Genomic DNA, 52,500 nt, shown 5'->3' with positions numbered 1-52,500 from the left:
AGGTTGTAGTATTTCTGCCGTCTGTCCTGTTTTAATATTCAGGTTATGATGTTCGGGGCTCGCTGCTGCTGTTCTCCGTGTGTCGGCGTGTTGGAGGAAAAGGTCACCTTCTCTGCAGACAGGTGTCTCCGCCTGCTGCTCCAGATGTTTGTTTGTCCTCTCCGGCTTCCCGTAGATGTAGTCTGGGTTGACACGCAGCGACCTCGGCAGGAGGCGGAGAGCGAAACGAACACACGGAAACTTCTCAGAGTTTCTGCACTTTTTAACCACGGGGGACCCAGACTTTGACGCCAGATCAGAATCAGAATCAGAACCAGAAAGGGCTTTATTGCCAAGTATGATTTTTATACATACAAGGAATTTGTCATGGTGTTGTTGGTGCATGTCACACATTCTCTAAATATAAGAAGTGATAAAAAGAATATAGACAATATAAGTATAAACTAGGACTGTCAGCGTTAACGCGTAAATAGTGATGCGATTAAGGGCTGACGTGATGCGATTCATTATTTTTTAATCGCCGGCATGTATTAATTTATTTATTTTTTACAATTTCTGTATTGACATTTTCATAAAAGAAGTGATAACACAAGGGTGTAACAAAAGACCATGTCATTTTAACATTTTTAACCCCCCAAAGCCAACCCTGCATGGCTCAGGAAAGGAAATAAAGAGAGAGTAGTAATGGCAATTTCAGTTATAACTCAACACCCAAACAAATAGTAATAATTATAATTAATGGAAGTAGTATTACTAGTAACAATGATAATGCTGATACAAGGTAAGAAAAAAAAAAAAAAAAAAAAAACGGCATTTATTACTTTCAAGTCCACACACACACACACACACACACACACACACACACACACACACACACACACATATATATTTTACACTTCACTCAGCTTTGCGTCGTGCCTAACAGGCTACTATTTTGACCCTTTGCAGCACCGTTACTTCTCATCAAGCTGCCACTTCCTCGTATCACATCAACAAATCTTAAAATCAAGTTCATAAAGTAACTTTCTTTGCATTTTATTGATCCCCAATCAAGATCCACTGGTAACGGCTTTCCATTGTTAATAAGTACTTAAAAACTGTTTGAAATGCAAAATAATAGAATTTTAATCATGTGATAAATTATGCGATTAATCATGATTAACTATAGAAATTCAGCGATTAATCGCGTTTGACAGCCCTAGTATAAACATATACAGACAGTATGTATTAATAAGGATAACAATAAAATGTAAAATAAAATGATGAAATAAGTTAAACAGTAATAAAAAGGAACACTACAGCAGAGTAGGTAGATCTGAACAGGATGTGGACTAAATAAAGTGACGGACCATATGAAGACATTACAGCAGCTATAGGAACTTTTCATCAAGACATCTGATAACAGAAAGTCTAAACTTTGTTATGGACCACGTCGAAAAACAAGATGCTCCATCTCAAGGGGTTATTCCTAATAAAGAATTTTGTTCATCATTTGAGATAAACATGATACTTGTGACTCCCTAGTTTTTTGAAGATTTTTCAATGTTTTTTTTCCCGCTGTTTGTCTCCTTTTTTAAATGTTTTTTTCAGTGTTTTTCCTTCATTTTTGTCACTTTTTTGACATTTTGTTGCGTTTATCGACATTCAACGTTTTTGACGCTTGAAGGTCTGTTTCTGTGTGTGTGTGTGTGTGTGTGTGTGTGTGTGTGTGTGTATGTGTGTGTGAGTGCATGCGGGTATGTGTGTGCTTGTATGTGTGTGTGTGCGTGTGCGTCTCTGTGTGTGTGTGTGTGTGTGTGTGTGTGTCTGTAAGTGTGTGTGTGTGTGTGAGTGCATGCGTGTTCATGTGTGTGCATGTCTCTGTGTGTGTGTGTCTCTGTGTGTGTGTGTCTCTGTGCGTGTGTGTGTGTGTGCGTGTGTGTGTCTGTGTGTGTGTGTGTTTGTGTGTCTGTGTGTGTGTATTTGTTTTTGTGTGTCTGTGTGTGTGTGTGTGTGTGTGTGTGTGTGTCTGTGTGTGTGAGTGCGTGCGTGTTCATGTGTGTGTGTGTGTGTGTGTGTGCGTATGTGTGTCTCTGTGTGTGTGGGTGTGTGTGTCTGTGTGTGTATGCGCACATGTGTGTGTGTGTGTGTCTGTGTGTGTGTATTTGTATTTGTATTTGTGTGTGTGTGTGTGTGTGTGTCTGTGTGTGTGTGTGTGTGTGTGTGTGTGTGTGTGTGTGTGTATTTGTGTGTGTGTGTGTGTTTATTTGTGTGTGAGTGTGTTTCATCAATAAAGGATCCGTGTGAAATAAATAAGTCATCTGACACGTATGACAGATAAATAATGGAAACACTGTTTTTCTTTACATTCCTTTGTCTCTGAACTGACCTGAAGGCTTTTCAAATTAAAACTACACATCACACACTCTGTCTTTCTGTTAACACATGAACTATGACACACACACACACACACACACACACACACACACACACACACACACTCTGTCTGTCTGTTAACACATGAAGTCTGCATTGCTTGCGCTTTTCGTTTGTCTGCGTACCTTCAGGGGGAATCAAAGTTTCACACAAATACAAACATATAAAATAAATAAATCTGTGAATCAGAGACTGGAAAATGACTCCAAACTCTTCAGACATTAGACTGAAATTAACTCAATTCCTATTTCATTTCACAGTCACAAATTATTATTGTTATTATGTACAAAACATAGATTCAGATGTGTTTTCTCAAAGAGACCGAACGCTTTAAGAAGCGAGGACATTTCTAGCGAATAAGGATATTCAAAGCGAGGGCATTTGTATAACGAGAGTATGTTGTAAAAATCGGTGAAGGACAGCCGGAGATGCGGAGTACATCTGGCCACCGACACACACACACACACACACACACACACACACACACACACACACACAAGGTTCAGAGAATTGCGGACCCAAATGCAGAGACAGACAGGCAGTGTTGAGCTTGAGGCAAAATTCGAAAAAACTACCTCAAATTTGCCAAAACGTTTTTAAGCTTTCTTGAGGTGGTTTTTGCCTATTTCGAAAAAGAGTTAATGCGCAAAATGGGAGATAAACAGCTTTGCCCAATAAGTTGTGACGTAGCGAACATGCAAGTCACGTGACTATAGTCCCGGTATGCATCGGATGGGGGAAGGATCGGGATACGGGTCCCATTCAGGGCGCCGTACGCTTGTTGCACAAGGTGCGTGGTGGAGTTGCGGTGCGATACTGTACAGCCTGTGCCACAGCCACGTTGGGTGAATTGACAAATTGGTTCAACAGCTTGAATCGTATGGCCCAGCACACCGCCTTTACACAGCGATGAACGGTTGTCTCACTGACACCAAATGTCTCTGCTACAACCCTGTATTCTGCACAGGTGGCCAACTGGTACAATGCTACCTCTCTCCATTAGCCAAAGAACTTACCTTCTAAACTCTTTGATTCAGCAAGACGGTTTGCAATCTACAACCATGTGTAACGTCAACTTGTGACCAAACTACGCTTTGTATGGTCTTGTTTATTCGCTCTAAACCAGTTGATGGAAACACTTCTAATTCACATTTTCTTTTTTGCAACATTTTAAAAGTTCACTCAAAATTGGCTTGACAATTAGATGGAAACCTGACTACTAGTATAGCTTATAATGCCTGACATTACATTGAAGTTGATATTTCTCACTAAACTCCTCGTGCTTCCATTACCGTCCATAAAGGGAGAAATTACCCAGATTCCCTTGGATTGCCATTACTCCATATAAAAAGATTTTCTGCTTACCAATATGTATCTATTATTCCAAACTGGAGTATATAAGGTGTAAAATGATGTTTGTAGATTAACTTCCAATAGAGAAGGACCTGCTGATGGAAAGCAGAAAGTTTGACGGGTAATGAATTGCATTTAAAATCACATCGCAGGAGAAAGTTTATTCCACCCATTTTTGACAATATTAAATTGGGGACAGTAAACCAAAAGGACTGCCTGTTATTAATAAAATATTTGAACCATTTCAATTTCAAGACACCATTCATTATATCAAAATCAATCCCATTCACACCTCCATCTTCATAGTTTTGAACCATGTCAAGTTTCCTTATGTGCTGACACTTGTTCCTCCATGTGAACTTTAAATCAACCTTGTTTATGGCTTTGATCATATTTGTAATATAATAAGACTCTCCCAAAGCTTGTGATATCTCTCTGCAACAACATATTTAAGATTAATTTACACTTCTCTAGATTGTTCCATATATTCATTTTGTCTGAAGCAATGCACCAAATCCAGATTTTTGGGGTTCGGCTGAATACTGATTCCACTGGTTGAGATTCTGCTGAATCCTCGTCCCATCCTCAGTCCATGAACACAGTAAACTCATTAATGAAGTAAACAGTGACTGTCCTTCCTTTGCCGTACCTGAAGTTGCTGCATTTTGGCTGCTGTCTGTAGATTCCTTCATCACAACTCGTATTCTTTCAGATGTTTCATACCAGATGTTGTAACAGCGGTGATGTTGTGTATAGTTTAGGGTCCTCGCCACCACCAGACTAATCAGCATTACAGATTGAACATGTAGCTGGACTTGAATGGTCTTCTTTTGACTGAAAGTTCTGCCAAACTACACTTTTTCTGCTCACCAGTTCCATTTTCACTTTCTCACAGCCTACTGCATTGAACGCTCCACCTACGTAAACACCTTCCCGTAATCAACGGTGTCGTCATTACATCGACCAGCGAAGCGCGCGGAGTGCAAGCGTAGAGTTCGGTTCGGTGGGAGAAAATTCTAAGGTTCGACAGAAACCAGAACCCCTTCAAAAAGCCCAATATTCAGCCAAATATTGGATTCGGTGCATCCCTGCTCTGAAGTTATCTTATCCCTGGAAATAAAAATCCCAAAATATTTGACTTGTGACTTGACCTTTATGTTATACCGAGGCTACAAGGGATAATCATGTAATGTTAATATTTAACTTTTATCTAAACTCAGTTGTAAGCCTGAATCTCTTGAAAACTGGTTGATAGTTTGTAAGAGAATTAGATTTTCATTCTTTAAAAATAAAGTTGTGTCGTCAGCCAATTCACTTTTGTTAATGTGTCTGTCACTCACAACTAACCCTTCAATGCAACTATTCTGGATCAAAATGGACATTTCTGCTACCATTATGAATAAAAGTGGAGAGCTGCTGCAACCCTGATGAATTCCTTCTTCTTCTCAAATCGGGGAGAGGTGCCCTAGAGCTACAGAACCATTGATTTCATTATATAGCATCCCAATTATATTCATTCATCATACACGCTCTGCCTTTTTATTACCACGAGTTTACAGACACGTCTCTGCTGATTGGCTATCAGCTGGAACACAGCCAATAACAGAGAGACACGCCCACCAAACCAGAGAAAACCGAACTCAGAGCTGTTTCACACCGTTCACAGGAAACATGTCATTCAAGATCAAACTTTATTATCCCCAAATGAGGCAATTCTTTCTACAGCCAGCAGAGAACAGAAGACAGCATCCCATACACAACATAACATACATTCAAATTCCATACTCCAACGGGACAAATTACATCAAGGTATTAAGGGGAGACACCCCAGGTGAATAAGAAAAAAAATACTAGTAGATATCAGCATGGAACTTCCCCAGTTGATTACTGACATTAAGACAATTATCTTTTGTATTACAAGTTTTTAGAATATGTATGTTTAAATATGCAAATAAGGTATTATCTCATTAAATATTTGCTAATTTGCATATATTTCCAGAAGAGAAATCTGAACAATGGATACAGCCAGATTCAAAATTCTTGTTTCATTTTGATATATACAAAAGTTTTTTTCTGAGATTTTTAATATCTCTTTTTATCACTCCATTAATCAGAAAATACTGTCAACAGCCATAAAAAAAATCATTTTTGCACCATTTTAGGTATAAATGTTGTATAAATCAGACTCTGAGTGATATACATACAAACCCCTCTGTACAAACCTTATGAATATACATAGGAATACAACTGGAAAGTTTGCTGTATGTAAGTGCTGCTGAAGTGGAGATTTCTCAGAGTCTGAGAAAAAAAAACATGTACAAATTACATCAAGGTATTAATGAGACCAATGCCAACAGGTACAGATGAGCTCTTCCATCTCTTGGTGTTACACCTGGGTAGCAGGTACCTGCGACCCGACGGCAGCAGCCTGGATTCACAGGACAAGGGGTGACTTGGGTCAGCGAGGATGGCTTTGGCCTTCTTTGTGATTCTAACCCTGTATAAAATGGAGGACTCTACAAAGTCAATTCCTGCAATTTTCCTGCACACCTCTTAATGATGCTGTTTAGTTGATGCTCATTTTTCAAATTAAGGGACCCAAACCAGCAGATAAAAGAGAACAAGTTAAAACAGTCTCAATAAAACAAGAATAAAAGATTGATCAACATCAAAACATTTCAACCCCTGAAAACAATACATTCGTTGGTGGGCCTCAACACAAACTGCATCTTTGTTGGCCCTTAAATGTCAAGTTATTAACACGCTTCCAGCATGTTCCAGCGGTGGAGGACTTGTTGGAGCGTGTGAACACAGCGTCTCTCTTTCATTCCTTCAACCAGCTTCTAGAAAAGCTAGGCTCATATCCAAACACCTGTAGATATTTGAGTCTTTGATAATGTTTAAAAATAGCTGTTTCTCCTTCTTATCAGATCTGCAGCCCTGCACAGAGCTGACCGTAAGCCGCAAACAGGCGAGAGGGTTAGGGTTAAACGTTGCCCGCCAATCAGAATCACTCAGGGGAGAAAACAATTCAATTCAAACAGGATCAACTCGTGGTCGTCGTTTGGAACTCGCCCAAAACGTCCAACAGGAAAGTCTTTTTTTCCGTTCAAACGTCGCCCGCCAATCAGAATCACTCAGGGGAGAAAACAAACGTGGAGATGAGCAGAACAGATCTGTACAGAGGTTTACTAACAACAAAAAGGTCTGACTCTTAGAATTATAATAACAAAATAACATTACATCATAATAAAAATTAAGAATATAAAATATACCACAAAGTACTCAAGTTAAAGTACTGATACTACAGTGTAGAAATAAGTAAAAGTACAAAAGTATCAGCATAAAAATACGTAAAATACCAAAAGTAAAAGTGTTGATTCTGTAGAATAATCAGTATGATATTACTGGTTTCTAATTACTGATGACTTTAATGTTGCAGCTAGTAATCTGTAATAATACATCATCATTTATTATCTGATTGTATTTAGTTTTAATAATCTGAATGTGTAAAGGAACTGAAGCTGTCAGATAAGCAGCGAGGTGGTTGCTGAATGCAGCTTTTGGAGACGATGATGAAGAGCATTACATGTCATTTAGCTGTTTGGAGCAGAATCTAATCCATTCAGGAAATTATTGGTGATCCCCACATTCTCCTCACTAACATCAGCTGATGATCCTGATTAGACTCAACTGTCTGGTTCTCTGACAGAAGGAGACTCTCTGTCTACACAGGACACAGAAACACTGAGGAACCATATGACACTCTGTGAATCCTAGGCACAAACTCTAACATGGGCCCACCCTGTAACCCAAACCCAAACCCAACCCCTAAACTGACACCAAACCCAGGATAGAGAGGCTGAGTGAATGTGGTGTTGAAGGTGTGGAGGTGGATCAGTGAGTCAGAGGAGACTGAGTAGAAGGACAGAGAGCCAGCAGGACAGTCCACATACACTGCTACTCTATCAGAGACAGAGGAGGAGGAGAGACGGAGGTCTGTTCTTCTCTTATTGTGACAGACAGAGTAACCATCATCAGAGCAGATCAGACTCCAGGACTGATCATTACATCCAAACTCACAGTCATCACTGTCTCCTCTCCTGCTGATTCCTCTGTAACTCACTGATATATCAACCTTTCCTCTCCTCTCAACCTCCCAGTAACAGCGACCAGTCAGACCATCTCTACACAGCAGCTGATGATAATAGTCAAACCTCTCTGGATGATCAGGATATCGCTGCTCCTCCCTCACATATGTCACCATCCTATTGTTGTAGGACAGTTTGAGGTATCTGTTCACTGTGTTTGTGTCGAAAATGAGTTCACAAGAATCTGACGGAGAGAAGGAGACACAACACAGCTGCAGTTATTAACCAATCAGCACTTCGATGATGACTTCAGAGGGTTGAATTAGTACTGAGCCCCGGAGGTGACATGGAGGAAAAAAAATAAAATACATGACTGGAGACAAACACTAATTTCGAGATCTCGAGTTTTTGACATGGAGAGAAAAAAGAAAAAAACAATCTTCCACGTAGTCCAGGACGACCTGTACGTCGCTTTCGTTGGAAAGTTCCATTGCCTTTACCGGTGGCCGGCAGACAGAGACGAGCTATTGCGGGGCAGCAGAGTCCATCTGCGGCTGCAGGAACTGGAGCTTATTGCCCGCTTCCTAGGAGCCAAAACTGACACCAAGCAGCTGGAGGCCCAGGCCGTACAGCTGGGCCCGCTGGAGGGAAGGGAAGCCCGGGAGAACCAGAACCAGGATTGAGCGGAGCGGACGGTCACAGCCTGCTGAAGTTTAAATCACAGGTTTCTTAAAGGGAGTCTGGTGGGACTCGGACTGTGGACGACGAAACATGACCGTGGGGCTGGCGCAGCAGCGAGGCGAAGCTGTGTTCCTCCCCGGGGGATGAGACGTTGTCGCCAGCCACGGAACTCTCCGCCTCCCGCTGCCACCGGAGCTCAGATTGCAGGTAGAAGGCGGCATATATACCATAAAACACATCCTCACCTGTGGCCGTAAAACGGGGCTGAAACTCGAGATCTCGACTTTTCTCGATAATTTTTTCCTCCATGTCACGTTATTTTTTTCTCTTTCGTTTTTTTTTTTTTCCTCTATGTCACCTCCGGGGCTCCGTAAATTACACACTTACACTTCCTCAGACCTGGTGTCAACCATCTGACTCCAGCAGGCTCCACCCTGAAAGGAGGAGAGGGGGGGTGGCATTACATCACTCTCACACATCATTATACACTGATGAAGGAACAGTCTGAAAGCTGGAGAAATACATCTCAAAGTCCTGTCCTGAGGTCAGGAGGTTCAAGGTTCAGTGTTAATGTGCATGGACCTTTCTCTGTAGAGATTAAAAAAGCCTGTAAAACATCAACCCTGCTGTCCACAGTCAATCTAGAAACATCATTTTTTTCAGGACAAACTGGGCTATTAGAATATTTGTGCTGCAGTGAGGTCACTTGAATGTAAAAAAAAGGTTGCAGGACCATAAAGACAAATAAATAAATAAAAGGGAATATGAATCTCACAGATATGTATTGATATGACAAACAGCAATAAAAGCTAAGCGAATCTGTCTAAAACACTTCTCATATGTATTGGTAGTCAAACTATGAAGAAATAAACATTATAACTTATACAGTTGACAAAATATCTAAATTGTTTCTAAAAAAAAAGTCCAGATGCTTTTGCCGTCATGACATTCTCAAAAACACCCCCGTGACGGCCTGAGTGTTAGCTTTTAGCTGGAAAAGACGGTAAGTCTCTAGCTCTTATGGCTGTAAAATTATTAAAATATGAAACGGAGATGCCATTTTTCGCTGTTTTTCGTCTTACGACAAGCTTGTGCGGATAGGGTTAAATACGCAAATTATGTATTATCTGGTTAAATATGCACTAATTTGCATACAGGAACAGAAATGTGAACATTAGATAAAGCCAGGTTCTAAATTGTATTAATTTTGTTGACATATTACAGTCAATTTTATTTATTGTATGCATCCAGTGGAGTAGCATTCCTAATTTCGCTGTATTGTAAAGTACAATGACAATAAAGGCTTTCAATTCAATTCAATTCAATTCAAAGGTTTTTATAGAGGGAAGTTTAGATACCTCCTTTTATCACTGCATGAATCAGAATATGGTGATTTTCGCCACACTGTTAGTTATAAAATGTAACAAATCAGGCTATGAATGACAAGTGAACAAACCCCTCAGTAAAACCCTTCAGAATATAGATAGGAGTGAAAGTGGAACGGTTGCTGTGTGAGTGCTGCTGAAGTGGAGATTTCTGACACAGAGTCTGAGAAATCTCATTTAGAGAAAACAGATATGGATCATAAAATATTAGACAACAACAAATATATTCATGTGTTTACAAGTTTTTTGAAATGTTACATTTAAATACGCAAATGAGGCATTATCAAATGCTAACTTTTGGTGAATTTAGGAGAAAGTGTAAACATAGTCTGAAAGAAGTCATGTATGGAAGCAAAATTGCCCAAAATCTCAAAATTGAAAAATGATGGTTTATCCTGGGGTGTCTTCCCCTAATGAAGAATGATCTGAGTTTGCATTAATAGGGTTGGGGGTAACCCTAAGGCCGGGTTCACACTGGCTGCATGGCGTGAGCTTGGCGTTTCTGTTGCGTGTCAGTTGTGTGGCGGCTGCGTGGCGTTTTCTATGTCTTTGCACACCAGAAACATGTTTGACGCAGCGCCGCTGCTGCTAGCCTTGTCTGTTTCACATAAACATAAACATAAATATATACTGATGAGATTACAGCAAAGACAACGTCAACAGTATTGACGGCAAAATACGCTACAGAATATTTCATTCTGTATTGGTAGGTGCAATATTTGAAAATTGATCATTATTTATTTTTTAAATTACATTTATATCTGCAAACATCAAAATGTCATTTATTAAAGGTATTTGTGTAAAAATGAAAAAAAAAAAATCTTATTCTATTTTGCCTGGAAACGCTTCCAACACGCTTATCACTCAAAATAATGCAAAAAATGCAAAAATAGGCATTGGTCCTATTTCTAGCATGCACGCATTTTCGGCGCGGCTCGAGCAGCACCTGAGACGTGCGTGTCACGCAGGCAGTGTTCAAGCTCTAACCTGTTAACATGGGAGCCGTAAAAAAAAGCAGATACGCCACGCTGCTGACACGCTCACGCCACGCACGCAATACTTGGCAATATGATAATGAATGAACTAAACATAGTTAATTAATTATCATATTGCCAACTTTCAGTGTGACGGCCACAGCAAATTGTATATCCGAATACAAAACAGATTTACTATGGTTTCTTAAGGCAAAATGTGGATGTTCATCATGGAGACATTAAAGGTATATTTCTGCATTAAAATGTCTAAAAACGTCTATACCTGTGTTATATAATTTGTTGAGTTGTGTACTTACCAAGGTTATTATAGTTTTGCATTTTTCATTCGTTTTTATTTTTATTTTGTTTTGACTTTTTGTTTTCAAATTCAGTTTAGTTTTAATTAGTTTTTAAAGCGGGTTTGCTAGTTTAGTTTATTTTTTATTTTTTGAAAATGCTTAGTTTTAGTTTAGTTTTTATTAGTTTTAGTCTTTTTTGTAATATGGGTTATTTGTCGGGGGATTCAAAAAGGTCAGAAAAAAGTATTGTGTAATAATAACTCAACAAAAACATCACACAATTTTAGAAATATGTATTCACAATGTATTCAACAATAACACCAGTACAGAATACGTAGCCTACATATGGTCAGAAATATGTAAACAGTCTACACAAGACGCCGCAGTATGTGCAAAATGTGTAAGTGACGTGTTCCAGGAAAACACCTAAATGGCCAACAGACTACAGAAGACATACATGAATGATGTGATAAATTGTCCACATATTTTACCACCTTCCACTGCAAGGCACTTGCTTTTATCTGACACAGACAGTCATAATCAAATAGGTGCCGGTTTCTTCCGACTTTCGGTACAGCTATGATGCCAGGCGAGGTGCATGGACTATGTTGTGTTCAATTTGACGTGGAATGTCAGGTTTTCTGGGTTCCCAGTCGGAAACTATACATGTCTACGGGAAATGTCATGGCCGGAAAGATATATAACGTTATTTGCTCTATGGAAGACATCAACGAAGACAAAAACTAAGGACATTTACTCGAAACAGACATTACAGTTTTAGTTTAGTTATCGTATTTTTGTAATGCCTTGTTTTTATTTTTATTTCAGTTAACGACAACGTTTTTTTCCCACCTAGTTTTCGTTATTTTGTTCGTTTTCGTTAACGATTATAACCTTGGTACTTACACTATCCCAAATGTTTCCGACAATGTTCAGACCCAAAGAAATCTGTTATTATATTTTAATGACACGGGACGTTTCATTTAGTCAGTGGCGTCAAAAAACCTTTGACCCCTCTAGTTACTGTAACTTCCGTCAAAACACGGGAGCCCAGACGATACGTTCGAGAGTAAATGTAAATCATACAATGTCACAGAGGAATGAGTATACATGTTTGATTTATTCATTTGTATTTTGTTTCTCTCTTTATAGAAACCACACTCACCATCACACTCACACTCACTCTCATAAGAAAGAGAAAGGAATAAACATAATAAGAACTATCGCTCAGCCCTTCATTTATCCTCTGGAATATTTGACCTTAAGTGGTGTTCTGGCCGACACACCTGAGTGAACCTGGTGATAAAACCAGAACTAGCACCTAGACTGAGCGTCTACCTATTACCTCCACAACAGCGATAGCAATGTGCTTTGTTTGGATGAAGCTTTAAGTTAATTTGACTCTTTAGCGGCTGGCTCTCTGCCTCGTAGTGTTACTACTCCACTGCTTGTTTGTCCGTCAGTTATTGTTGTAATTTTACCTGATGAATCATTTGTATTATTAATCTGAAACTGCAAAGTAACTAAAGCCATAACATAAATAGTGAAGTAAGACGTACAATAGGCTTGGTTGACATTCAATTGTGGTGGAGTAGAAATATAAAGAAGGAGAAAATGAAAAAGTACATTAAAAGTGTAATGAAGTACGTTATAGTTACTTTACACCACTGATAACAACGAATGCTAATATAACGTGTAGCAAGCCTAAACATTACAGACATGTTTTTATCTGTCAGATTCTGGCTCTGACCATGGCAACAGTGACTCACTTCAACGCAGCGTAAAAAACTCCTGAAAATAATGTCCATCTGGCAAACGTATCCGTCTCTGCAGTCATCTCAACCATCGAGTCCAGCAACAGGAAATAGCACTCACAGACCTTTTTCTGTGACAAAATGTTTCGCGATTCTTCAAAAAACGAAACACAACTAAATGTTGGGTTAAAATGCATTGTAACTCGCATTACTGAGATTGTAACGGGTATAATATTACCGACATTTTATTAGTAATGTGTTATATTACGGCGTTACAGCCAAAAAGAATACATCAGTGTCAGTGTTGAGAAGGATACTTTCAAAACATATTCTGTTACAGAATACAGAATACATGCCCAAAAATGTAATTTGTAACGTATTCCGTTATGTTAATCAATCTGAGTAACGTATCCTGAATACTTGGATTACTAACACATTGAATTGCATTTTAAAAGTGTAGGAATGCGGCCATCAAATACTGCTTACTAAACAGGTCTATTCTGGTGTGTTCTTCTGTTCCAACTGGCTGAATGTGTACCTGAACAAGCAGATAGATTTTTGTATTTGTAGTCCTGAACTGCATACTACAAAAATCTGACCGCAGTCTAAGCTACCACAAGGGCTTCTGGGAAATGCATGGAGTTGCCTTAATTTATTCAGAGTGAATAAACTCGTGAAACAGAGAAGTATCGTCATGTAACCCATTGATTTCTACAATGTAACTGTATTCTAAATACCAACTATTTAAATTGTAACTGTAACGGAATACAGTTACTCATAATTTGTATTCTGAATACATAACACCGGTACATATATTCCGTTACTCCTCAACACCGATTACTGTAATTCTGTTACTTTTGTAATGCGTTACTCCCAACACTGGTAATGAAATATTCATATTTCTCAAACAACAGTTTCTTTAAATGGCAGATATCTGTCCAAACTGCAGCGATCTTTAACAACGGGGAATTATCATTTAGTTGCCGGAGATGTTCTCCTTGGAGACCTCTTACGCAAATACCTCCTTTTTATGTTCATCCAGTGTTTATACCTGAGAGTGTCTAGTCTCCAGAGTGGATCCTTACGTCCAGCCGAGAGTAGCTTCACTCCTGAGTCTCCTGGATGATTGTAGCTCAGGTCTAGCTCTCTCAGATGGGAGGGGTTGTAGCTCAGAGCTGAGACCAGAGAAGAACAGCCTTCCTCTGAGATCAGACAGCCTGACAGACTGCAAACACACAGAACAACACAAGTCACATGATCTGAGGATACTGTGGGGTTACATTAACATTATCACTGATTCTTTCTACTCACAGTCAAACACCCAATAATGTCCATCAACAATTTGATTCCTGTCTGATATTTCAAGTACCAACAACAGAGTGAGAAGAAAACAACATAAAACATGTTCATGGAAAGAGATTGAAACTAAATAAACACAATTGTTTGAAATCATACAAGCAGAGACAATCTTAGGCATGTTACGAGTGTATCCATTAATGTAAATCAGGATTTAGGTGACCATCAGTTAAACAGGTTGATGAATCCTGACCTGAGAGTCTCCAGTTGACAGTGTGGACTCTGAAGTCCAGCCGACAGCAGCTTTCCTCCTGAATCCTGCAGGTTGTTATTACTCAGGTCTAGCTCTCTCAGACTAGAGGACTCAGAACTGAGAACTGAGGACAGAGCTTCACAGCTTCTCTCTGACAGGTGACAGACACTTAACCTAAAGAGACGATAATGAAGAAAAACGAATAAAGAAGTTGAAAAGACAGCAGATAAGATATGAGTCCAACTATCGCTGTAATTACAGAGCTTTTTTGGAGGCTTTGACCACTGGCAGCAGCCTCAGAAGAGCCTCCTCTGAAGCAGAGTATTTCTTCAGGTCAAACACATCCAGATCTTCGGATGACAGTAAGATGAAGACCAGAGCTGACCACTGAGCAGGAGACAGTCTATGTTTGGAGAGACTTCCTGAACTCAGGGCCTGTTGGATCTGCTCCATTAGAGATCGATCATTCAGTTCATTCAGACAGTGGAACAGATTGATGCTTCTCTCTGCAGACAGATTTGCATCCATCTTCTTCTTGATGTACTTGACTGTTTCCTGATCGGTCTGTGAACTATTTCCTGTCTGTGTCAGCAGGCCTCGTAGGAGATTCTGATTGGTCTGAAGAGAAAGACCGAGGAGGAAGCGGAGGAACAAGTCCAGGTGTCCATTTGGACTCTGTAAGGCTTTGTCCATAGCACTCTGATGGAGATGTTTTAGTTTTACTCTGAAGAATTTAGGCAGCCATGAGGATGTTTGTTCTTCTGACAGCAGGTTAACTCCAGTGTTGATGAATGTCAGATGGACATAAAGAGCAGCCAGAAACTCCTGAACACTCAGATGGATGAAGCTGAACACTGTGTCCTGGTACAGTCCTCCTCTCTCCTCTTTAAAGATCTGTGTGAACACTCCTGAGTACACTGAGGCTGCTGTGATATCAATGCCACACTCTGTCAGGTCTGATTCATAAAAGATCAGGTTGCCTTTCTGCAGCTGCTCAAAAGCCAGTTTTCCCAGAGACTCCATCATCTTCCTGCTCTCTGGACTCCAGTGTGGATCTGTCTCAGCTCCTCCATCATACTTGATGTTCTTCACTTTAGACTGAACCACCAGGAAGTGGATGTACATCTCAGTCAGGGTCTTGGGCAGCTGCCCTCCCCCTCTGGTCTTCAACACGTCCTCCAGGACTGTAGCAGTGATCCAGCAGAAGACTGGGATGTGGCACATGATGTGGAGGCTTCGTGATCTCTTGATGTGCGAGATGATTCTGCTGGCCTGCTCCTCATCTCTGAATCTCTTCCTGAAGTATTCCTCCTTCTGTGGGTTAGTGAACCCTCTGACCTCTGTTACCATGTCAACACACTCAGGAGGGATCTGATTGGCTGCTGCAGGTCGTGTGGTTATCCAGAGGTGAGCAGAGGGAAGCAGTTTCCCCCTGATGAGGTTTGTCAGCAGCACACCCACTGAGGTGGACTCTGTTACATCAGTCAGGGTCTCAGTGTTGAGGAAGTCCAGAGGAAGTCGACACTCATCCAGACCGTCAAAGATGAACACAACCGGGAACTCTTCAAACCTACAGATTCCTGCTTCTTTGGTTTCACTAAAGAACAAATGAACAAGTTCCACCAAGTTGTACTTTTTCTCTTTCAGCACATTCAGCTCTCTGAAAGTGAATGGAAATGTAAATTGGATGTCCTGGTTGGCTTTGCCTTCAGCCCAGTCCAGAGTGAACTTCTGTGTTAAGACTGTTTTCCCGATGCCAGCCACTCCCTTTGTCATCACTGTTCTGATTTGTTTATCTCTTCCAGGTGGGGTTTTAAAGATGTCTTCTCGTCTGATTGTTGTTTCTGGTCTGTCTGGTTTCCTGGATGCTGTTTCAATCTGTCTGACCTCATGTTCATCATTGACCTCTGCAGTCCCTCCTTCCATGATGTAGATCTCTGTGAACATCTGATTCAGAAGGGTTGGGTTTCCTGCTTTAGCGATCCCCTCAAACACACACTGGAACTTCTTGTTTAGGTTAGATTTCAGTTTACGCTTACAAACTCCAGAATGACTCCCTGTAAGAACACACAACAAAGAAGATCAATAAGTGATTTATAAGTTACATATGACAGATTACTTCCCCTAAAGATATAAATTCTCTTACTGCTCTGCAGACAGTCAGCCAGCTCGTCCTGCTGTCTTCTCCTCAGGAAGTGCAGTGTGATCTTTAGAAATGCCTCTCTGCTGCTCCTCCTCTGCTCTTCATTCTCACCATCCAACACCTCCTCACCCTCCCTCTGACACTCTGAGCATTCTGGGTAATCTGGACTCAGAACCTTCTTGATCTTATTCAACTCCTTCTTCACAAATGTTCCAATGTCGTCCTCCAGCAGCTGGAACAGAAGATTATATGAATCAAATAAAACTGAAATCATGGAAGCAAACATCAGATCCATGTTGGACAGACTGATAATCCTCTGGTCTATAAAGTGCACGAGATGATTGTGAACAAGATAGATGTAAAAGTAGTTGTTGTACATGTACAGACCATAAATATGGAGTCCAGGTGTGTTTGATGCTGCTGGGTAGACTGACCACTGGGAACCTCTGAGATCTCCTGATCCACTCTGTGGAGGAATCAGGAAGAATTAGCTCACATTATGTCTGTCCACACAGAGACACACACAAGGTAAAGGTCCTCTGACTTAAAGTGTTTATCACAACATAAATTATGTTAAATTGTTGGTCGTACTGCTGAGCCCACTGTGATTGAACAAACTTAGAGTGAACACAAAACAAGTGAATATTGGACCAAACCAAATTTCAAACAACAGAAAATATTGTGTGATGAAAACAACTGAATATTAGAACAAAGCATGAGTACACGGCAGAGTTTTGCTCTAAAACTGAGCTACAACACCAGAGAACAATGCCCCAAAGCTGAGCAGGTTGGAAAGATAATCAACAGTGTTTGATAAATCAGCCCAACTGGAAGGCAGCACAGTTTTAAATCCTCACCTTTGATCAACAGAGTGACGTCCATCTTTGAAGGTTATAATCAAATCCTTAGACCAGTCACTCTTCATGGACACACAGCTGGGTTCTGGTTCTTCCAGCTTTCTCCTGATAGAAACACATAAAAACTGAATATCATCTGCACTGACCCAGAACACTGTGCAACAATGGATTTTGGATACATTTCAAACTATATTTGCTCATTGTTTTGTCATGCCATGCAGGAGAACAGTGTTTTCACTGAAACACAAGAGTTTTAAAGGTACAGAGTGAATCCATGTGAAATACACAGGTGGGCTGCATCTTGTAGACCACTATCAGATATGCATGGAAAGGAGCAGGTTGCTTGTGGGTTGCCCCCTGCTGTTCTGCTATTCTTGGCAAGGCCACCTGCCCTAGTAAAGGATTATGGGTGGCCTGCTTGCTAAAGTCCAGTTCAGACCAAAGATTCTGGATGAGATGAGTTGAAACTTTCAGATACTTGCAATGCTCCGGTCTGCAGCGTTCTGAAAGCTGCCAGTTTACACCAATGACTGACAATTGAGAATCTGACACAAACACTGTTGTGTTTTTCTCAGTTTTAAATCCTCACCTTGGATCAATAGAGTGACGTCCATCTTTGAAGTCTATAGGTAAATCCTTAGACCAGTCAATCTTCATGGACACACAGCTGGGTTCAGGTTCAGGTCCAGGTCCAGGTCCAGGTCCAGGTCCAGGTTCAGGTCCAGGTTCAGGTTCAGGTTCAGGTCCAGGTCCAGCAGACTCAGGTGTGAGCTGCTGCTCTGGGCTTCAACACAACACAGACAGAGGTTGAGTGTGAATAATGGTGATGATAGTGGGAAATCATTTCCTGTGCATATTCTCTCATGTCATATGATGATAGTTGTCATTCTAGATATCATGGTAATGTCCTGTATGTACAGGTAACTTTAGACTGTAGTGAGAAAGGATGACAGCTGAACAGTGTTGGAATGTAACAAAGTACAAATACTTTGCTACTGTACTCAAGTAGAATTTTCACGTATCTGTACTTTACTTCGTTATTTATATTTCCGGAAACTTTCACTTTTACTCCACAACATTTCCTAAATAAAATGTATACTTTTACTCCACTACATTTCCCCGAAGCATCTTAGTTTTCGTTACTACAAAATAAAATCAGAAGAAATTTGTTCCACTGGAAGAAAGCAGGTTTGGTGAATCATTGCTCCTAGATTGCCGAGATAATGCTCCGTTTCAGTTGGTGATGTGATGCCTGTTTGTATCCAAGTGACAACCATAACATAACAACCATAGGCCAAAACTAAAGAAGAAGAAGAGGAAGTATAATGATTGATAGTGTCATGGAAGCACCTGGTGCAGGCTCTGCTACCATGGTAACAGACGATGAACACCCGGACAACAGTGGTGATGAAGATAACGTTAAAAACCTTTTGCCATAAAGTTCATAATAAACATTTTTTTTTTTACTTTTACTTCTAATACTTAATTACAGTAAATATACATTAAGACTTTTACTCAAGTACTATTCTAAAAGGAAACTTTAACTTCTACCAAAGTCATTTTCTGGTAAAATACTTGTACTTTTACTCAAGTATTGCTTTCAAGTACTTTATACAAGACTGCAGCTGGACATGTGTGAGTGAGACAGAGACGAGTTCATGTGTTCACCTCTGAGCTGGGACTACAGTGTGTCTTTAACTTTAGATGTGAGATGGACTGTGATTGGTCAACTCGTCCTGTGTGTTCATAGTCAATGTTTCAAGCAGCCTACTGTGGGGAGTAGCAACATGCTAGTTCAGTGACATTGGCTTTGCAAATAAACTCAGACATATTTTGGCTAAAATGACGGGGTTATCCGTTTGTAATTTGTCTATATGTCAGTAATGTTTTGAAATTAACACTTCACCAGCAAGCAGTTTGTGGGTGTTAAAGTTTGCTTGCTAACATAACATAAACTGTCTGGTAGACACCTCGCAAATAACCTCAGACTTATCACCCTCTAGCGTTATGGCGGTGAAATGCACTGCGATGCAAAGCAACCCCGACGCAGAACTCCGAAAGGGTTGAGACGCCGTAGGAGCGACGCCGTAGCTATGGTGTGGAGTTGACGCAGAAGCATAAAACAACCTTTAGTGAGAGAGAGGAACAATGGCCACGTTGCAGCACTCTCTCTCCCAGTATACTGAGTAAAGTACTTCATAGAAGATCATGAGTCTGTCTCATCATCACTACAAGTTTGTGTATTTCAGGTGGTGGAGTGATGTGAGTGCTGGACAGTTAGAGATGGTGGTCTCACCTCTGAGCTTTGTTCTGGCGGTCCTGTTCCCCACACAGAGTGGTTCCTCTGTCCTCACACTGATCCATGCTGCTGAACTCAGCCTCTCATCTGCAGAGGAAACAACATCATTTCTCATTGGCTGTCACTGTCATCACTGTCAGCTGAATGCATCATCAGCTGCTGTAGTTCTATCCTGGACGTTTATCAAAGACACCTCTGGAGCCTCAAAACGCTGAGAACATCGCTTTTAAAAATGCACGACAACAAAGAGACATTAATGTTGAACCAACAGAAATAAACTACAAAATTTGACAGTCACAACCAAACCTCAGATTTGTCAAGACGGCAGGCAAAATAATGGGAACACCTGCACCCTTCAACCCACAGTAGCTTTTTGATCAGGCAACAATCAGGCAGGCTAAGATCATTCTATCTGATAACTCTCACTTGTTTTCAGAGTTTGAGCTATTGAACTCAAGAAAGAGGTACAGGGTTCCTCTGTTCAAATATAACAGGTATAAGCACTCATTTGTCCCTCTCTCAGTTAAGCTCATTAATGAGCAGCAATGAACGTATGACCATGAATTAATGTATATCTGTGACTGAATGTATGTATGGATAATATGAATAGGAATGATTGTAAGGCATGTATGGTAGAACAGAAGAATGTAGGAAGGACGGTTTTTTATTGCACAAGTATTCTATAGAAAATGGTTATTTATAATTTGCACAGCTCTTTGAGTAGCCTCGATGTTTAATGTACATTTTTCTTCTAACTGTGTTAACCTTGTGCTTGTTGTGTGTCTCTGTTGTAACTCTTGCAGCAATTTCTCTCTGTGTCCAAAACGAATTTCTCCATGGGGAGACTAATAAAGATACTTTGACTTTTGACTTAAACTTTGATGTCAGATTGCAGGGACCCACGTTCCATTCAGCCCAAGATGATTTGTTCTGGGAGATGGGTCAATCCTAAACAGGATGCATAAGCAGATAAGAAGCTGGGTCCAGACTAGTTTAACACTCTCAGGTCTAAGCCATTTGTTCCCATCTTTGTTTTCCCTGGTCTCCTTGTGTAATAATGTGTGCAGTGCAAAAAACAACAAAAAATCCAAGATGGCAGCAAGATGGCAGCAAGCTCATTGTCTGCTCAAGTGTCTCTCTCTGGACTAATTCGTTTTAAATGAATTTTATTGTTTTTATTGTTTTAAAAGTTGCAGTTTAGTGTCTTTTTGGGTGGACATTAAAAGAGTTTAATTTAGCCTCCGCTTTACTTGATCCTGGGCTAACAAGCCTGAGTCACATCAACATCTGCCTGGAGCCTGGGCTAACAGGCCTGAGCCTGCCTCATCCATCTCCATCTGGAGCCTGGGCTAATAAGCCTGAGCCACATTTACCTCCGCCTGGAGGCTGGGTTAACAGGCTTGAGCCTGCCTCATCCATTTCCATCTGGAGCCTGGGCCAATAGGCCTGAGCCTGCCTCATCCTCCTCCATCTAGAGCCTGGGCTAACAGGCCTGAGCCTGCCTCATCCATCTCCATCTGGAGCCTGGGCTAATAAGCCTGAGCCACATTTACCTACGCCTGGAGGCTGGGTTAACAGGCTTGAACCTGCCTCATCCATTTCCATCTGGAGCCTGGGCCAATAGGCCTGAGCCTGCAACATTCACCTTTCGCCTAGAGCCTGGGCTAACAGGCCCGAGTCTGCTACATCCACCTTCATCTGGAGCCTGGATTAACAGGCCCGAAGCTTGCCATATCCACCTCCACCCGGAGCCTGGGTTATCAGGCCTGAGCCTGTTTCATCCACCTCCACCTGGGGTCTGGGCTAACAGAGCCTGTCACATTCACCTCCTGGAAAATAGCTACGGTTGTGCTACTCACAAACTGTTTCTGCTGATGTTTTTTAACATGAAGATTATGGCACTTTTAATAGTTTTATTATGTGTGTTGACCGTTTGGGACTTGGGACTAAGTAGTGCTCCTTGGGTAAGTACTGCTAATAATAAGCAGAGCATGTGTGGTATCTCCTATAGTGGCACTAAATCTGGTGCAGCAGGGCACCCTGAGCCTCCACTGTCTCATTTGGTTCTGGTCCTCAACTTCAAGCTGCCTGTGGTTGTACCTAAACTACAGGCCTTCCTTGCCTTGTACAATCTTTCTCTTTCACTTGATGAAAAGCAATGCTTGGCTTCAACATTTGACACGCGTGAGTCTGTTCCAAAATGTAGTGTGAAACGAAGATTGATGATTGTTCTACTTTTACTTATATCTGGAAATGTGCAACCAAACCCTGGACCTGAGCTGAAATGCGCCCAGACCCCTGCTGATTTCAAATCAATGCCTGGGTTAAAATTTGTTCATCTTAATGTGCGCAGTTTATTACCCAAGATGGACATGGTCAGAATTTGGGTGAAATCGACAGATGCAGATATTGTGATAATTTCTGAAACCTGGTTATCCAAATCTATTTCTAATGATGACATCGCCATACTTGGATACAACGTTCATCGTACAGATAGGCCCAAAAAAGGTGGTGGCGTAGCCATTTATGTAAAATCAAGATTTGGTGTATCAATTGTTCTATCTGAATCTATTTCTAAACAAATGGAGTTTTTGGCTTTGAACGTAGAAATAGTTAAGTCCCTGTCTATAACTGTTGCGGGGTGTTACAGGCCTCCATCTGCCATCAAGGAAGCATTACCATCCTTACAGTATCTTTTGTCAAAATTAAATTACAAGGAACTCTTATTGGCTGGAGATTTTAATTGGGATTGGCTAAATGCAGTTTCTGGTGAATTTAAATCCTTCTGTGACTCTATTAATCTAAGCCAGTTGGTCAACCTACCTACAAGGCCACATGTAAAGAGTCCAAATAGGTCTACCTTGATTGACCTAATCCTAACAAATGTCCCTCATAAGTTCTCATCAGTGGGTGTGTTCTGCAATGATTTGAGTGATCATTGTGTTGTTGCTACATGCAGGAACACTAAAATCCCCAAATGCAATCCCCGTATTATTTGCAAGAGAAATTTAAAAATATTTAATGAGCAAGCCTATCATCATGACCTAGCTTTGGTTAATTGGGGGCATTTGAGTTTGTTGCCAGATGTGGAACTGGCTTGGGCCTATTTCAAGGAGAGTTTTATGAAGATTGTAAATAAACATGCTCCTATTAGGAAATTTAGAGTCAAAGGTCGAGAGAACCCTTGGTTTTCTCCAGAATTGTCAGAGTCCATCCATCAGCGCAATGTGGTATGGGCCAAAGCCAGAAAAGGCAATTCTCCCTCTGATTGGTCTAATTTTAGGCATTTAAGAAATAAATGTACTTCTCTTATTAAGAAGGCTAAATCAGATTATTACTTATCTGTCACAACAGAAAACCTCAACAATCCACAGAAATTTTGGAAAGTGATAAAGTCTCTATCTGTAAATAGAAGACCTCAGGCTCTTCCAAAATATGTCTTAAAAAACTCTGTTCCTGTCTACGATAGGACCGAGGTCTTAAATAGCTTTAACAATCATTTCATAGCTTCTGGTTCTTTGTTTGACTCCACAGGAGTGGCCCCCGTGACTCCCTGCACAGAACCTCAAATGTCTTCTGGAGTGTATTTTAATTTTGTTCCTTTTACTGTGCAGGAAGTGCATAAAGCTCTTAAAGCATTAGATCACAGGAAATCAAACGGACCGGACTTGATAGAGCCCTACTTCTTGAAAATAGCAGCTGATTATGTAGCTCAACCTCTTATGGTCCTCTTTAATCTTTCAATCCAAAACAAAGAAATACCACTTGTTTGGAAGTCTGCTTTTGTTACCCCTTTATTAAAAGGAGGTGATCCAGCCTTTATGACTAACTACAGACCAATATCAAACTTGTGTGTTTTGTCAAAACTTCTTGAATCTCTTGTTTGTGATCAACTTAAGGAGTTCCTGTACTCTAGTGACCTACTCTCTACTGCTACTCTCTCTACTACTACTGCAATCCGGCTTCAGGAAAAAAACATAGCACCATCACAGCTGCTACAAAAGTGATAAATGATATACTTGTTGCTCTTGATAAAAAACAATATTGTGCTTCCCTTTTTATTGATTTGTCAAAAGCTTTTGACACTGTGGATCATGTTATTTTAAAGCATAGGCTTTTATGTCTGGGACTGTCTAATCATGTTGTTTCGTGGTTCACAAGTGACAGGACCCAGTGCATTAAATGTGATGGTCTGTGCTCCGATTTTTTGGATGTCCACAAGGGGGTGCCGCAGGGTTCTATATTAGGACCCCTCTTGTTCATCATGTATATTAATGATTTAGGACAAGATGTGTCTGACGCTAATATGCATTTTTATGCTGATGACACAATAATTTACTGTTTTGGACAGAACCCTGTTAAAGCTGTAGAATATCTGCAGAAAGCTTTTGACGTGGTCCAGCATACACTTATCCAGCTAAAACTGGTCCTTAACGCTGAAAAGACCAAACTAATGTTGTTTTCAAACAATAAGAAGGTCCCTCAATCTATCCCCTTTGTGTCCACTCTTGAGGGAAATGTCATAGAGATGGTTCACACCTACAAGTACCTTGGTATCTTGTTTGATGACTCCCTGACTTTTAAGCCCCATATAGACAATCTTGTGAAAATGCTTAAACTAAAATTGGCCTTTTTCTTTCGAAATAAATTTTGTTTTTCTTTTGAGGCAAAAAAGCGCCTTGTTAATGCAACATTTTTATCTATTTTAGACTATGGAGACCTGTTGTACATGAATGCTTCTGCCAAATGTCTCCACAAGATTGATATTGCATATCACGCTTCTCTGCGGTTCATTACTAATTGCAAGGTCTTGACCCATCACTGTGAACTGTATTCCCGAGTGGGATGGCCTTCTTTGTCCTCCAGGAGGCTGGGTCACTGGTATACTTTCATTTATAAGGCCATGCTTGGTCTTTTGCCTTCCTACATCTGTAATTTAATCTCACGGAGGAGTGTTGGCTCTCACTGTTTGCGTTCGAATGATCTTTTGTTGCTCGCTGTTCCACTTGCCCGTACAGAATTGGGAAAAAGGGCTTTTGTTCACTCAGCCCCCCACACATGGAACATGTTGCAAAAAGACTGGAAATTGACTGAATTACTTTCATTGAACGCTTTTAAGTCCAGATTGAGAGCATTTGAGTCGATTCTTTGTAATTGTTTTTCATAATGTATATGTAATAGTATTGTATGTTTATAACTTTGTTGCTGCTTCTTGGCCAGGACTCCCTTGAAAAAGAGGTTTTTAATCTCAATGGGACTTTTTTCCTGGTAAAATAAAGGTTAAATAAAAAAAAATAAAAATAATGGTTGGAGAATTTCAACCCTGTGATGCAACCATCAAGTTCTAGACATCTTGTCTTTCAGGAGAACCTGGGCTATCAGTATATGCTGCAGGGATGTACCATGAATGTAGAAACTGTTATATGACTAAAGAGACAAAAGAAAGACTAAACAGACATGTATTGAAATCACACAGAGAACAATAATGGCAGTTCCTTATGGCAGTTTGGCTTTTGAAAAGAGTTCTTCTAGGTGTTGGCAATCAGGGAAATTGCAATAGAAATACACTTTGGAACTAACACAAATATACAACTATTTAAATTAAAGTCCATACGCTTTTATCCAAAAAAATTAGTTCTGTGACCTCTAATGTATTATCTGTCTGCTATAAGACATCAGTCAGCCAATCAGACTCATTTCAGCCTCCAGGCCTCCAGGGGCCTCCTGGCCTCTCTGGACTCGTCCTCCAACACTCAATACAAGTCCCTCCCGCTTGGCTTATCTTATTGGCTGAGCAAACACTCTTTCCTCTGATAAAAGTGCATGTGATTGGTCAGTAGACCAATCAGTCAGCCGCCATCTTGGCTCTTGCACAGGTCTGCATCGGAAACAGCAGAATATTGTATTTTCATCCAGAAAGATGACTAAATAGCAGTTCAATTGTGGATTAATCTCTCTGGAATTACTCATGGAAAGTAATATATATTTCACAATTTGTTAATTCTTTCTTCAGATATTAACTGACTCAACTAGCTAAAAAAAGATGTTTTCATTTGCAGATTAGTGGTCCATCCAAACATTCATTAGTTATCAGATAGAAAGCTCCACAGCTGGATGTCACTAAAAACATTACACACACACACACACACACACACACACACACACACTAGTTATCAGATAGAGAGCTTCACAGCTGTATGTCACTAAAAACATTAACTTCCTGCCAGCCAACATATTTTAATTTCATCTTAACCTAATGTTGATTGTATTTATTGAATTTCTATTTGCTTGATCTGTGTAGAATGAGCTGATATATCTTCACATTTGGTGTATGTAAATACCTGCACTCGGTCTCTGCGTTCCTCTCCCAGAAATCCAGCCAACACGGCGGAGGATCTTTGTGCAGTTGGACAGTTTGAGTCTCCAGTCAGAGTTGTGTTAGTTTCTCTGCAGCTTTCTGCTCTCAAACTGAACTACCAGAAAGGTAAATTACATTACCTTCAGCTGGAGCTTCAGACGGAGGAAACTAACTGAGACACAAGCTGTGTGGAAGTGAAAGTCAACTTTAAAAAGGAAACAAGTCACATGATAATAAAGATGAGCTGGGGCACGTTCAGCCCTGACAAGACGGAGCAAGCCCTTTATTTACACTTTCTTTTTTCTTTTTTTATTTCTTTATTCAGAGTTCAGATATACAAACAAACAAACAAACAAGACACATTTACAAATCCACTTCAGATATAGAGAGAGAATTTTGCCTCAGGTCGAGCATAGAAACCAAACATAGGAGCCTCTACATGACTAATTAACATAAACAAGAAAATACAATCAGAGAAAAGAAATACAAATTAACTTAAGAGTTTTGGGTTAAGAAATCAATTTAAGGCCTTTTTTGTCCTTCACCTGTTTCAATGACTTCCACAAAAGATTGAAGTCATTCTTCTAATGGATCAGGGTCTCAAAATATCTACATTTATGGATCAAATGTTTCCCCACACACACACACACACACACACACACACACACACACACACACACACAGACACACACACACACACACACACACACACACACACACACACACACACAGACACACAGACACACAGACACACAGACTCTCTAAGCAATCAGCTGAAAAAGAAACATATCTGCATCACAAGATGGGAGGAAGTGAAAATAAAAAGCTGCTGTCAGACACACACATACACACACACTCACACAGACAGACACACACACACACACACACACACACACACACAAACACACACACACACAGAAGTTTGCTTGGAAAAAGTTACTACTTTGTTTAAACCTGCGGAGCTGGAGAGAAATCTGAAGCGACCATAATCCGGGTCACGTGACCTCCTAAGTAATGTTTTCAATGCTGAACTGTTTTTACATTGTGGTATTAGTATTGCTATTAGTTTTACTGCACATTAGAAATGACTGAGAATCAAATCAACACAAGTTATTCTGCCACTGGCAGGACCTGGTGGCTAACTGTTAGCACAGAGCTGAGCTCTTCTCAACACAAACTGCAGCTTTTCACACACAAACACCTGAATTTCTGTGTTTAACAGATTGATAAAACTAACATGAGATCAGAGATCAGCTGAGAGTCGCTCAACACTGAAAAGTCTCACTTACCAAAAGTTGAACATGGAGAAACATCTGCGTCTCAACACGGGACAAAGTGAACTAACTGGAGAGATGGACTTTGACCTTTAATCTCCCTTATAAAAATATGTCTACGGAGCTCAAGTTACAGCTCTTTATGAGACATTATAAACACTAGAAACACGCGCGCTCATAAAACGAGTTGATTATATCTAATAATACATACTTAATAATGATATTATCTATACAAACTAGAACTTCCAGAATGAATTACAGATATTAAGATTAATGATGATCAGACGAGTAAACTGCAGCTGAGAGTAGAGGAGTGTGCGGTTGCCTTGGTAACGTTAGTAGAAATGTCTCGTGTTTGCCGCCACAGTGAGCAATATATATATATATATATATATATATATATATATATATATATATATATATATATAAAAATCCCATCTCTTGGTGTTACACCTGGGTAGCAGGTACCTGCGACCCGATGGCAGCAGCCTGGATTCACAGGACAAGGGGTGACTCTGGTCAGGGAGGATGGCTTTGGCCTTCCTTGTGATTCTGACCCTGTATAAAAAGGGGAACTCTACAAAGTCAATCCCTGCAAAACCTCTCAACGATGCTGTTTAGTCGGTGCACATTTTTCAAATTAAGTGATTCAAACCAGCAGATAAAAGAGAAAAAGTTAAAACAGACACTGAAAAATAAACATTTTAATAAAAGATGTATCAACATTAAAACATCTCAACTTCTGAAAACAATACATTGGTTGGTGGGCCTTAACACAAACTGCATCTATGTTGGCCTCAAATGTCAAGTTATTATCAATAACTGTGCCCAGATATTTGTACTGCAGTACAACATCAACAGCCTGGCCATGGATAAAAACAGGAGAACTTGGCAGAGGCTTCTTCCTGAAATCAATCATCATTTCTTTGGTTTTCAAGACGTTAATGTTTAGGAAGGAGCGCTCACACCAGTCAATACATTCATTCACCACTGGACCAAGGCTAGTGTCCTCGTCCAATGAAGTTGATGTTACACAGAACCATCTGTCTGTCTGTCTGTGTCTGTCTGTCTGTGTGTGTGTCTGTCTGTCTGTTTGTCTGCCTGCCTGCCTGTCTGTCTGTCTGTCTGCCTGTCTCTCTATCTTTTAGAGGTGAACATTCCCCTGGGCTCAAACGTTATTTATAACTTTATATTCAATATAGTTATATATATATATATTTAGTTCAAACGTCGCCAGCCAATCAGAATCACTCAGGGGAGAAAACAAACAACACGGTCTCACAGCAGTTCGAGAAATGGTCAAATTTTTTTTAATCTATTGATTCGTGTACATGTACACGATTATGTTGTTTTTTTCGTGGTGCTCAGCACAAAATGGGAATGGGAAGCATCTATACGGAGGTTGGGTTTAAAAGAACAGGGAAAGGATACGTCACAAGCTGGCACGAGACCCGCGGTCTCTGGGGGACACGCAACTACAACGGGACGGTTGTGTTTAGGAAAAGAAGAACGTGGAAATAAAAAGCCTCTGAATGTCCTGTGTTGTTTCCACCACCCCGACCAACCTCCCTATGCGGATTTTCGCCTTTTCATACTACTCCGTACCGTAGTTGTGGTGTGATCACGAAATATGCTTCCCATTTAAATACGTGCTCACACGTACACTGTACACAAATCAATAGATTACATAACGTGACCATTTCAGGAACTGCCGTGAGACTGGGTTGCAACAAACGTGGAGAACGAGCGGAACAGATCTTTACGGAGGTTTACTAACGACAAAACTGACTGACTCTTAGAATTATAATAAGAAAATAAAAATATGATATCATAATAAAAAATAAGAATAGAAAATATACCACAAAGTACTCAAGTTAAAGTACTGATACCACAGTGTAGAAATAAGTAAAAGTACAAACGTATCAGCATAAAATTACTTAAAGTACCAAACGTAAAAGTGGTGATTCTGCAGAATAATCAGTATGATATTACTAGTTTCTAATGACTGATGACTTTAATGTTGCAGCTATTGATCTGTAATAATTAGGGCTGTCAAAATAACGTGTTCATTTTGATTAATTAATCTGAGAAAAAATAACACGTTAAAAAAAAGAACGCAGATTAATCCATTCCATATTGACGTTTGACCCGGAGCCGTTCTAGCCTCCATTGGACTGTAAAATGAAGGAGGGAGACGAGAATGTGCTGCCTGGATCATTAACTGGAACATTTACTTGTAAAAATCTTCTTCCTGCCAACCCTGGCTACCGAAATCTGGAGCCACTGATATGTCTGCTCTTCTCTCTGATGCTCTGAAGACGATACAGGAAACACAAACACCGCTGCACGTGACGCTAGTTAACACTATACTGGACAGCAGCTAACGTTAGCCTACCGCTAGCTAGTTAACACTATACTCGACAGCAGCTAACGTTAGCCTACCGCTAGCTAGTTAACACTATACTCAACAGCAGTTAACGTTAGCCTACCGCTAGCTAGTTAACACTATATTCGACAGCAGCTAACGTTAGCCTACCGCTAGCTAGTTAACACTATACTCGACAGCAGCTAACGTTAGCCTACAGCTAGCTAGTAGCTGGATTAAACACGGTTAAAATGCTGACAGCTAACGCTAAACGGTGTAAAGTTTGACTGTGTTTTACTGTAGAGGATTCAACAGCGGGATGTAACAATCTGCAGCTGCCGTCGGAAAAACAACACAGATGGTATGTTCAATGAAACTGGTAAACTACAGCGTCGTGGTGCATTTGAAGTTATTGTAAATGTCCTTTTCGCATCTGATGGTTGTTTTTGTCGTTAAACAGCAATTTACTAGTGAAATAAGTTATTGTTATTATAAATTATTATTAAATCATTTAATTTTGACCATATGGCCTTAGCAATAAACAAGCCCTTCTTTAATGTCACCGACTGTTGTTTAGTACCCTTCTTTTTTCTTTTCTTTTACTTTCTATAAAAGTATCGGTTCAGGCACCGTTAATTATGTATAAGATTAATTTTGATTAATTAATCACAGAGTATGTAATTAATTCGATTAGATTTTTTAATTGATTCACAGCCCTAGTAATAATACGTCATCATTTATTATCTGATTGTATTTAGTTTTACTAATCTGAATGTGTAAAGGAACTAAAGCTGTCAGATAAGCAGCAAGGTGGTTGCTGAATGCAGCTTTTGGAGACGATGATGAAGAGCATTACATGTCATTTAGCTGTGTGGAGCAGAATCTAATCCATTCAGGAAATTATTGGTGATACCCACATTCTCCTCACTAACATCAGCTGATGATCCTGATCAGACCCAACTGTCTGGTTCTCTGACAGGAGGAGACTCTCTCTCTACACAGGACACAGAAACACTGAGTCACCATATGACCAGGACTGTAACCTGGACCATAACCTGGACAGTGACCCAAACCCTAACCACAACTCCGACACAAACCCAATCAGCAAAATCTCAAACAAAACCCCAAACCCAAACCTAAACCCAAACACAAACACAAACAGTAACTCAAACAAAAACCCCAACAAAACCCCAACCCCAAAAATAACCACAATCACAAACACAAACAGTGACTCACAAAACATCCTAAAGCGAGTAAAATGCCCAAACCTAAACCCAAACCCAGGATAGAGAGGCTGAGTGAATGTGGTGTTGAAGGTGTGGAGGTGGATCAGTGAGCCAGAGGAGACTCTGTAGAAGGACAGAGAGCCAGCAGGACAGTCCACATACACTGCTACTCTCTCAGAGACAGAGGAGGAGGAGAGACGGAGGTCTGTTGTTCTGTTATTGTGCCAGACAGAGTAACCATCATCAGTGCACCTCAGACTCCAGGACTGATCATTACCTCCAAACCAACAGTCATCACTGACTCCCCTCCTGCTGATTCCTCTGTAACTCACTGATATATCAACCTTTCCGCTCCTCTCGACCTCCCAGTAACAGCGACCAGTCAGACCATCTCTACACAGCAGCTGATGATAATAGTGAAACCTCTCTGGATGATCAGGATATGGCTGCTTCTCCTCCACATATGTCACCTTCCTGTTGTTGTCAGACAGTTTGAGTTCTGTGTTCACTGTGTTTGTGTCCAGTGTGAGTTCACAGGAATCTGACGGAGAGAAGGAGACACAACACAGCTGCAGTTATTAACCAATCAGCACTTTGATGATGACATCAGAGGGTTGAATGAGTGATGTCACAGTTTGATGAATGAAATTAAAAACACACTTACACTTCCTCAGACCTGGTGTCAGCCATCTGACTCCAGCCGGCTCCACCCTGAAAGGAGGAGGGGGGGGGGGGCATTACATCACTCTCACACATTATTATACACTGATGAAGGAACAATCTGAAAGCTGGAGAAATACTTCTCAAAGTCCTGTCCTGAGGTCAGTAGGTTCAAGGTTCAGTTTTAATGTACATGGACCTTTCTCTGTAGAGATTAATAAAGCTTGTAGAACATCAACCCTGTTCTCCACAGTCATTCTATAAATACCAGTTTTTTTTCAGGACAAACTGGGCTATTAGAATATGTGTGCTGCAGTGAGATCACTTGAATATAAAAAAAGTTGTAGGACCATAAAGACAAATAAATAAATTAAAGCTGCAAGCAGTGTTGGACGGGCCCTCGCACCTCTGCGTGCGTCGGGGTTACTGGCGGACACCGCTCCTTGCGACTGTGCATTTTCGCGGCAATCAGACATCGCAAATCGTCACCAATGAAAAGGGAACTCCCTGCTGAGATCAATGATACTCCCTGCTGATTCAAAGGGGCGTGACTAACGCATAGGGGCCGGGTCAAACCAGCACAATCAAAAAGGAACTCTGAGTTCAATGACACCTCACACAATAGTGTACACGAAATGCGTCATTAGCTACTAAAGGGGGCGTGGTTAAAGCATGTGGGGCGGGGCAAATCGCCACCAATGAAAAGGGAACTCTATGCTGAGTTCAATGATACCTCACACAAGACTCTACATCATACAGTTCATTAGCTGTGAAAGGGGGCGTGGCCAAATCATAGGGGGCGGGCCAAACCATGACCAATAAAAAAGGAAGTCTCTGCTGAGTTCAATGATACCACACAGAAGACTCTACCTCAAATGGTTCAAATGTTATGAAAGTGGGTGTGACCTGCATACGTGGGCGTGGTTAAAGTTGTAAGGAGACGGTTACAGGCATAAATAGACAAAGTGTAAAATTAACATGTTAATGTGTATTTTAGATGATTTCCCCCCAATAGTCTGAAAGAAAAAATTGCCAAAAATCTCAAAATTGAAAAATGATGGTTTATCCTGGGGTGTCTCCCCTTAATGAAGAATGATCTAAGTTTGCATTAATATTGTTGGGGGTAACCCTAAGGCCAGGTCATTTATTAAATGTATTTGTGACAAAATAATATAAACATCTTTTCGTATTCTATTTTGCCTGGAAATGCTTCAAACACGTTTGCGTGTTGCGTGAGAAATAGGCGTCGGTCCTATTTCTAGCATGCGCGCGTTGTCGGCGCGGCTCAAGCCGCGCCTGAGACGTGCGTGTCACGCAGGCAGTGTGCAAGCTCTAACCTGACACGCCACGCAGGCAGTGTGCAAGCTCTAACCTGACACGCCACGCAGGCAGTGTGCAAGCTCTAACCTGACACGCCACGCAGGCAGTGTGCAGGAGGCCTAAGTTGGCAATATGATAATGAATGAACTAAACATAGTTCATTCATTATCATATTGCCAACTTTCAGTGTGACGTCAGCAAATTGTATATCCGAATACAAAACACATTTTCTATGGGCACTTAAGGCAAAATGTGGATGTTCATTAAGGAAACATTACAGGTATATTTCTGCATTAAACTGTCTAAAAACTTCTATATCTATGTATATTTTGTTGAGTTGTGTACTTACACTATCCCAAATGTTTCCAACAATGTTCAAACCCAGAGAAATCTGTTATTTTATTTTAATGACGGGACATTTCATTTAGTCGCCTGTCAGTGGCGTCAAAAAACCTTTGACCCCTCTGGTTCCTCTAACTTCCGTCAAAACACGGGAGCCCAGACGATACATTCGAGAGTAAATGTAAATCATACATTGTCATAGAAAGAATAATAATCAGTAACTGTAAACACAGCTTGCTTTCTGCCACACGGCATCATTTGGTCATTGATTACATGCCACTTACAAGACAATAATACAGCAGAGATCTTATTTATTGATACATTTCAATAGATTGATCCAGCTTCACATTATGTGTTACGTTGACAAGTAGCTCATGCTAATGCTTGGTGGGGAACGGTACCGTTGTAAGGTTACAACATCGTTTAACATGCTCATGAAGTTATTTTAGGTATAATTGGTTTGATCAAGGTAAAGTTAACGTTAAACTGCACTGGGCTAACCCACAATTACGTTCGCAAGCTGTATAGATAGAAGACAAATTTAATGCTGATTCAGCCAGTTATCCCACCCTGTTTTTTGGATTGGGTGGGGCACGAGGAGGGGCAATCATATTTCAGGGGGGGCGGGTGCCACCCCGGCCCCTCCCTGAACACCCTGTTTGGCAGGTAGCTTGGTGATTTCACCACGGGATCAATAAAGTTTCATCTTTATCCACTTTTATACAGTACATGCCAAAAGTTTGGACACACCTTCTCATTCAATGCGTTTCCTTTATTTTCATGACTATTTACATTGTAGATTCTCAATGAAGGCATCACAACTATGAATGAACACATATGGAATTATGTACTTAACAAAAAAGTGTGAAATAACTGAAAACATGTCTTATATTCTAGTTTCTTCAAAGTAGCCACCCTTTGCTTTTTTGATAGTGCTGCAAACCCTTGGTGTTCTCTCAATGAGCTTCATGAGGTAGTCACCTGAAATGGTTTTCACTTCACAGGTGTGCCTTGTCAGGGTTAATTAGTGGAATTTATTCCCTTATTAATGGGGTTGGGACCCTCAGTTGTGTTGTGCAGAAGTCAGGTTGATACACAGCCGACAGCCCTATTGGACAACTGTTAGAATTCATATTATGGCAAAAACCAATCAGCTAAGTAAAGAGAAACGAGTGGCCATCATTACTTTAGCAAATGAAGGTCAGTCAGTCCGGAAAATTGCAAAAACTTTGAATGTGTCCCCAAGTGCAGTCGCAAAAACCATCAAGCGCTACAACGAAACCGGCTCACATGAGGACCGCCCCAGGAAAGGAAGCCCAAGAGTCACCTCTGCTGCTGAGGATAAGTTCATCCGAGTCACCAGCCTCAGAAATCGCAAGTTAACAGCAGCTCAGATTAGAGACCAGATGAATGCCACACAGAGTTCTAGCAGCAGACACATCTCTAGAACAACTGTTAAGAGGAGACTGCGCGAATCAGGCCTTCATGGTCAAATAGCTGCTAGGAAACCACTGCTAAGGAGAGGCAACAAGCAGAAGAGATTTGTTTGGGCCAAGAAACACAAGGAATGGACATTAGACCAGTGGAAATCTGTGCTTTGGTCTGATAAGTCCAAATTTGAGATCTTTGGTTCCAACCGTCGTGTCTTTGTGCGACGCAGAAAAGGTGAACGGATGGGTTCTACATGCCTGGTTCCCACCGTGAAGCATGGAGGAGGAGGTGTGATGGTGTGGGGGTGCTTTGCTGGTGACACTGTTGGGGATTTATTCAAAATTGAAGGCATACTGAACCAGCATGGCTACCACAGCATCCTGCAGCGACATGCCATCCCATCCGGTTTGCGTTTAGTTGGACCATCATTTATCCACATACCATTTTCAACAGGACAATGACCCCAAACACACCTCCAGGCTGTGTAAGGGCTATTTGACCAAGAAGAAGAGTGATGGAGTGCTGCGCCAGATGACCTGGCCTCCACAGTCACTGGACCTGAACCCAATCAAGATTGTTTGGGGTGAGCTGGACCGCAGAGTGAAGGCAAAAGGGCCAACAAGTGCTAAGCATCTCTGGGAACTCCTTCAAGACTGTTGGAAAACCATTTCAGGTGACTACCTCTTGAAGCTCATCAAGAGAATGCCAAGAGTGTGCAAAGCAGCAATCAGAGCAAAGGGTGGCTACTTTGAAGAAACTAGAATATAAGACATGTTTTCAGTTATTTCACACTTTTTTGTTAAGTACATAATTCCACGTGTCCATTCATAGTTTTGATGCCTTCAGTGAGAATCTACAATGTAAATAGTCATGAAAATAAAGGAAACGCATTGAATGAGAAGGTGTGTCCAAACTTTTGGCCTGTACTGTACATCATAATTTACTCATATTCATTTGTGTTATTAATCTGAATCTACAAAGTATCTTAATCTATAAAATAAATAGTGAAGTAAGACGTACAATAGGCCTACTTGACTTTCAAATTTGGTGGAGTAGAAATATAAAGAAGGAGAAAATGAAAATACTTAGTTAAAAGTACCTTAAAATTCTAATGAAGTACGTTATAGTTACTTTCCACCGCTGATAAAATCGAATGCTTATATAACGTGTAGCAAGCCTAAACAGACATGTTTTTTATCTGTCAGGTGCTCGGACTCACAGCTGTCCGCGCTGATGTACCGGTACCTGTTGGGACACAGATGTTGTCCGTGCCATCTCTGATTCTGGCTTGGACCATGGCAACAGTGACTCACTTCAACGCAGCGTAAAAAACTCCTGAAAATAATGTCCATCTGGCAAACGTATCCGTCTCTGCAGTCATCTCAACCATCGAGTCCAGCAACAGGAAATAGCACTCACAGACCTTTTTCTGTGACAAAATGTTTCGCGGTTCTTCAAACCACGAAACACCACTAAATGTTGGGTAAAAATTTGTTGTAACTCGCATTACTGAGATTGTAACGGGTATATTACCGACATTTTATTAGTAATCTGTTATATTACTGTGTTACAGCCAAAAAGAATACATCAGTGTCAGTGTTGGGAAGGATACTTTCAAAACGTTTTCCGTTACAGAATACTGAATACATGCCCAAAAATGTAATTTGTAACATAATCCGTTACGTTACTCAATCTGAGTAACGTATTCTGAATACTTGGATTACTAACACATTGAATTGTATTTCAAAAGTGTAGGAATGCAGCCATCAAATACTGCTTACTAAACAGGCCTATTCTGGTGTGTTCTTCTGTTCCAACTGGCTGAATGTGTACCTGAACAAGCAGATAGACTTTTGTATTTGTAGTCCCGAACTAGCTAACATTAGCTAATATGTTAAACAGGGCTAGTCAGTCTTTCAATGGCTCTGGGGCTAGTAAATCAACACATAGGAGAATGTAAAGTCGCATGTCAACTAAGCAGGTAGCTACCTGATACAACTATAAAATAGCAAGGTGACCAGTGAAACTACATCAGACGACTACCCTTGGCTAATTAAAAACAATAACTTACTTTAAGATGCTTCTTCAGGTTGGAGGTAGAGTAATTTGGATGCTGAAAGGAGGTTGGTTGCTGGCAAACAGAGGTTGCACTGCACAGTTATATTTAGTACTCCCTGTTCTTTCTTTAATGTAAAATGCTGTTTGAATTTCCAAGATAGAAACGCATTCCTGCCCTGGCTCTGTTGTGCCGGTTCCGGCTCCATCTCTACCTCTATCAGTGATCACGCAAATAACTAATTTTTTCATTTTCATATTCTTCATGGCTTCTGGGAAATGCATGGAGTTGCCTTCATTTATTTAGATAGTGAATAAACTCATGAAACAGATAAGTATCGTCATGTAACCCATTGATTTCAACAATGTAACTGTATTCTAAATACCAACTATTTAAATTGTAACTGTAACGGATTACAGTTACTCATAATTTGTATTCTGAATACCTAATACTGGTACATGTATTCTGTTACTCCCCAACACCAATAACTAGCTAATCCAATCCATCCATCCAATTATCAATCAAATTATCTAAAGTTCGGTAAAACAACTCATGCGAATAAAGCTAGTGAAAGTGTGTTTCCATCAAACGGCTTTAAAGCGAATAAAAACCTGTGCGTAATGACGTCACATGCTGTTTTGCGATCAGATTGGTATATCAAATTGATTTTAGACATCTTAAGGTGTTTCCATTCATTTTCGCACTGAATCGCACAACATTCAAGCAAACATTTGCAAACAAAGTTTTGCTAGACAAAATGGATCGCGCCATCTACCAACAAATGATCAATATTGCACAAGTTGTAATAGTGCTTATGTGCCAGCTGATAGCGACATATCAAGCTATGATGATGCAGATGCACTTAAATGCCCGACGACAACGGAGGCGGCCTGTGGTGTGGGAATGACAGCACTCCAAACAGTTAACGCCGTCTGCAATGCCATACGAACGAGGATGATGCAAAGGTATATATACCTACCTGGAGTGGATAAGGTGCATGATATCTCGCTGCGTAACTCCAGAGCGCACCTTGTGCCACAGGTGTATGGCGCAATAGATGGGACTCACATCCCGATTAGACCCCCTGCTGAAGGCTACAGGGATTTTGTCAATAGAAAGGGCTGGCCATCAATCGTACTACAGGCTGTGGTAGACGATCGTTGCATCATAAGGGACATTTGTGTCGGCACTCCCGGTAGTGCGTCTCCTTGTTCGTCCACTTACATCTGTCTTTGTTGACACCCGCCATGTGTGCAAATAGAGCAGAAATACTGGGCGGAAATGAACTTAAACTTCTTCTTTGTTTTGTGGCGGGTTGCAACCATAAAATGACCTAAAACTTAATCGCAATTCATTATTTATTCGGCAAATAACGTTTCCATCAGCGTTTATCCGTTGTACCGTTGTACTTACAGAGCTTTATCACATAAGCCGTATATCAATCAAGATAAAATCCGATGAGACCGAACGTATTTTCTTTGAGTTGATATTCATGAAATTCAATCGAATTTTACTGTTTCCATAAGGCATTTTTTATTCGATATCACTTAATTCAGATAAAACCGTGTGGATGGAAACATAGCTACTGTAATTGTGTTACTTTTGTAATGCGTTACTCCCAACACTAGTAATGAAATATTAATATTTCTCAAACAAAAGTTTCTTTAAATGGCAGATATCTGTCCAAACTGCAGCAATCTTCAACAATAGGGAATTATCATTTTAGTTGCTGGAGATCCTCCTACACAAATACCTCATTTTTATGTTCAGCCAGTGTTTATACCTGAGAGTGTCCATTCTCCAGAGTGGATCCTTAAGTCCAGCTGACAGCAGCTTCACTCCTGAGTCCCCTGGATGATTGTAGCTCAGGTCTAGCTCTCTCAGATGGGAGGGGTTGCAGCTCAGAGCTGAGACCAGAGAAGAACAGCCTTCCTCTGAGATCAGACAGCCTGACAGGCTGCAAACACACAGAACAACACAAGTCACATGATCTTAGGATACTGTGGGATTACATTAACATTCTCAATGATTCCTTTCTACTCACAGTCAAACACCCAATAATGTCCATCAACAATATGACAACATTAATGGTAGCTCTGGAGTCTGAGTCTGATATTTCAAGTTCCAACAACAGAGTGAGAAGAAAACAAACATGTTCATGGAAAGAGATTGAAACTAAATAAAGACAACTGTTTGAAATCATACAAGCAGAGACAATCTTAGGCACGTTACAAGTTTATCCATTCATGTAAATCAGAATTTAGGTGAACATCAGTTAAACAGGTTGATGAATCCTGACCTGAGATTCTCCAGTTTACAGTGTGGACTCTGAAGTCCAGCCGACAGCAGCTTCCCTCCTGAATTCTTCAGGTTGTTGTTACTCAGGTCCAGATCTCTCAGACTAGAGGACTGGGAGCTGAGAACTGAGGACAGAGCTTCACAGCTTCTCTCTGACAGGTTACAGCCACTCAGCCTGAAGAGACGATAATGAAGAAAAAAGAATCAAGAAATTGAAACAACAGCAGAGCACTTAAGTTATGATATATGAGTCCAGCTACCGTTGTACTTACAGAGCTTTTTTGGAGGCTTTGACCACTGGCAGCAGCCTCAGAAGAGCCTCCTCTGAAGCAGAGTATTTCTTCAGGTCAAACACATCCAGATCTTCTTCTGATGACAGTAAGATGAAGACCAGAGCTGACCATTGAGCAGGAGACAGTTCATCTGTGGAGAGACTTCCTGAACTCAGGTACTTTTGGATCTCCTCCACTAGAGATCGATCATTCAATTCATTCAGACAGTGGAACAGATTGATGCTTCTCTCTGGAGACAGATTCTCATCCATCTTCTCTGTGATGTACTCCACTGTTTCCTGATTGGTCTGTGAACTATTTTCTGTCTGTGTCAGCAGGCCTCGTAGGAGACTCTGATTGGTCTGAAGAGAAAGACCGAGGAGGAAGCGGAGGAACAAGTCCAGGTGTCCATTTGGACTCTGTAAGGCCTTGTCCACAGCACTCTGGTGGAGATGTTTTTTTCTGAAGACATTAGGCAGCCATGATGTTGTTTGTTCTTGTGACAGCAGGTTGACTCCAGACTTGACGGATGTCAGATGGACATGAAGAGCAGCCAGAAACTCCTGAAAACTCAGATGGATGAAGCAAAACACCTTGTCCTGGTACAGTTCACTCTCCTCTTTAAAGATCTGCGTGAACACTCCTGAGTACACTGAGGCTGCTGTGATATCGATGCCACACTCTGTCAGATCTGATTCATAAAAGATCAGGTTGCCTTTCTGCAGCTGCTCAAAAGCCAGTTTTCCCAGAGACTGGATCATCTTCCTGTTCTCTGGACTCCAGTGTGGATCTGTCTCAGCTCCTCCATCATACTTGATGTTCTTCAATTTGGACTGAACTACCAGGAAGTGAATGTACATCTCAGTCAGGGTCTTTGGCAGCTCTCCTCCCTCTCTGGTCTTCAAGATGTTCCCCAGAACTTTAGCAGTGATCCAGCAGAAGACTGGGATGTGACACATGATGTGGAGGCTTCGTGATGTCTTGATGTGGGAGATGATTCTGCTGGCCTGCTTCCCATCTGTGAATCTCTTCCTGAAGTACTCCTCCTTCTGAGGGTCAGTGAACCCTCTGACCTCTGTCACCATGTCAACACAATCAGGAGGGATCTGATTGGCTGCTGCAGGTCGTGTGGTTATCCAGAGGCGAGCAGAGGGAAGAAGATTCCCCCTTATGAGGTTTGTCAGTAGCACACCCAATGAGGTGGACGTTGTAACATCAGTCAGGATCTCAGATTTGTGGAAGTCCAGAGGAAATCGACACTCGTCCAGACCATCAAAGATGAACACGACCTCTTCAAACCTGCAGATTCCTGCTTCTTTGGTTTCACTAAAGAAGTAATCAACAAGTTCCACCAAGCTGTACTTTTTGTCTTTCAGCATATTCAGCTTTCTGAAGGTGAATGGAAATGTGAACTGGATGTCCTGGTTGGCTTTGCCTTCAGCCCAGTCCAGAGTGAACTTCTGTGTTAAGACTGTTTTCCCGATGCCAGCCACTCCCTTTGTCATCACTGTTCTGATTGGTTCATCTCTTCCAGGTGGGGTTTTAAAGATGTCTTCACATGCGATTGTTGTTTCTGGTCGGTCCGATATCCAGGATGCTGTTTCAATCTGTCTGACCTCATGTTCATCATTGACCTCTGCAGTCCCTCCCTCTGTGATGTGGATATTTATGAACATCTGATTCAGAAGGGTTTTGTTCCCAGCTTTAGCAATCCCCTCAAACACACCATTGAACTTCTTATGTAAGATGGATTTGACTTTTCGCTGGCACGCAGCAAGAATCTCTGAATGAAAAAAACAATGAATTCAATGAGGGTTTGTTCTGGTGAATGTGAGTGTGCACATTTCTGTATTCATGAAATCTTTTCAGCCCATTTGACGACGAGGTCCTGAATATGTTAACTATTGTAAAATGACTTAGTATTCCTCAAAAACAACTGATATGTTGGGTATCTCAGTCCTATATCTATGAACTCTACATTGTCAAAATAAACCAGAAGGTATATGACTTAATTACAAAGGGAATTAATTTTGCCCAAGCAGTATCTTACAGTGACATCAGTGTGTGCAAATTTTAACCAGCAGAGTCTGACTTTGTTTCATCATTTTTTGTTCTCTGAGAAACTTTAAATTCATTTTCTCTTGTGGATGTTTGGTAGATTGTTCTATTTTTGTCAACACAGCATATATATCTTTGAAGATAAGAGGGAGACATTGGCAACAAAGATAATGTTTGTTCAAGATTGTGATATATAAGTTTGATCTTTGTTACATCCATTTTTTTAATTCATAATTATTATGACTTACCTGCAGGTACTGAGATGATGACTTCTCCATGACACGATAACTTCTTCACTAGATCATTTTGATTGATATTCACTAAAACTATTCTGGTCACATTAATAGTGTTAATACTGTAGGTCTGGAACATTGTATCCACTGTGTTCTCCCTGTTCACATTCTGCAGTTTACTCTTTGGGATTGCTGGGAAGTCTTTTAGGACTCCCTGCAGGTGCCACTTAAATTTTCCAAAGTCCTCGTCTCCCAAGTCTTCTAAAATTCCCAAGACGACTTTTTGAGGGGTTGCCATCGTTTGTCCCTGCAAAGATCCAAAAGATAAACAAAAAGAAAATCGTCAATTAACAGAATTTTTTTGGGGAGTTTAAAAATACTCGGATTATCAAAACAGACCAGTTTTGTAGATTATGTTATGATGATATTTGTGGAAACAAATAATAATTCAAGATTCATTCATGGATCATTATATAATGGTAATTAATGAACCAAAAGTAAATATTCTGTCTAAATTAATTCTACTATCACACGGATTCATGCTGCTGAACTCAGCCTCTCATCTGCAGAGGAAACAACATCATTTCTCATTGGCTCTTCTTGTCTCTTTCACATCACTCTCAGCTGAATGCATCATCAGCTGCTGTAGTTCTACTCTGAACGTTTATCAAAGACACCTCTTGAGCCTCAAAACGCTGACAACATAACTTTTAAAAATGCACAACGACAAAGAGACATAAATGTTAAACTAACAAAAATAAACTACCAAGTAAAAAATTTGACAACAATGACTTTTAATCATTATCTGAGTTATTTAGCTTTGTCTCTGTTGAAATCTGGCTGTCTTATGAAGAGGCATGTAGCTGGCGGGTTGGGGAAAACATTAAAGATCACTTTGTCAAAGCTAATAAACTCATGGAAAGAGTGTTGATAACATTGTTTCCACTTTGAGATAAAGGACAGTCACGTTACTGATTAGAGACACAGAAAGACAGAGGACGGACAGTTACTACTAACTGTGACACAACCTGTGTGAAAGTGAAAGTAAACTTTAAACAGGAAATGCCCTGAACACGAGTCACATGTTAATAAAGATCAGCAGGGGCACGTTCAGCCCCGACAACACGGAGCAACCCATTTTATTTATTTTCTTTTTCTTTTTTATTTCTTTATTCAGAGTACAGATATACAAACAAACAAACAAGACCCATTTACAAATCCACTTCAGAAATCGAGCATAGAAACCAAACCTAAGAGCTTCTACATAACTAATCAACATAAAGAAGAACATACAATCAGAGAAAAGAAATACAAATTAACTTAAGATTTTCAAGTTAAGAAATCAATTTAAGGGCTTTTTTGTCCTTAAACTGTTTCAATGACTTACACAAAAGATTAAAGTCATTCTTCCAACAGATCAGGGAGGGTTTGGTCTTAAAATATCTACATTTATGGATCAAATGTTTCCCTACACACACACACACACACACACACACACACACACACACACACAGGCACAGACACAGACACACCCACACATTCACAGACACAAACACACACAAGTTTGCTTGGAGAACGTTACTATTTTGTTTTAACCTGGAGCTGGAGGGAAATCTCAAGTGGCGATATCGACTCTTTAGCAACTGATGATTAACTTTGCTGTAGGTATGTCATTTATTTTGTAGATTTGATTTGCAAAATGAATGAATTTAACATTAAAAAAACTGCTGAGTCAGATGTGTCTTACCTTAACGTGGATCTTCTCCGCCGGAAGCCGCGGAGCCACAGCTCTGGAGGGGTGGACGTCGTCTCCGTAGCCGACTTTAGGCTTCTTCTTCCCGGCTGCGGATCCGGAGGCGTCGGGCTTCTTGATCAGGTATGAAGAAGCAAAATAGATGGCGACGACAGTGAAAATGATGGCAGGGATGATGACAGCCAGGTCCAGATCCATGATGGCGGTTTTCTGGATTTACAAAATAAAGTTAGAAAGTTAAAAGTTTTTTAGAGGGACGGTTGGTGTGTGTTAACCCAGCCAGTCACACACACACACTGAGCCGCATCTCGCCCATAGACAGTAAAAGAATGGACCACCAGACCCCGTTGCTCTGGACGGAGACCAGTGAAGGATATTAGAAGCTCTTTCCCGGTGATGGCTGAGCGTTACTGAGCAGCCTCCAACTGAGCTTGAAGACGTAGATGTGACGTGAGCAACCTGTCTGAAAGTTGGAAGTCTTCTGGTAGCTGTGCCAAGAGAAATCTCAATCATTCCCAATCTAGCAGAGATGGAGAGCGTAGGTATATGTAAGGAGATAACATAGGCAGTGTTGGGCAAGTTACTTCCAAAATGTAATACATTATAGATTATTAGTTACTGTCATTTGAGAGTAATTAGTTATATTACAATATTACTGTCTCTGAATTGTAATGCGTTACACTACTTTTGCATTACTTTTGAGTTACTTTCACCAAAATAACAGGGGAAGTTTGATTTGGCAGCTAGCTTGTGAATTTCACCACCGGATCAATAAAGTCTCGTCTTTATCCACTTTAATACATCATAGATGATTCATATTTTGTATAATTAATATAAATATGCAAAGTAACTAAAGCTATACAAAATAGATAAGTAAAACATATAATAGGCAAGTAGGAGAAAATGAAAATACTCAAAAGTACGGCATTGTTGTAAAATGTTTGTTTATAGCACTTCAATAAGAAATTCATGTTGTTTAGGTTAAAACACTCTAAAGGAAATGTTCAATTATAGTGTGATTAAAACTCACTATTAACATTATTTACAGTACTTGATTTACAGCTGATTTGTGAAAAGGTAGCCTACACAACCTTATTTAACAGTAATTTAGTTTTACTGCGAACCGTCACAGGAAGTGCTTTTATTTTGAAGTAGGCTACACGGACGTTGTCTGTTGTGTAGCCTACTCTTGCTAGCTTACTGAGAAGCAACATGTCCGTCAGGCTCAAGTTGTTCACTTTCTTGTTTGTAAAACTGCAACACATTGAACAGTAAATGGTCACAGTAAAAGACAAGCGCTTTTGGTCGTCATTCGAAGCCATTCCACTACAGGCAGAGTTACTCTCCACGGCTGATAAAATGCAATGATATTTACGTGTAGCAAGCCTCAACATTAATTCATGTTTATATCTGCCAGCCGCTGACGTACCGTCACCTGTTGGGACATACATGCTGTCCGTACCGTCTCTGGTTCTGGTTCTGACCACGGGAACAGAAACAGGACAGCTCACTTCAACGCAGCGTAATAACTCCTGAAAATAATGTCCATCTCGCAAATGTATCTGTCTCTGCAGTCATCTCAACCATCGAATACAGCGACAGGAAACTAATACAGCTTTTTTTTTTTCCGTGAAGAAATGTGTCGCGGTGTTGGTGAATTCTTAAAAAAAAAAATGCACCACTAAATGTTGCGTTAAAATGCGTTGTAACTCGCGTTACTGAGATTGTAACGAGTATAATATTACCGAAATTTAATTAGTAATGCGTTATATTACTGCGTTACAGCAAAAAGGAATACATTACTGTAATTGCGTTACTTTTGTAACGCGTTACTCCCAACACTGAACATAGACACAGGCTAATTATTGATCACTAAAATGATAGTTAACATTAGTAATTAAACTTAAACAGCTAATGGAAGTCCAAACTGCCTGAGAGCTTCTCCTGTACTATACGGTAATTCCTCTACTATGAGACAGTAAGTCTCGTGGTTATGACCCAATCGTTAGCCTATTTTTATAAAAACGTCTGCTACGGAGCCATAACGTGAGCTACAAGGTAATGGAGCCTTTTATACATTGTCGTGTTTCTTTAGAAATAAACAATGGACAGCAGACAGACATGCAGCTTATTTAGCTCTACAAATGGAGATGTCCCCCCTGCAGTAAGGAGTTAATTCTAAAGTGTGACGCATGTTTCCATATATGGACATACCCTGTCAAAGTGGGCGTGGCATATTGGGGTTTCCCAGGATAAAAAGAGACTCCATACTGTCTTTGTTTCCATTCCCTTTTCCCCGCGCAAATTAGAATTGTAAAGTAATAGGCAATAAAATGTTTTTAATGCAACAAGAAAACTCTTCTCATTGGAATCTTTACTTGTACTTAACAAATTGGTGCCGAAATCCAGGAATCAAGGATCCAGTTCATGAAGAATAAAATGAGAAGACTGACTTGGAGTGAAAAAAGAAAGAAGCTGCAGGGGAAATTCAAACCCAAGTCATGGATCCAGCGGATTTAAAGCAACTGAAGATAAAGCGGGGAGTGGTCTGAACTGCAACAACAAAACTCAACCAGAAGATTGATGGTGAGTTGGATAAGGAAGAACCATGCTTTGAAAGACTGGAGGAATTGCTTGATCAGTTGAAAGATAAAGAAAAGATTCTCAGAGAACATGATAAAGATGTTGAAGCAGAAACGGAAGAAGAGGATTTGGAAGATGAGATGACTATAGCATTGGAGTATATGGATGCAATAAGGGTGCGGAGAACAAGAGTGAGACGTGCGTTGCGCAAAGAAGATGCAGAAAGCCAGTCTGGACAGAGTGAGCATGGATCTGGATCTGGGCCTTATAGAAGAAACACAGTCAAACTTCCCAAACTGGTCATTCAGAAGTTTTCTGGGGAGATTTGTGAGTGGCAAGGATTTTGGAGTCAGTACGAAACAACCATCCATGATAATGAACGTTTGAGCAAGACTGACAAATTCAGTTATTTGAAATCATTTCTGACCGGCACTGCCGCGAGTGCAGTAGCAGGCCTCGCATTGTCTAATATTAATTATGACACAATGACAAAAAAACAATTTGGCCGTAGAGATTTAGTGATTAATGCTCATATGAGTTATGAGTTTATGAGACTGGTGTTGGGGAAAACATTAGAGATCACTTTGTCAAAGCTAAAAAACTCATGGAAAGAGCGTTGGTAACATGGAGAGGCAGACAGTCATTTCCACTTGGAGATAAAGGACAGTCACGTTAATGATTAGAGACACAGTAAGACAGAGGACGGCCAGTTACTTCATGTCCTCTGGTCCTGTGAAAGGTCCAGGACCTTTGGACCGATACATGATAACCTATGTCAGACTGCAGGGACCCAGGTTCCATTCAGCCCAAGATGATTTGTTCTGGGAGATGGGTCAATCCTAAACGGATGGATGAGCACATAAGAAGATGGGTCCAGACTAAAGTAAATACCTGCACTCGGTCTCTGCTTTCCTCTCCCAGAAATCCAGCCAACATGGCGGAGGATCTTTGTGCAGTTGGACAGTTTGAGTCTCCAGTCAGAGTTGTGTTAGTTTCTCTGCAGCTTTCTGCTCTCAAACTAAACTACCAGAAAGGTCCATTACATTACCTTCAGCTGGAGCTTCAGACGGAGGAAACTAACTGCCACACAACCTGTAGGAAAGAGAAAATAAACTTTAAACAGGAAACACTATGAACACCTTAGTCACATGATAATAAAGATGAGCTGGGGCAGGTTCAGCCCTGACAAGACGGAGCAAGCCCTTTATTTACAGTTTCTTTTTAGTTTTTTATTTCTCTATTCAGAGTTCAGATATATGAACAAACAAACAAACAAACAAACAAACAAGACACATTTACAAATTCACTTCAACAATAGAGCTTCAGCCTCGGGTCGAGCATAGAAACCAAAACTAGGAGCTACTACATAACTAATCAACATCAAGAAGAAAATACAATCAGAGAAAAGAAATACAAATTACCTTAAAGAAATCAATTTAAGGGCTTTTTTCTCCTTAACCCTTTCAATGACTTCCACTAAAGATTGAAGTCATTCTTCTAATGGATCAAAATATCTACATTTATGGATCAAATGTTTCCCTACACACACACACACACACACACACACACACACACACACACACACAGAGAGACACACACACACACACACACACACAAACACAGACAGACACAAAGACACACACACACACACACACACACACACAGATATACACACACACACACACACACACACACACACACACACACACACACACACACACACACAGAGAGAGAGCAGGAAGTAGTGAAAAGAGGAAGGGTGTAATCTAACTGTGAGTGTGTGACATGCCTGTCTGTATCTGGGAGCTCTTTTTGTAAAATGTGATAAAACTAGTTCCGTGTGTCTGCTGTAACGGTGCACCTGTTACAATAATAATAAACTTTATTATATAGCATGTTTCTTAACAGGGTTGCTGTTGTGAATCTGTTCTATTCTGTAACAAACTGAACAAAGACTTGCATCTGTTTTGACTGGTATTATAAATTGAAACGGGGTAATAGCACTAACATACTAACTTGTACTAACACAGTACTTTAACAGTGTGTTTGGTACTTTTACTGCAGTACAGAATAATCATTGGAGAGCCCAGATTCATTCATGAGTTGTTTGTTTGGAATATAAATAATAAGTGATAAGTCATGTATTGTCCTCACACTAACAGAACACCTTCAGTCCTGTCTCACGCTGTCAGCAGAGCTACATTTGAGTTAAATATGGATTTTCAATAAGCTCCATAAGGATTAGCATAGCATGGTTAGCTCCCATTGTTAAAAGCAGCTCGTGATCCTGAACACGGTGGCTAACAGCTGTTAGCAAAGAGCTAAACTCTCCAACACAAACCCATTTTATCTGTGTAGAATGAGCTGATATATCTTCACATTTGGTGTATGTTTACCTGTTTGTTTGATCTTTTGTAGAGAGATGATCATGTTGTAGTTGTATATTTGTGTAAGAAGGGAGGACTTTTCTCCTCTCCTGCTGTAGCTGCTGCTTTTTAAATGCTAGTGTATGTATTTCATATGTTATAAATAATAAAAACTAAAGTAAATACCTGCACTCGGTCTCTGCATTCCTCTCCCAGAAATCCTGCCAACATGGCGGAGGATCTTTGTGCAGTTGGACAGTTTGAGTCCCCACTCAGAGTTGTGTTAGTTTCTCTGCAGCTTTCTGCAGCTTTCTGCAGCTTTCTGCTCTCAAACTAAACTAACAGAAAGGTGCATTACATTACCTTCAGCTGGAGCTTCAGACGGAGGAAACTAACTGAGACACAAGCTGTGTGAAAGAGAAAGTCAACTTTAAACAGGAAACAAGTCACATGATCATAAAGATGAGCTGGGGCACGTTCAGCCCTGACAAGACGGAGCAAGCCCTTTATTTACAGTTTTTTTTTTTTTTTTTATTTCTCTATTCAGAGTTCAGATATACAAACAAACAAACAAACAAACAAACAAGACACATTTACAAATCCACTTCAACAATAGAGCTTCAGCCTCGGGTCGAGCATAGAAACCAAAACTAGGAGCTACTACATAACTAATCAACATCAAGAAGAAAATACAATCAGAGAAAAGAAATACAAATTACCTTAAAGAAATCAATTTAAGGGCTTTTTTCTCCTTAACCCTTTCAATGACTTCCACTAAAGATTGAAGTCATTCTTCTAATGGATCAAAATATCTACATTTATGGATCAAATGTTTCCCTACACACACACACACACACACACACACACACACACACACACACACACAAACACAGACAGACACAAAGACACACACACACACACACACAACCACACACGCACACACACACACACACACACACACACACACACACACATACACACACACACACACACACACACACACAAAAACACACAGACAGACACACAGACACACACACACACACACACACACACTCTCTCTCACACACACTCACATACCTACTCACACAGACACACACACAAAGAAACACACACACACACACACCTACTCACACACACACACACACTCTCTCACACACATGAACACACACACACACACACTCTCTCACACACACACACACACACACACACACACACACACACACACACACACACACACACACACACACACACACAAAGAAAGACACACACACATTTGTTGGGACATTTGTGTAAAATGTGAACATTTATAAAGCATGTAAATGTGAAATCTCTCATACAGCCACGACATGTTTTTAAACTATTCTTTAAAGCTCCTTGAAATCTCCACGTTTCATTATCTTTGCTTCCTCTGACACTAAACTCAAAGGCTCTGTGTTTCCGACGGCTGCTCAGACCTCAACTCGTCTCTGCTGCATTTCGTTAAAGTCTTTTTCTCTGTTCCAGAAGAAGTTAGAGTACTCTCCGTAGCTCTGCAGACTCCCTCTGAGACGTAAACGCCGTGAGACTCTCGGTGAATATTCAACCCGCCGTTCTCGCCTGCGACCGACGTGTTAAAGAGGTGTCGGCCCTCCACGCCGCCGCTGCTGCTGTTGCTGTGGTAACACCCTGGGTCGCTGGTAGACACAGCGGAGCGGCTAATTAACCCCCCTGATTACGCCAATTAACCCCGACACATTAGAGCTCATCAGAGACGAGTAGCGACTTTTCCTCCGGAGCCTGAACGCAACTCTTTACACTCCAGACCTTCAGATGACGTCATCTACCTGCTGTCTGTATACATGACATAAATAACCCCTGGTAATGCAGTTTTTGTTGCTTTTTTTTGGCATTTTTGTCGCATTTTTCAGACTTATTTGTTGACTTTTCACTTTGTCGTTTTTTGCTGCTTTTTGTATGTGTTTTTGTCAATGATTTTTTCACTTTCTTCTCAATTTTTGTCACTATGTTTTGGTTCGTTATGGTTACTTTTATGTTGTTAGGGTTACATTTTTGTAGCCATTTCACTTTATTGTATTTTTTTGTGCTTCTACATGGAGTTTTTGGTCCAATTTTGTTGGTGCTTTTGAAATTTTTGTCAATTTTTACTGACATTTTTGTTGTTCCAGAAGATGCGTCTTCCCACTGAATCGAGTGCTTACTTAAACTCAATGCGGACGTGTCAGATGGCGTTTCTCAATCTGTGTTCTTCTATTGACTTGAGTTCTTGTGTCACACACCTACTCACACACACACACACACACACACAAAGAAACACAGACACACACCACACACACACACACACACACACACACATAGTGCATGGCACTATCTTTGTGGGGACCCGTCATTGACATAATGCATTCCCTAGCCCCTTACCCTAACCTTAACCATCACCACTAAATGCCTAACCTTAACCCTTACCCTCACCCTAACCATAACCTAATTCTAACCCTAATCCTAAAACCAAGTCTTAACCCTCAAACAGACCTTTAACCTTGTGGGGTCCAGCATTTTGGCCACACAAATCTGTCCGGACCCCAAAAGTATACTGGACTCCCAGTTTTTGGACCCCACAAATGTAGTTAAACAAGAACACACACACACACACACACACACACACACACACGCACACACACAAACAGTTAATTGGGACATTTGTGTAAAATGTGAACATTTATAAAGCATGTAAATGTGAATGTCTCATACAGACAAAATCTTGTTAAACTATTCTGTGAAACGTCATCTCTTGTTGCCAGAGTAACTGTCCCAATACACAAGTTTGCATTTCACTAAGAATAGTTAAGATTCCCGGAAATGTTCTTGACACGCCCATTTTACCGAGGATGCATTAGTTGGTAACTTGTATGAACTTGTCAACACCCGTATCCCAACATTCATTTCGGCATTCAACAAGGATCGGGTTTCCGGTACAGACAGACCAAAAACGGGACAATTTTAACAATTGTCGCCATCTTATTCATCACTAAATTCACTTCAGAGAAGGTTTTAGGCAAGAAATGACCGGTTTTGATTTCAAATAGAGGCAGTCTTGTGAAAATCTTTGCGGAATTGACAATTTGCTCCAAAGTTTGAGAGAGTTGAGATGCTCCATAAAGTGACGCGGCTGCCAGCTAGCGCCTGCCGGGGCCGCTAGCTCGTCGCTCGGACAGTCACGCTCGGAGACCCCGCTGTAAGCCGGAGGTCTTTTAGACCGGTCTCGTAAATAAGATTTCGCCGTTGACGGATCGTTTGTTTAAATATCACAACTCATGTCCATCATAATATTAACAAGAACCTGTGGTTAACTGTCTTTTCAGAGTTAAACTCCACAAGCACACACACACACACACACAGACACACACACACACACACACACACACACACACACACACATACACACATGGCCACAGCACAGCAGGCAGAGGTACAGGAGAGAGATATACCCATTTCTCTTCAGGAGACTTGTTAATTATGCCATAGGCTATACATTAGATTTAGTATTTAGTTCATATTTTTTTGGTGTATTCATTTTCTGATTTATTAGAAGTTGAGTTTCAGTCTGTATGATAAATTAACAGTTGTACATAAAGTGGTAATACATGCTGGCATGTTATGTAGACTAAAGGGGAGACACCAACATTTATAATTTTAATTGCTAATTTCCATCTGTTGTCCCTGGGCATATACAGTGCACTACAATAATATAGAAATGATAATTCCACATAACAGTAATAGGGACGCATAGGACACACCAGTGCTTAGGGCTACTTATTTTTTAATTTAAACTGATTTTTAAATCTAAACTAATCCACTAATAATAGTCGGGATCCCATTCCACTCATAAGTAAGGGCTGTTTGGGCTAAACCATAAACAATAAAATTGAAGCTCAATAAGTTTTATTTTTCAATATTACTGCAATACTTGTAGCATTATGAGGTTTTTGTCCGGAGATTGTTTTAATACAAAGTGGTTATATTTATTGAAATTTATTGAAAAGATTTCTGGTACAGGATATACAATCCTCTATCCCAGACTCTAAAAGACACAAAAACAAATGTATATATA

General features: G+C 40.5%; 1 protein-coding gene, 1 long non-coding RNA gene and 1 pseudogene across 3 annotated transcripts; 1 reads left to right on the top strand and 2 right to left on the bottom strand.

Moving 5' to 3' along the window:
- Positions 1-7,179: 7,179 nt before the first annotated feature.
- Positions 7,180-41,994, bottom strand: LOC116035217 (annotated as a pseudogene).
- LOC118495804 (procyclic form-specific polypeptide B1-alpha-like) lies at positions 16,966-27,524 on the bottom strand. The gene is made up of 6 exons (XM_036005004.1): positions 27,448-27,524; positions 26,299-26,342; positions 19,798-19,887; positions 18,091-18,285; positions 17,502-17,606; positions 16,966-17,110 (listed from the first exon to the last, which is right to left on the bottom strand). Exons 3-6 carry the CDS (start codon positions 19,863-19,865, stop codon positions 16,966-16,968), a joined length of 513 nt encoding a protein of 170 aa, XP_035860897.1. The 5' UTR covers positions 19,866-19,887; positions 26,299-26,342; positions 27,448-27,524.
- On the top strand, positions 34,051-35,714 carry LOC116035218. Of its 2 annotated transcripts, XR_004101298.2 has the most exons (3): positions 34,051-34,398; positions 35,006-35,010; positions 35,510-35,714. It is a non-coding gene; the product is annotated as an uncharacterized LOC116035218 (long non-coding RNA). The 2 variants fall into 2 exon arrangements; XR_004101297.2 differs by lacking the exon at positions 35,006-35,010 and having other exon boundaries at positions 35,508-35,714.
- Positions 41,995-52,500: the final 10,506 nt, after the last annotated feature.

Source organism: Sander lucioperca, chromosome 1, assembly GCF_008315115.2.
Source record: "Sander lucioperca isolate FBNREF2018 chromosome 1, SLUC_FBN_1.2, whole genome shotgun sequence".
Classification (NCBI taxonomy): domain Eukaryota; kingdom Metazoa; phylum Chordata; class Actinopteri; order Perciformes; family Percidae; genus Sander; species Sander lucioperca.
Note: the sequence above shows the minus strand (reverse complement) of the source record. Positions and strands in the feature narration are given on the sequence as shown.

Coding starts and splice junctions, on each gene's coding strand:
- LOC118495804 (XM_036005004.1), bottom strand. CDS start 19,865: ATGGATCAGTGTGAGGACAGAGGAACCACTCTGTGTGGGGAACAGGAC. Junction 18,286..19,797: donor CGCCAGAACAAAGCTCAGAG/GTGAGACCACCA, acceptor GTTGTGTTGAAG/CCCAGAGCAGCAGCTCACAC. Junction 17,607..18,090: donor CGTCACTCTATTGATCCAAG/GTGAGGATTTAA, acceptor TGTTTCTATCAG/GAGAAAGCTGGAAGAACCAG.